Source organism: Arachis ipaensis, chromosome B7 (assembly GCF_059453495.1).
Source record: "Arachis ipaensis isolate K30076 ecotype BB chromosome B7, ASM5945349v1, whole genome shotgun sequence".
Classification (NCBI taxonomy): Eukaryota; Viridiplantae; Streptophyta; class Magnoliopsida; order Fabales; family Fabaceae; genus Arachis; species Arachis ipaensis.
Window position 1 is genome coordinate 130,853,442 of NC_142442.1, and position 68,530 is coordinate 130,921,971.

Genomic DNA, 68,530 nt, shown 5'->3' on the forward strand with positions numbered 1-68,530 from the left:
AACAGAATAATCAAAATAGCATGCTTTGCAAAGTGCTTAGGGAACAAAAAGAGCAAGGGCGTGACTTAAAGGAACTGAAGCGTCAGAAGTTATCTCTTGAAGGACCAAGCACCCCACAGACTAGAGGAACATCCACTTCCCACAATAAAGGTTGTTGAATTCTAATCTTAGCTTTAACTCTGTGATAGTTGTTATTATAGGAATTTACCTTAGAAGTTATATATAAGTAGTAGTAATTAGTATATCTATTTTGATTTTATTTTCAATTAAGTTATAATTTATTTTTCTCATCATCGTCAAACATGAATAAAATAGTAAATTTTTAGAATAAAGAGGCAATTTATATTTTTTGAGTTCTTAATAAGGAAAATTCTAATTAATTATATGTGGTGGCAATACTTTCTGTCTCCTAAATGAATGCTTGAACAGTGCATATTTTTTATCTTAAATTTTATGAATGTTAAAATTGTTGGCTTCTGAAAGAATGATGAACAAGAGAAATATTATTGCTGATATGAAAAATCATGAAATTGATTCTTGAAGCAAGAAAAAACAGTGAAAAATAAAATAAAATAAAAATTTCAAGGAATCATTGGATAAAGAAAAAGAAAAAGCCAATAACCCTTAAAACCAAAAGGCAAGGGTGAGAAGGATCCAAGGCTTTGAGCATCAGTGGATAGGAGGGCCTAAAGGAATAAAATCCTGGCCTAAGCGGCTAAACCAAGCTGTCCCTAACCATGTGCTTGTGGCTTGAAGGTGTCAAGTGAAAACTTGAGACTGAGCGGTTAAAGTCAAGGTCTAAAGCAAAAAAAGAGTGTGCTTAAGAACCCTGGACACCTATAATTGGGGACTTTAGCAAAGCTAAGTCACAATCTGAAAATGTTCACCCAGTTATGTGTCTGTGGCATTTATGTATCCGGTGGTAATACTGGAAAACAAAGTGCTTAGGGCAACGACCAAGACTCATGAAGTAGCTGTGTTCAAGAATCAACATACTAAACTAGGAGAATCAATAATACTATCTGAATTCTGATTTCCTATGGGTACCAATCATTCTAAAATTCAAAGGATAAAGCGAGATGCCAAAACTGTTTGGGAACAAAAAGCTACTAGTCCCGCTCATCTAATTAGAATCTGAGCTTCACTTAAAACTCTGAGATATTATTGCTTCTTGATTTCTTTTTATCCTATTTTATTTATCTAGTCACTTGAGGACAAGCAACAATTTAAGTTTGGTGTTGTGATGAGCGGATATTTTATACGCTTTTTGGGGGTAATTTCATGTAGATTTTAGTGTGTTTTAATTAGTTTTTAGTATATTTTTATTAGTTTTTAGGCAACATTCATATTTCTGGACTTTACTATGAGTTTGTGTGTTTTTCTGTGATTTCAGATATTTTCTGATTGAAATTGAGGGAGCTGAGCAAAAATTTGATTCAGGCTGAAAAAGGACTGTTGATGCTATTGGATTCTGACCTCCCTGCACTCCGAATGTATTTTCTGGAGCTACAGAAGTCCAATTGGTGCGCTTTTAATTGGGTTGGAAAGTAGACATCCAGGGCTTTCCAGCAATATATAATAGTCCATACTTTGCACGAAGCTAGACGACGTAAACTGGCGTTCAACGCCAGTTCCATGTTGCTGTCTGGCATTCAGCGCCAGAAACAGGTTACAAGTTGGAGTTCAACGCCAGAAACAGGTTACAACCTGGCGTTCAACTCCAGAAACAGCCCAGGCACGTGAGAAGCTTAAGTCTCAGCCCCAGCACACACCAAGTGGACCCCAGAAGTGGATTTTTGCACTATCCATCTTAGTTTACTCATTTTCTGTAAACCTAGGTTACTAGTTTAGTATTTAAACAACTTTTAGAGACTTATTTTGGACCTCATGACATTTTAGATATGAACTTTGTACTTTTTGACGGCATGAGTCTCTAAACTCCATTGTTGGGGGTGAGGAGCTCTGCTGTGTCTCGATGAATTAATGCAACTATTTCTGTTTTCTATTCAACACGCTTGTTTCTATCTAAGATGTTCATTCGCACTTCAATGTGATGGATGTGATGATCCGTGACACCCATCACTATTCTCAACCTATGAACGCGTGCCTGACAACCACCTCCGTTCTACCTTCGATTGAATGATTATCTCTTGGATTCCTTAATCAGAATCTTCGTGGTATAAGCTAGAATCCATTGGCGGCATTCTTGAGAACCCGGAAAGTCTAAACCTTGTCTGTGGTATTCCGAGTAGGATTCAAGAATTGAATGACCGTGACGAGCTTCAAACTCGTGAGTGCTGGGCGTAGTGACAGACGCAAAAGGATAGTAAATCCTATTCCAGTATAATCGAGAACCGACAGATGATTAGCCATGCGGTGACAGCGCACCTGGACCATTTTCACTGAGAGGACGGTTGGTAGCCATTGACAACGGTGATCCACCAACACACAGCTTGCCATGGGAGAAACCTTGCTTGCGTGAAGAAGAAGACAGGGAGAAAGCAGAGATTCAGAAGATAAAGCATCTCCAAAACTCCAACATGTTCTCCATTACTGCATAACAAGTATTTATTTCATGCTCTTTTATTCTTCGCAATTCAAATTGATAATTATAATTGATATCCTGACTAAGAGTTACAAGATAACCATAGATTGCTTCAAGCCAACAATCTCCGTGGGATTCGACCCTTACTCACGTAAGGTATTACTTGGACGACCCAGTGCACTTGCTGGTTAGTTGTGCAAATTTGTGAGAAATAGTAATATTGACATTGACATACACAATTTCGTGCACCAACCAGCATGAGGGACCTCTCAATTGTACAAATACAAGCAATACAAACAAGTAATACACAAGTAAGGCAATTAAGGCAAGTAGCATTTAGTCAAGTAACATATTCAATTAGGCAAACTAATACAATTAGGCAAATCCAAACAAATACAAATTATGTATGCCTGCCCTATGGCCATTAAGCTCATCTGTCGATTATATAGCCAATCTGACACACCCGATAGCTAATACGGATATCATCTCTCAACACAAAGGGAATCCTCAACCTTCAAGGAGGAAATCCTCAACCTCCCATTTAGAGAGAGACTATGATGTAATGATAGAGAATCCTCAACCTAACTCATTCATACCACATCCAGGAATCGAAGGGAATCATCAACCTTCTTCATTCAATTCCCTGATGTAGCAAAAGAGGAAATCCTCAACCTCGCTTTCCCACTGTAATGAAAGAGAGAATCCTCAACCTCATCTTGTCCACTACAGCAAGAGAGAGAATTCTCTATCTCAACTTGCCTATCAGTGGGCGGGATTCAACCACCATCCTTACCATTTCAATTCGAAACTCATTTTCAATTCAACACAAGCAAACATACCCGCAATCCAAATTAATTATTACAGAATTAAAACGAAGGGAATCTTCGACCTCCTATTCAACTCTCTAGTGCGACAAGTGAGGGAATCCTCGACCTCAAGCTCGTCTACCATAGCAAGAGAGGGAATCCTGGACTTCAACTTGTTTATCACAGCAAGTGAGAGAATCCTCAATTTCAACTTGCCTTTATATGAGCGGGATAACACCACCGTCCTCACAACACAAATCTTATTGTCTCTTTAATTATAATCACAACACGAGAGAAGAAATCCTCTACCTTAGCTCGCCTATTCATCCCGGGATATAGTGCCTATCACACTTCACCATCATTATCTTGTGCAAAAATTCACTCACTTATACAACATATAACTCGGAGGGAATCCTCAACCTCCCCAATCTGCCATTATTCACCAATTATCAATAACTTACACTCATCGCTCATTTCGCTCATTATCATCATCATTCTCATTATACTCAATCTTTATTCCTCATCACATTCATCCCCATCATGCATCATTTTACATCTTATTCATTTTCCTTAATTTCACTAACTTAACTCTTTAGATTTGGCCTCTAACTCTTCCATTCTTAATTACACCGGCTCTATACTCTTGTCGGGATTTATAAAGGTTTAAAAGGTTAAAAGAATAGTTAAAAAGCTTAAATAATACACTTTTGTAAAATCTAGAGGTTGTGCATACACATGCATAAACTCGCGTATGCAAGGCTGAAAATTTGGGTGTCGCGTACGCAAGCCTTGTTCGCGTACGCGAGTCTGCAATTTCGACACTTCTGCATACCCATGCCTCTTTCCGCGTATGCGAGATCACTGGATAGTGCTCAGTGTCTGCTCGTGTGGCACCTCTGTGTACGCGAGTGTTGCAGAATTGCAAAAAGCTGTTAAGTGTAAAAATCAATTTTAGAACCAATTTTCAAACCTTCATATCTTTTTGTACAATATTCACTTTTCAACTATTCTTGAACCGTTGGAAAGATCGATAAATGAACTTTTATAAAAATCTAATTTTGAAAGTTTTTCAACTTCGAGGACCGAGTTACGGCCCGCTAAAGTTGGTCAAAAATATGTTTTTACCAAAAATACATATTTACCAATTTTTCAAAGATTCACAAGTCTCAATCATTTTCAACCAAAAAAATGAAGCCAAACTAACTCAATCCACTTATTCACACTCAACCAAATCCAATCCTACTCCATCTATACATTCCAACTCAAATACATAATCCATTCAATATTTCAAAAATCTCATTTTTCACTATTCCATCAATCAATTAAATTCTCATACATTCCATACCAATTCTTCATTCAATCTCATACATTATTACACAATTCAATCATCACATACAGTCCTTGCCTTTTTCCGACTTCCGGTCCAAAATTCACGGCCTTGGGTCCAATATTCATTAACTCAACACATATATAACTCATAAATGCACAATTCATCATCCAATACCAATTACAATCAACACAACTATGCATCATCCAAATCATCAATTATCATAACATATCTTCTACACATACCAAATTCATCCAAATACACAATTCAAACCTAATCCTAGGGGGTATCTAACCTAGGAATTCTCATCACACCACACGATACTTAAATAAAATTTAAATCATACCTTTGATGACGGCGGTTCCCACCGAACACTTGAATTCTCCCCTCCAAGGCTCACCCAAAAGCTCCACAAGCTAATTCTAAGTTCTAAATGTGTACTCGAAAGTACCCAATACTCTAATATACACAATTTCATACATACATCAACCTAGGGTTTATAAAATCTCGTAAATCACAAGGATTTGAGGATCTCTTACCTTAACCCATGGAAATAGTTGATGAAACTCATCAATAGCTCATATTAAAGCACCCATAAACAACCAAAATCACAAGATTTCCTCAAAACCCAAACTAAAACTCGAAATTAGAGGAAAAACAAAAATGAATAGAGGACAATGAGATACTCACAATAATACCTAGATAGAATTGAAGAGGGTGAGGAGAGCAACGCGTACCCATAAACAACTCGTCAATCGGAGCACCGGAGCAAAAGTTATGAAGATTTGAAGTTTGATGGAGTTAGGGTTTTCTCTCTTCTTCCTCTCTTCTCCATTTCAGTGCCCCTCTCTCTTTTTCTAGGATTAATGAGCTGAAATTCTTATAACTAAGGTTTATATATGTCGGATCTTGGGTCCAACTTGGGCCTGGTTCATATATATAGCCCGTTTGGCCCAAGTTTGGGCCAAAACCTTTAAGATTACTGTTTTAATGTACGTTTTAAATATTTTTACATTCTCAATTCATAATTTCTATTTTGTTAACCTTTCTCACTCATTATTTATTTTCTCAACTGTAGTACCGAACAGATCTCGGTCGGTATTGCTAGTCAAATTTTCAGTGCGCATTTTTATGCAGAAAACTATGTTTCTCCAACTCAGAAAAATTCACTGAGTTCAAATATCATATTTAAATTGTCAAAGTTTGATTGCTAAATTTTCTAACCATTTTCGCCCATATTTATTTAAATACTTAATTAATTATGGTTTGACCGGGTTTTACATCCTACCCACCTTATTAAAAATTTTGCCCTAAAAAATTAGTTGCCTCAAATTCGTCCTTAAGCCACAATGCATCTTTGCTGTCCTTAGGATTAGTTAAGAATCCGCAACTGAGTCGATAGTCTCTCTCCTATATCATGCAATCAAACTAACTCCATTTTTGGCATCAAGTCTACTCAAGTTCACTCTTAGTTTTCTCTAGGTCTTTCTCAATAGCAATTCCAATATCAAGTTCACCTCTTCTAAACCTTCTGTAACTTTCAATTAAAATCTTAACTTAGAATTTCCAAAACTCTTAGAATCCTTAACAAATGTCGACAGAACGTCCTCTAAGCTGAAGTTCATCACCGTTCAAGGGTTTTCTTTATTCAACCTAAAAAAGATGTTAGAATTCTCCATTTAACGTTTTGCAATTTCATCTTTCAAAATCAGTCATTATCGATTCAATCTAATCTCACAGCCACCACGTAACACCCTAATTAGCCTAAGCTTTACCTCGCGTCGTAAAGCAAAGGTTAATAAGAGCTTACGACAGTTCTAAGCTCATATATATATATATATATATATATATATATATATATATATATATATATATATATATAATAGTATAATCTAGAAGCCCGATGAAGGACATAGCTCAAAAACAGGATTTTAAAAGCGCAAAACATACTAGCAAAGCTACTAAGTTAAAGCACAAGAAATAGGTATAAGATAATAAAGGATAAGTATATAATATCAGAAGAAACTAGCTTCGGCTCGCGGAGTTTGAGCCGACTAGTCATATACAGACTAACAGAAACCTAATAGTAAAAACAGCTTATACAATTTTTGTTCTCTCAAATACAAGCCTCTAGGCAAAACAAAATACAAAAGTGAGAGACATATACAAAATAAGCCAAAAAGACTCAAAAAGAAGTATTCGAATCCTCTGCTTTTGTCACCAACTAGACAACTCACCGAGGTGGGATGCGACCTGCATCTGAAAAACACAACAGAAATATGGTATGAGAACCGGAGGTTCTCAGTATGGTAACAGTGCCCAGTGATGTAGGATATAATACCTTGGGATGGCAAAGGCAATTTTAAGCTCCATATCCGTCACAAGAGTTCAAACTTAAAGCATTCTAAAACAAATAAGCATAACTATATAAATCTTAACCTAAATAAACCGGGTAATCTATCTTAGTGGATTTCTACTCTAACCAAACACCGCTGTCCGACAGGCTTCACAAACTTATCCTCCATGCGATCCCATCGCCCCCGCCTTCCGAACTTCTTCAATCCCAGTAGAAAACACAATTAATGGCAATGCAAGTAAAACACTAGTATAAGCATATAAGGCAAGTAGACCAAGTAAGCACATAGGCATGTTATTCAGTTAGGCATACAATTACAAGTCGGCAAAGCAAACAAACAAGTAAAAAATACACATGATGAATGCCTGCCCTATTGGCTGTGATATCACATTGTCGGTTCAACTGCCAACCCGACACATCTCCATGGAGATGTCGCCCTTCAGAATCATTATTGGGAACCCCCGAGATATAGTGCTCGGATCATTGTCCAGGGTTTTGTGCCTGCACACTCTGATGATCCGAAGGGATGCGAGCGGGATACTCTTGCCTCAGACCTCACATCTCAACGCAAGCGGGACGAACCACCGCCCTTACGCCGCCGCCGCCGCTACCTCGACAGGCGGGATCCAACCCCGTCCCTGCCAGGCGCATAGCATATCCATAAATCTCAGTATGAAACAATAATTCAGTGGTATTTCAGAAAACAGTTTCAATACATCAGTGATTCCTCATCACACATTCGAGTCCTCGACTCATCTCAACCACTGTCAAATCACATTTCCATTCCGAACTCAATCATTCCTTAATTCCTATCTCATATATCAACTATTCATCATATACCATCGAGCCATCCTCAGTACATCAGAAACCTAGGCCTCTATTTTTCTAAATTTTCCAAATGATATTATCTAAAGCCATTAAATTCTTTACCAATGTTCTAAATGTCCAAACTAGGCCCAAGAGTCCTAAAATGGTGTTAGAGAAGCTTACAACCTTGTTGGGAAGGTAGAATAGTTGAAGACAAAGGAAAATTTGAAAAACAGGACGTGTGCGTCTGCACAGGGGTGTGCGTGCGCACGCCCTGGAGAGTTTTAAAACGTGTGCGTACGCATAGGAGTGTGCGTACACACAGATGCCAAAATTTACAATGTCTGTTCACCCGCACCACATGTGCTAGCGCTCCCAACAGACTAGCTTTCCCAACGTGTGCGTGCACACAGATCTGTGCGTACGCACAGGTTGCATTTTCTCCTTGGTGTATGCGTGCACGAGCTGTGCTAGCGCCGCAAGCAGACTGCCTGCCTCTGCGTGTGCGTACGCACAGGTCTGTGTGTGTGCACAGATTGAAATTTTCACAGAGGTGTGTGTTCGCACACGGCTGTGCGTCCGCACATACCAGAAAACACAAAATTCTGCAGAATTTCAGATTTTTAACACCAACTTTGAATGATCATAACTTCCTTTACAAAATTTCAATTTTTGTAAACCTTATATCAATTTAAAGGGTTTTTAATGAACTTTACTTCTAAACAAATTTCAACTAATTTTGAAAACCGAGGCAAAAGTTATGACCAGACAAAGTTCACCAAAAATTAACTTTTACCCAAAATCACAATTTCCACAATTTCTTTGTAAACACAACCAATACCAAACCAAATCATTCCAAAACTCCATTTCTCATCAAAATCTGCCCTTAGTGTCATTCTATATCAAACTTACCACATTTTTCTTCATCTTTCATCATTCACAACCTCAACATGAATATATCACATTATAATCAATCCTCATTAATATTTTCCCATCTACACTACCAAATCATCTACATTAACATCACATACATCAACACAATTCGCTTCTCAACTTCACAGATCTTTCATACTTATCATATCATTATTAATCATCATAATCAAACTCAACAACCATCAATTCATAATCATTCAACATACAACAACATTCAACACTCATCAACCATTTTCAATCCAAACCTATCCTATGGGTCACTAGCCTAAGTGTCCATGAATATTATATACTACATAGAGAAAACCGAAACCATACCTTGGCCAATTCCCTATATGAACCAAAATTCCGATTTAGCACAATCAAGCTCCCAACCACAATCTAAGCTTTCAATTCCACTCTAATAAGCACCAATAAGTTCTAATAGCTCCCAAAGTCACAATAATCAAACTATATATGCATAAACCATCACAAATCAATCTAGGGTTCCATTTAAACATAAAAGCAAAAAGGGTTTTAATGTCTCTTTCCTTTTCCAATAGATTTGGATGTCAAGACTCAATGCTAAGCAAGGATTAGAGTGAACCTAAACATCCAAAATCACAAAAACCCATTTAACCCAAAACCCTAATAAAACCCGAAATTTTGGAGAGCATAACTGAGAAGATTTCGTGGTTACCTTACTAATTTCTTGGGTGGATTTTATAGAGCTCTTCACAAGAAACGCGTAGCCGCTGACGGCACGCAAATCGGAGCTCCGTAGCTCAAGATATTAGCTTGGAAAGATTGAAGTGAATAATGCCAAAGGGTTTCTCTTCTTCTCCTCCCAGCCGTGTGAGTGTGTTTATGTTAGTGTTATGGTTGGTTGGCTTCATTAAATGAACCTTATATATGTTGGGCTTAGGTCCAACTTGGGCCCGGTCCAACCCGTTAGCGTTTTTAGTCCGTTTGGCCTAACTTTGGGCCAAACCTTTAAAATTAATGCCCGGTTTTCGACTTCTAATATTTTTCTAAGGTTTTTTACTGTTTTATATTTTTCTCGCGCAGTACCGGGTATATTTGAACCGGTTCTACCGGTTCAACTGTCGGTTCATGGTTTTTCACGGTTTTTTGCAGAAAATATATTTTCTGACTCAGAAAAATCTAATGAGTCCAAAAATCATATTTAGATCCCCTAATTCTCACTCTAATTATTCGGAACCTAATTTGGGTAAATAAATTATCTAATTAGGCGGTTAATTAGTCGCGGTTCTTACACACCACCAAACTCAGTTATCTAGAAATCACTATCTGTATGAACCCGATGAACCTTTCAGGTATTCAAACTTAAGGTATTTTTAATCATTCCTTACTACTTCTTATTGCAACAATACTATGTTAACGCTCCCGCAAGCTTCCATTGCATCACTCTGATTTTCAGCCATCAAGCATCCAATTATCCATCCACGTCATGTTCTATTATCGGATAATAAAACCTAAGCTCACTTCTAAGTTTTCTTAGTCTAATCCCAAATAATGCTTAAGTTTATCCTAAGACTTCAATCGCAATTTAGGACCCTAGCGTATTTCTAGATTTAAATCACAAGCTCATTATAATCCTTAATCAAAATAATCATATCACCTAGGACCTCAACACAAATCATGGTACTTACTCAGGTTATCCATCCTTATCTACATTAGTTACAACCATGTCAAATCTTCATTCTTCAACAACCAATTTCACATATTTAACATCTCATAAAATATCCACTCTCAACATAACACCAACTTGCACCGACCTCTATCAACAAATAATTCACAATATATGCACATTATAATGCAATCCATCATCATCAAAATTAGAACTTGCTCATGTATCCCATAATCTCATAACCATTTAAACATAAACATACTCATCATATTTTATACACAGTCCCAATAACAACCAACTAATTATAGACATAAATAATTCCATTCATCATAACTAAAGTCGAATGCCAATGAATGTCAAATCCAATCAAATTCAAGTCTAAGTACTATAGGTTGAAAAGTTGGCGTATGCACATGCAAGTCAAAACTAACTCCACTACTACTCATCATCAACATACAAACATCATTCCCAAATCACATCCTAATTATCCAAAATCTATAACATCAATTTCCTAGCAATTAGTCGTCCTCCAATTCTTACACAATTGTTCAGTTTCACGAACTCTCATTCCAATTTAATTTCCAACTATACCAGTGCCATTTACAAGCCTCTTCTACTCTCAATAAGTCTAAGTCATCAATTGATAGTCTATTTGAAAATTATGTTTATCGCAATTCAGCCTTACGTTACAAACGAATACCATATGCCATTATTATGTCAAGCAGTTAAATGTTAATTATACTTATCAATTTTACAATTACCTCAATCTCATTGAGATCGGTCCTCTCCTTGATTTTTTCTGTATGGACAATCTCGGGAGATATGCCTTAGTTTTCCACAATGATAGCACAGTCCTAACTCGGTTCGGTGTGGCTGGTCCAGATGGTATCTCCTGCATCTTTGGCACTGCAAATTATCCGAAGTAGCCTTCGCTTGCTTTCCTTTACCATTACCCGTGCGGTTGTCATTTCTTCAGTAATTGTTCCAACCTTGGGAAGGCTGAGGTGGACAACTACTCCTTTTGAAGTCTAAGTTCCTCGATGCAAAACTCTTGTCTTAATCCCTTCCATGGGACTCCTGGTGATCACTCCTCACTATATCAGTTTTCCTGCAGTACTCTTCCACCACTCGACTCTTGTTAACTAACTTCGCAAAACTCTTAACCTCAAGAGGCGCCACAACTCGCATGATATCGTTCCTCAAACTATCTTGGTACTTCATACACTTTCACCCCTCATATCCTTCAGGAGCACCTTGACAAACGCTTGAGAAATGGCACAACTCTTAGAATTTGCTCGTATAAGTAGCAACTGACATTGATCCCTGCTTTAGTTGTAGTAGCTCCAATTTCTTAGCCTGTCTTGTAGAGTCCGAGAAGTATTTCTTGTAAAAATTTCCTCTAAACATCTCCCAGGTAATCGCCTCATCTCCATTCCCTTGCTGCAGCAGATGGTGAGCTCCTTGCCATCAATATTGCACTTCTACACTCAACTGATATGTAGCGAATTCTACCAACTGACTCTCAAGTACATGTTGTGCTTGCATTGCCCTTTCTATCGTCTAGAACCAATTGTAGGCTTCCGTCGGATTAGTTGAACCCTTGAACATTGAGGGATTGACCTTCAAAAAGGTTGTCAAAGTCATCGGACCTCCATCAGTTGCGTTTCCTCCAAGTCCGTTACCGTTTCCGTTCATCCTTTCCATAGATTGGTTTGTAGCCATAGTATTTGCGTGCATAGCCTTTACAAGAGTAGTCATAACAGCCAAGAGTACGGCTTGATTATCCCTCTGTGTGCCTTCCTCATTTTCTCTTCGTGTCCAGGTTCGACCGCATCCACGAGTCGTCATTCAGGTCCTGTTGACACCAAACAAACGATATTAAGGTGATCAGTCTCAATAATTCAAGTTAAGTGCTTCGAATCCTAAAAGTATACTCATGAACTTCATGCTAAACGTATCAGTTAGATATCTTAAATAATATAGGCATAGACTCAGAGTATGCATTGAAGCATAAGCAATCTATCCCTCAGGCTCATGAGGACGAACTACTCTGATACCATTATATAATACCTTAATATTCAAATATTTATGCTCGAGTCATAAGTCAATGATAGTAAGGTGATACGACTCTCAAGGTGGATTATAATACATATATATATATATATAAGTTGAAAGGAAATATTAAACGAGAAGTCTGAAAAGGAGTAAAATAAAATCGTGCATCAGAATGCTCACGTATCGATAAAACAGAAGATAAAGCGTGTCTTAAAACGAAGGTAGAGATTAGCAGTAATGAAGGATAAGATAAAGATAGGATATAAATATATAACATAAGTAAATAGCCACTAGTCGCGACTCACGAAGTTTAGGCCGACTAAGGTTAAAGGAGGAGTAAAAGCAGTTGACAATAGTATTTCCTATCTCTCCCAAGGATACATCATCGCCTCTGTAGGCAAGTTCCAAAATAAACATTTATATAAATCATTTTAAAAGTTTTTCAAAATAAAAAGTAGAGATTCTAAAAGTATAAAACAGAATCAAATAAACTTCGCCGTCGTCCAAAAGAATCCAACTCACTGCTGAGCACCAGAACCTGTATCTAAAAAATAGATAATATATATGGAATGAGAACCCCTGACCCATGGGTTTTCAGTATGGTAAAAGTGCCAAATAAATACAATGCACTATAATTAGAACTCACTAAGCATCATAATCCCCCTTTCATCAATTATTCACCCTAGGTTCTCACTAATCCTATGTCTTATTCAACCTCTCATCTTTTTCATCTTTCCAAACTTTTCAACTTCCAATTCATTGCAGAACCATGACCATAACCAGCACTAGCTAATTTGACTCAGTGATTATATATCAATACCTCACATCTTCACTTGGAGCAAGTGAAATTACTTCACTACATCTACTTAGGGAACTCAAATAATCTCATTCAGTATTTATCATTATTAATCAATCATCTCATCAGTTTATTTCAACAAGGACTGCCCTCAGAGTCAACCGACACCAGCATGAGGGACCTCTCAATTGTACAAGCACAAACAATACAAATAAGTAGTACACAAGTAAGGCAATTAAGATAAGTAACATTTAGTCATATAATATATTCAATTAGGCAAACTAATACAATTAGGCAAATCCAAACATATGCAAATGATGTATGCCTACTTTATGACCAATGAGCTCATCTGTCGGTTATACAGCCAATCCAACACACTCGATAGCTAATCCAGAAATCGTCTCTCAACACGAAGGGAATCCTCAACCTTCAAGGAGGGAATCCTCAACCTAACTTATTCACACCACAGCCAGGAATCGAATCGAAGGGAATCCTCAACCTTCTCTATTCAATTCTCTGATGTAGCAAGAGAGGAAATTCTTAACCTCATCTTGTGCATTACAGCAAGAGAGAGAATCCTCTATCTCAGCTTGTCTACCAGTGGGCGGGATCCAACCTCCATCCTCACCATTTCAATTCGAAAATCATTTTCAATTTAACACAAGCAAACATACCCGCTATCCGAATTAATCATTACAGAATTAAATCGAAGGGAATCCTCGACCTCAAGCTCATCTACCAAAATAAGAGAGGAAATCTTCGACCTCAACTTGTTTATCACAGCAAGTGAGAGAATTCTCAATATCAACTTGTGTAACACCCTACCACACAGAATCTTATGCTTAAGGCATAAGACAGAGGTGGTGAGGTATTACGACCTCTAAAAATACAAAATTATATATAATATAGTTCGAAAAAGATTTGTAACTAGGAGTATTTGAAGAAAAGTTAAAGCAAAAGCGGTAAAACGAAAAGCACAAATACTCACGAAGCGAGAACGTAAGCGAAACAAGATAGAGCGAGCTAACATGGATATAAACAAAAGAGAGTTCCAAGGTACAAATATCAAAGCTCAAGACTCGGCTCGCAAAGATAAACCGGCCAGAGCACATAAGTGTATATATATATATATAAGAGAACCCAAAAGAACCCAAAAGATAAAGTTTACAAAACATGTTTCTCCAAAATAACCTCTAAAAGAAAGCTAATACAGCATATACATAAGTAGTGGAGATAATAAGTATTTACATATATACATATAACCAAAATAAGTCCCAAAAGACATAGAGATCTTCGCTATCAGAAGCTTCCAGCATGGCTCAGCGAAGTGTCTCACGTCCTGCATCTGAAAACCACAAAATACGTATGGGGTGTGAACCAGAGGTTCTCAGCATGGTAACAATGCTCACATATCTAATATATAATGTTCTGGGAAAGCCAAAGGCAATCCTAGAACCTCCGACATATAATTAAATCTTATAAACATAACTAAACCATTAAAATAAGATAGACAACTAGCTAAGGGTCTTCCGTCTATCTAATACTCCCATTTCCAACTCCTCCAAACCTCCCAACTGCCACCGGAATAAAATATTACAAACACAATTATTGCATGCAAGGAAATAACAGGAAGCATATACAGCAGATAAACAGGTAGCAAATAGTTTATGCAAGCAGTTAGGTAATCCAAATAAGGCATATGGTGCACGAAATTGTGATCCCTGGGCGAAATTGTTACTCGAACAATCCCCGGCAACGGCGCCAACTTGGTGCACGTTATTAATTTTAAATTCTTTTGTCATTCACAACTTCGATACAACTAACCAGCAAGTGCACTGGGTCGTCCAAGTAATAAAACCTTACGTGAGTAAGGGTTGATCTCACGGAGATTGTTGGTATAAAGCAAGCTATGGTCATCTTGTAAATCTCAGTCAGGCGGATATCAAATGGTTATGGAGTTTTCGAATAATAATAATAAATAAACAGAAACTAAAGATAAAGATACTTATGTATATCATTGGTGAGAATTTCAGATAAGCGTATAGAGATGCTTTCGTTCCTCTGATCTCTGCTTTCCTGCTGTCTTCATCCAATCAGCCTTACTCCTTTCCATGGCAAGCTTTATGTAAGGGCATCACCGTTGTCAATGGCTACATCCCATCCTCTCTGTGAAAAAGGTCCAAATGCTCTGTCACGGCACGACTAATCATCTGGAGGTTCTCGATCATACTGGAATAGGATTCACCCTCCTTTTGCGTCTGTCACTACACCCAGCACTCGCGAGTTTGAAGTTCGTCACAGCCATCCCTTCCCAGATCCTACTTGGAATACCACAGACAAGGTTTAGACTTTCCGGATCTCAGGAATGGCCATCCATGGGTTCTAACTTATACCACGAAGATACTAATAACTCGGACTCGGTCCCCTGTATTAGATATCTAAGAGATATTCATTCAAACTTGTTTGCATGTAGAACAGAAGTGTTTGTCAGGCACGCGTTCATAAGTGAGAATGATGATGAGCGTCACATAATCATCACATTCATCATGTTCTTGGGTGCGAATGGATATCTTAGAAGCGAAATAAGTTGAATTGAATAGAAAAACAGTAGTACTTTGCATTAATCTTTGAGGAACAGCAGAGCTCCACACCTTAATCTATGGAGTGCAGAAACTCTACCGTTGAAAATACATAAGTGATGGTCCAGGCATGGCCGAATGGCCAACCCCCTATACGTGATCAATATGATCCAAAGATGAACTAAAAATCATAAGATGATCCGAAGATGTAAATACAATAGTAAAAAGTCCTATTTATACTAAACTAGTTACTAGGGTTTACAGAAGTAAGTAATTGATGCATAAATCCACTTCCGGGGCCCACTTGGTGTGTGCTTGGGCTGAACTTAAAGTTTACACGTGCAGAGGCTTCTTTTGGAGTTGAACGCCAAGTTGTAACGTGTTTTTGGCGTTCAACTCTGGTTCGTGACGTGTTTTTGGCGTTTAACTCCAAACTACAGCGTAGAACTGGAATTCAACGCCCTTTTGCGTCGTCTAAACTCAGGAAAAGTATGGATTATTATATATTAATGGAAAGCTCTGAATGTCTACTTTCCAACGCAATTGGAAGCGCGCCATTTGGAGTTCTGTAGCTCTAGAAAATCCACTTTGAGTGCAGGGAGGTCGGAATCCAACAGCATCAGCAGTCCTTCTTCAACCTCTGAATTTGATTTTTGCTCAAGTCTCTCAATTTCAGCCAAAAAATACCTGAAATCACAAAAAAATACACAAACTAATAGTAAAGTCCAGAAATGTGAATTTAACATAAAAACTAATAAAAACATCCCTAAAAGTAACTAGATCCTACTAAAAACATACTAAAAACAATGCCAAAAAGCGTATAAATTATCCGCTCATCACAACACCAAACTTAAATTGTTGCTTGTCCCCAAGCAACTGAAAATAAAATAGGATAAAAAGAAGAGAATATACTATAAATTTCAAACTATCAATGAAACATAGCTCCAATCAGATGAGCGGGACTTGTAGCTTTTTGTCTCTTGAATAGTTTTGGCATCTCACTTTATCCATTGAAGTTCAGAATGATTGGCATCTATAGGAACTCAGAGTTCAGATAGTGTTAGTGATTCTCCTAGTTCAGTATATTGATTCTTGAACACATCTACTTTATGAGTCTTGGCCGTGGCCCTAAGCACTTTATTTTCCAGTATTACCACCGGATACATAAATGCCACAGACACATAATTGGGTGATCCTTTTCAGATTGTGACTCAGCTTTGCTAAAGTCCCCAATTAGAGGTGTCCAAGGTTCTTAAGCACACTCTTCTTTTGCTTTGGACCTTGATTTTAACCGCTCAGTCTCAAGTTTTCATTTGACACCTTCACGCCACAAGCACATGGTTAGGGACAGCTTGGTTTGGCCGTTTAGGCCAGGATTTTATTCCTTTAGGCCCTCCTATCCACTGATGCTCAAAGCCTTGGGATCCTTTTTATTTACCCTTCCCTTTTGGTTTTAAGGGTTATTGGCTTTTTGCTCTTGCCTTTTGGTTTTAAGAGCTTTTGGCTTTTTCTGCTTGCTTTTTCTTTTTTTTTCTTTTTTTTTTCGCTAGTTTTTTTTTTTGCAAGTTTTTTTATTCACTGCTTTTTCTTGCTTCAAGAATCATTTTTATGATTTTTCAGATTATCAAATAACATGTCTCCTTGTCATCATTCTTTCAAGAGCCAACATATTTAACATTCATGAACAACAACTTCAAAAGACATATGCACTGTTCAAGCATTCATTCAGAAAACAAAAAGTATTATCACCACATCAAAATAATTAAACTAGTTCAAGGATAAATTCAAAACTCATGTACTTCTTGTTCTTTTGAATTTAAAATATTTTTCATTTAAGAGAGGTGATGGATTCATATTCACTACTTTAAGGCATAGACACTTAAATACTAATGATCATGTAATAAGACACAAACATAAATAAACATAAAGCTCAAAAATCGAAAAAAACAGTACATTTAAGAACAAGGAATGAGTCCACCTTAGTGATGGTGGCGTTTTCTTCTTGAGGAACCGATGATGTCCTTGAGCTCTTCTACGTCTCTTCCTTGTCTTTATTGCTCCTCCCTCATTGCTCTTTGATCTTCTCTAATTTCATGAAGGATGATGGAGTGTTCTTGATGTTCCATCCTTAATTGTCCCATGTTGGAACTTAATTCTCCTAGGGAGGTGTTGATTTGCTCCCAAAAATTCTGTGGAGGAAAGTGCATCCCTTGAGGTATCTCAGAGATTTCTTGATGGTGAGCTTCCTCATGCGTTTCTTGAGCTCCATGAGTGGGCTCTCTTGTTTGCTCCATCCTTTTCTTAGTGATGGGCTTCTCTTCCTCAATGGGAATGTCTCCTTTTATGGAAGCTCCAGCTGAGTAACATAGATGGCAAATAAGGTGAGAAAAAGCTAACCTTGCCATAGTGGAGGACTTGTCAGCTACCTTGTAGAGTTCTTGAGGTATAATCTCATGAATCTCCACTTCCTCCCCAATCATGATGCTATGGATCATGATAGCCCGGTCTATAGTAACTTCAGACCGGTTGCTAGTGGGGATGATTGAGCGTTGAATGAACTCCAACCATCCTCTAGCTACAGGCTTAAGGTCCAATCTTCTTAGTTGAACCGGTTTGCCTTTTGAGTCAATCTTCCATTGAGCTCCTTCCACACATATGTCCATGAGGACTTGGTCCAACCTTTGATCAAAGTTGACTCTTCTTGTGTAGGGGCGTGCGTTCTCCTCCATCATTGTCAAGTTGAACGCCAACCTCACATTTTCCGGACTGAAATCTAAGTAGTTCCCCCGAACCATGGTAAGATAATTCTTTGGGTTCAGGTTCTTACTTTGATCATGGTTCCTGGTGATCCATGCATTAGCATAGAACTCTTGAACCATTAGAATTCCGACTTGTTGGATGGGGTTTGTTAGAACTTCCCAACCTCTTCTTTGGATTTCTTGTCGGATTTCCGGATACTCATTTCTCTTGAGTTTGAAAGGGACCTCGGGGATCACCTTCTTCTTGGCCACAACATCATAGAAGTGGTCTTGATGGGCTTTGGAGATGAATCTTTCCATCTCCCATGACTCGGAGGTGGAAGCTTTTGTCTTACCTTTCCCTTTTCTAGAGGATTCTCCGGTCTTAGGTGCCATCAATGGTAATAGAAAAACAAAAAGCTTATGCTTTTACCACACCAAACTTAGAATATTGCTCGTCCTCGAGCAAGAGAAGAAAGAAGAGATGAAGAAGAAGAAGAAATGGAGAAGAGGGAAGAGTATGAGTAGAGGTAGGTGGGGATCCTGTGGGGTCCATAGATGCTGAGATGATCCTGTGGGGTCTACAGATCCTGAGGTGTCAAGGATTTACATCCCTGCACCAATTAGGCATGTAAAATACCTTTGCATGCAATTCTGGCATTTAAATGCTGAATTGATACTTGTTCTGGGCGTTCAGTGCCCAGATGCAGAATGTTTCTGGCGTTGAACGCCAGTTCTATGCTTGTTTCTGGCGTTCAGCGCCAGCTTTCCTCAGTGTGCATTCCTGGTGTCTGAACGCCAGGATGCTGCTTGTTTCTGGCGTTCAACGCCAGATGCTCCTTACTGGCGTTTAAACGCCAGTAAGCCCTTCCTCCAGGGTGTGATTTTTCTTCTGCTATTTTTGATTCTGTTTTTAATTTTTTGATTTATTTTGTGACTCCACATGATCATGAACCTAATAAAACATGAAAGAACAATAAGAATGAAAATAAAATTAGATAAATAAAAATTGGGTTGCCTCCCAACAAGCGCTTCTTTAATGTCAATAGCTTGACAGTGGGCTCTCATGGAGCCTCACAGATGTTCAGAGCATTGTTGAGACTCTCCAACACCAAACTTAGAGTTTGGATATGGGAGTTCAACACCAAACTTAGAGTTTGGTTGTGGCCTCCCAACACCAAACTTAGAGTTTGATTGTGGGGGCTTTGTATGACTCTGTTTTGAGAGAAGCTTACTGTGCCTCTTTTCTATGTTTACAGAAGGATGACCTTGAGTTTTAAACATAAGGGAGTCCTCATTCAATTGAAGGACTAGTTCACCTCTGTCAACATCAATCACAGCTCTTGCTGTGGCTAGGAAGGGTCTTCCAAGGATGATGGATTCATCCTCATCCTTCCCAGTATCTAGGATTATGAAATCAGCAGGGATGTAAAGGCCTTCAACCTTTACTAACATGTCCTCTACTTGTCCATAAGCCTATTTTCTGGAATTGTCTGCCATCTCTAATGAGATTTTAGCAGCTTGCACCTCAAAGATTCCAAGTTTCTCCATTACAGAGAGCGGCATGAGGTTTATCCCTGACCCAAGGTCACATAGAGACTTCTCAAAGGTCATGGTGCCTATGGTACAAGGTATTAGGAACTTTCCAGGATCCTGTTTCTTTTGAGGCAATCTCAGTTGATCCAATGCATTTAGTTCATTGGTGAACAGGGGAGGTTCATCTCCCCAAGTCTCATTACCAAATAAATTGGCATTCAGCTTCATGATTGCACTAAGGAACTTGGCAACTTGCTCTTCAGTAACATCCTCATTCTCTTCAGAAGAGGAATACTCATCAGAGCTCATGAAGGGTGTAAGGAGGTTTAATGGAATCTCTATGGTCTCTAGATGAGTCTCAGATTCCTTTGGTTCCTCAGAGAGAAACTCCTTATTGATCACTGGACGTCCCAGGAGGTCTTCCTCCTTGGGATTCACGTCCTCCCCTTCCTCCTTGAATTCGGCCATGATGGTTATATCAATGGCCTTGCACTCTCTCTTTGGATTCTCTTCTGTATTGCTTGGGAGAGTACTAGGAGGGGTTTCAGTGATCTTCTTACTCAGCTGGCCTACTTGTGCTTCCAAATTTCTAATGGATGACCTTGTTTCATTCATGAAACTCAGAGTGGTCTTAGATAGATCAGAGACTAAATTTGCTAAGCTAGATGGATTCTGCTCAGAATTCTCTGTCTGTTGCTGAGTGGATGATGGAAAAGATTTGCTATTGTTAAACCTGTTTTTTCCACCATTATTAAAGTCTTGTTGAGGCTTTTGTTGATCCTTCCATGAGAAATTTGGGTGATTTCTCCATGAGGGATTATAGGTGTTTCCATAAGGTTCACCCAGATAATTTACCTCTGCTATTGCAGGGTTCTCAGGGTCATAAGCTTCTTCTTCAGAAGATGCCTCTTGAGTACTGTTGGATGCAGCTTGCATTCCATTCAGACTCTGAAAAATCATATTGACCTGTTGAGTCAATATTTTATTCTGAGCCAATATGGCATTCAGATTTTTAAATTGAAAATTTGATTTGACTCATAAGAAATAACTAGATTTTAAAATTTTTTGAAAGAGTCAATCCAAATTTTTGAAATTTATGAGTGAAAAAGGGAAATAATTTTTTTTATTTTTAAATTTTTAATGAAGAAAGAGAAAAACATGAAAAAGACTCAATGTATGAAAAGTTTGGATCAAAACAATGAATGCATGCAAGAATGCTATGAATGTCAAGATGAACACCAAGAACACTTTGAAGATCATGATGAACATCAAGAATATATTTTTGAAAAATTTTTAATGCAAATAAACATGCAAGACACCAAACTTAAAAATTTTTCATGTATAGACACTATGAATGCAAGAATGCATATGAAAAACAAGAAAAGACACAAAACATGAAAATGTAAAGATCAAACAAGAAGATTTACCAAGAACAACTTGAAGATCATGAAGAACACTATGAATGCATGAATTTTTCGAAAATTTTATGCAAACTTTAAAACATGAAATTGACACCAAACTTAATATTGACTCAAGACTCAAACAAGAAACACAAAAATATTTTTGATTTTTATGATTTTCTAATTTTTTTGGAATTTTTGAAAATTATATGAAAAAGAAAAATAAGGATTCCAAAATTTTTAATATGAATTCCAGGAATCTTGCACTCTTAGTCTAAAGCTTCAGTCCAGGAATTAGACATGGCTCACTAGCCAGCCAAGCTTTCAGTGAAAGTTCCGGTCCAAAACACTAGACATGGCCAATGGCCAGCCAAGCTTCAGAATACAAATTAATCATACAACAGCAATTTTTATTGGCAACAACTAGCTTGCTCTTGTGATGATGGTTTGGAAGCCTCAGTCCAAATGAATTTAGACATGGCTTTACAGCCAGCTTACAGCCAGCCAGGCTTCAACATGCTTCATGAAACGCTAGAATTAATTCTTAAAAATTCTGAAGAACATAAAAAATAATAAATTTTTTTTCGAAATTAATAATAATAAAAACAAAAAGTTTAAAATTAAAGTAAAATTACCTAATCTGGGCAACAAGATGAACCGTCAGTTGTCCAAACTCAAACAATCCCCGGCAACGGCGCCAAAAACTTGGTGCACGAAATTGTGATCCCTGGGTGAAATTGTTACTCGAACAATCCCCGGTAATGGCACCAACTTGGTGCACGTTATTAATTTTAAATTCTTTTGTCATTCACAACTTCGATACAACTAACCAGCAAGTGCACTGGGTCGTCCAAGTAATAAAACCTTACGTGAGTAAGGGTCGATCCCACGGAGATTATTGGTATGAAGCAAGCTATGGTCATCTTGTAAATCTCAGTCAGGCGGATATCAAATGGTTATGGAGTTTTCGAATAATAATAATAAATAAACAGAAACTAAAGATAAAGATACTTATGTATATCATTGGTGAGAATTTCAGATAAGCGTATAGAGATACTTTCGTTCCTCTGATCTCTGCTTTCCTGCTGTCTTCATCCAATCAGTCTTACTCCTTTCCATGGCAAGCTTTATGTAAGGGCATCACCGTTGTCAATGGCTACATCCCATCCTCTCTGTGAAAAAGGTCCAAATGCTCTGTCACAGCACGGCTAATCATCTGGAGGTTCTCGATCATACTGGAATAGGATTCACCCTCCTTTTGCGTCTGTCACTACGCCCAGCACTCGCGAGTTTGAAGTTCGTCACAGCCATCCCTTCCCAGATCCTACTCGGAATACCACAGACAAGGTTTAGACTTTCCGGATCTCAGGAATGGCCATCCATGGGTTCTAACTTATACCACGAAGATACTAATAACTCGGACTCGGTCCCCTGTATTAGATATATAAGAGATATTCATTCTAGCTTGTTTGCATGTAGAACGTAAGTGTTTGTCAGGCACGCGTTCATAAGTGAGAATGATGATGAGCGTCACATAATCATCACATTCATCATGTTCTTGGGTGTGAATGGATATCTTAGAAGCGGAATAAGTTGAATTGAATAGAAAAACAGTAGTACTTTGCAATAATCTTTGAGGAACAGCAGAGCTCCACACCTTAATCTATGGAGTGTAGAAACTCTACCGTTGAAAATACATAAGTGATGGTCCAGGCATGGCCGAATGGCCAGCCCCCTATACGTGATCAATATGATCCAAAGATGAACTAAAAATCATAAGATGATCCGAAGATGTAAATACAATAGTAAAAAGTCCTATTTATACTAAACTAGTTACTAGGGTTTACAGAAGTAAGTAATTGATGCATAAATCCACTTTCGGGGCCCACTTGGTGTGTGCTTGGGCTGAGCTTGAAGTTTACACGTGCAGAGGCTTCTTTTGGAGTTTAACGCCAAGTTGTAACGTGTTTTTGGCGTTCAACTCTGGTTCGTGACGTGTTTCTGGCGTTTAACTCCAGACTGCAGCGTAGAACTGGCGTTCAACGCCCTTTTGCATCGTCTAAACTCGGGCAAAGTATGGACTATTATATATTGCTGGAAACCCTGGATGTCTACTTTCCAACGCAATTGGAAGCGCACCATTTGGAGTTCTGTAGCTCCAGAAAATCAACTTTGATTGCAGGGATGTCAGAATCCAACAACATCAGCAGTCCTTCTTCAACCTCTGAATCTGATTTTTGCTCAAGTCCCTCAATTTCAGCCAGAAAATACCTGAAATCACAGAAAAACACACAAACTCATAATAAAGTCCAGAAATGTGAATTTAACATAAAAACTAATAAAAACATCCCTAAAAGTAACTAGATCCTACTAAAAACATACTAAAAACAATGCCAAAAAGCGTATAAATTATCCGCTCATCAGCATACCAAACAAACACATAGATGCATCTGATGCATGCCTGTCCTATGGCTGATGAGTCTCATCTGTAAGTTATAAAGCTAACCCAACAAGTCTTGGTAGCTAACCATCGGACCATCCCTCTATCGTGCATCCCCAACTCAAGTAATTCTCAATCATAAACACATAACACACACTGGTGTTATTCCACGGGGGCAAGCTCATCCAGAACTTTCACAGTGTCTGGCCACACTTACGACGTAAGGTCAGCAGAGTATCAAGTCTTAACCTGGAGGACGTGGTGGCTAGCCACTATTTTCACCAAGAAAAACTCGTATCTCGGATATTTGGAAGTGTAACAATCACATTATCAAATCAATAATTATACATATTTATGTTCAACCATAATTCAATATTAATACAGCCATCCAGCTCATAACATAATCCATAACCAGCCATAATGCATTATCAAATACTGTCATCCAGCTCATAACATAAACATCACTTCCGCCATCATCATCAACAACTCATATAATCATCATTAGTCATGATTCATCACTAATTCACCCTTACTTCATCAATAATTTACCTTCCTCATAGCCCTTACTATACTTCATTACCCAAAATCTACCTACCAGGCTTTAAACAAGAGAAAATAAGGGTTTGAAAGCTAGAGGAATGCCTTAGAAATCAAAACTTGAAGTTTGGAAAAATAGGGGCTCGCGTATGCGATCCCTGCTCGCGTACGCAAGGAATGCAACCAGTAATGCATGCTCGCGTCGCATGTAACCTTTCGCATACATGACCTTTAAAATTTTGACTTCTCGCGTACACGAGCTCCTCAACCCGTAAATACTGCTCACGTCGCACGTTATGTGGTCGTGTATGCAACCAAGAAAACGAGATGTTCACGTACGCGATACACATCTCGCGCACGTGAGTTATTGAGGTAGCAACCATTGGTCGCGTCGATGCATGTATCACGCGTACGCGGGCTTAGCAGAAATTCAAAAAGCTGCTAAGTCCTGAAATCTCACTTTTGCACCCCAAACTTTGATTGCGTATAACTTTCGTTTTAAAATATTTTTCCTCCGTTCTTCAAATGGTGTAAACATCTCGGACCAAAGTTTCTTTCTAAACAAATTTGATAAAAATCGGAGGTCCGAAGATCAAGTTATGCTCTGCCAAAGTTGGGTCAAAATCATAATTTTCACAAAACTTAACAAACCTCCAATTTCAAAACATACAATTTCCAAACCCTTTAAAACCAACCCAAAACTTACCAATTCAGCATCAACCATATACCAACTTCTTCATACAATCCACAACCTACCAATTTTCTCCTTTTTTATCAATCTCAAATTCAATATTTCAAGTTCAACAACATACAAAACACATCATCAATTTCTTATGACAACTTCAATATCAACTTCACCATCAACATGGTACCAACAACAATTCAATCTCACTAACCATTATACATGTACCAAGTCACACATATCATACATACAAGCTTTCATCACAACCTCCAAAAATCACTAACCACATACATAATAATACAATCCATCTCAACTAATCAACAACATCAATAATTCAATTCCTATCCTAGGGTCACTAACCTAAGTTTTCACAATACATTATATTTTAGATACGAGAAACCGAAACTATACCTTGGCCGATTTTCATGTATAACCCAAAGACACCACCAAAAAGGCACAAACTCAGCCCCAAGGATTCAAAATCTCCAAAGCAATGACACCCAAAGCTCCTCCAAGTCTCCAATGTCCACAATCAAGCTCCAATTTACATATATATACTACCTAATCCACATTACCACATTCAAATATAATAACTTAATACCCAAACATAATAAATTAAGAATTTCACTAGGGTTGATAATTCTTACCGTATCCACAGACCAAAGAGGCAAGATTAAGTATTTTCCTCAAGCTAATTGGATCCTATAATATCAAAAGAACTCAAAATTTCAACACCTTTACTCAATAGAATTGAAAATCAAGGGCTGGGAAACTGGTGATAAAATCGTGACTTACCTCTTAAATAACCTTGTGGGTTTTGTAGATCTCGACGCTGCAGTCGCGTGGTCGCAAACGGTGCGGCGATCAGAGCTCCGGATCAAAAGTTACGTTGGATTAAAATTACACCAAGGGTTTGGTTCTTCTTCCTCCACCCCTCAATGTTTCCCAACGTGTTTAGCTTATGGGAAGGGGAAGAAGAGGTTGAGCTCTTTTGTTTAATGTAGCTTGGGCTGGGCCAAGGGCCCAATACAGGCCCGGTTCACCCAGTTCGGCCTGTTCGGCCTAATTTTGGGCCAAATTCTCAAAAATTAGTGTCCGTCACACTTATTTCAACACTTTCGCATATGCATGCCTCCTTCCGCGTACGCGAGATCACTGGACAGCGCCCAGTGTCCGCGTCGCGTGGTACCTCTGCATACACGAGTGTTACAGAATTGCAAAAAGCTATTAAGTGTAAAAATCAGTTTTTGAACCTAATTTTCAAACCTTCATATCTTTTTGTACAAAATTCATTTTTCAACCATTCTTGAACCATTAGAAATATTGATAAATGAATTTTCATTAAAATCCAATTTTGAAAGTTTTCCAACTCTGAGTACCGGATTACGGCCCGCTGAAGTTGACCAAAAATATATTTTTACCAAAAAACACGCATTTACCAATTTTCCAAAGATTCACAAGTCTCAATCATTTTCAACCAACTCAGTCAACATATTCACACTCAACAAAATTCAATCCTACTCCATCTACACATTCCAACTCAAATAAATCCATTCAACATTTCAAAAACCTCATTTTCCACTATTCTATCAATCAATTAAATTCTCATATATTCCACACTAATTTCTCATTCAATCTCATAGATTATTACACAATTCAATCATCATTTACCGCCATTACCTTTTTCCAGCCTCTGGCCTAAAATTCATAGCCTCCGGTCTAAATTCATTAACTCAACACATATATAACTCATAAATTCACAATTCATCATCCAAAACCAATTACAACCAACACAACAACTATGCATCATTTAAATAATCAACTATACACCGCAAATCCATCCAATACACAATTCAAACTTAATTCTAGGGGAATCTAACCTAGAAATTCTCATCACAGCACAGGTACTTAAATGAAACTTAAATCGTACCTTTGATGGCAGGGGTTCACACCGAACACTTGAATTCTCCGCTCCAAGGCTCACCCAAAAGTTCCACAAGCTAATTCCAAGTTCCAAATGTGTACTCAAAAGTACCCAATACTCTAATATACACAATTTCATACATCAACCTAGGATTTATAAAATCTCGTAAATCACAAGGATTTGAGAATCTGTTACCTTAACCCATGGAAATAGTTGATAAAACTCATCAATAGTTCATACTAGAGTACTCTTAAACAACCAAAATCATAAGATTTTCTCAAAACCCAAACCAAAACTCAAAATTAGAGGGAAAAATAAAACTGGATAGAGGACAATAAGATATTCACCACAAACCTGGATAGAATCAAAGAGGATGAAGAGAGCGGCGTGTGGCTGTAAACAACTTGTCAATCAGAGTACCGGAGCAAAAGTTATGAAAATTTGAAGTTTGATGGAGTTAGGGTTTTCTCTCTTCTTCCTCTCTTCTCCATTTCAGCACCCCTCTCTCTTTCTCTAGGGTTAATGAGCTGAAATGTTCATAACTAAGGTTTATATATGTTGGATCTTGGGTCCAACTTGTGCTTGGTTCACATATATGGCCCATTTGACCCAACTTTAGGCCAAAATCTTTAAGATTAGCGTTTTAATGTGTGTTTTAAAAATTTTTACATTCTCGATTCATAATTTCTATTTTGTTAACCTTTCTCACTCATAATTAATTTTCTCAGCTGTAGTGTCGGACAGATCTCGGTCGGTATTGCCAGTCAAATTTTTAGTGCGCGTTTTTACGCAGAAAATTATGTTTTTTCGACTCAGAAAAATTCACTGAGTCTAGATATCATATTTAAATTGTCAAAGTTCGATTGCTAAATTTTCTAACCATTTTTACCCATATTTATTTAATTACTTAATTAATTATGATTTGAACAGATTTTGCACAATTCACATTCAGAAATCAATAAATCACTAATCATAGCATAAAAGCAAGACCCAAAGAAGTGAAAAACCCTATAAACCTGTAAGCAGTGCCACTAACCTCCGATGGAGAGCAGCGCGATGAACAGACGACGTCGAAAGACGAGCGGGGAGACGATGGCGACGAACAGATGGCGAGCAGCTCCAACCCTCAACCAGACGACGTGCCGAGCTACAAGAGAGTGGCTGGGTTCGAGGCGTGGGGAAGGAAGAGGCCGCGGACGCGCCGACAACATCGGACGGCGGCGGCAGAACCCTAATTTTTGAACTATCAAGCTTTGCTTTTTAATTCTGAATGTCACCAAGGGGTGTTGCAGGAAAGGGGTGGGTGAAGGTAACGCGTTTACGCGTTGATTTTCTTTTTTTTTTTTAAAGCTCAAAATGACGGTGTTTATAAGAACCGGTCGATTTTTGGTTTGGTCCAACTGACCGGTTATTCGTTGGTTTAGTAGTTTTCGAATGATTTTTTATTGGACAGTTTTACACACTGGATTAGACTTTTTTTTACCGATTTTCGGTTGAACCGGTCCGATCGGCCGGGCCAGTATGGTTGGATTTTCAAAACATTAGGTGAAATTTAAATTTTTAACATTTATTTAAACAAATTAGTGAATTAACCACTAGAACAACCCAATTTAATTTATAGACTTCTGTATATGCAAAAAAAACTATGCAAAAAGAACAATATGATTATATGAGTACCTTAATTATAATATAACACACCACGGATTTTGTTTTAATAAGTTAATTATTTATTCATATATATTTTTTAAAAAAGTATTATATATTTTTTTTATTTATCTAGCTAAAACTGCTAATAATAGAGATATTTATACACATATTTTGTTGTCATTATCAATGATATACATATATAATGAGAGTATAACAAAGTGTATGTTGACGTAGGGGTGTGCATGGGTCGGGTGAAACTGGGTTTGATGTGACCTAGATTCGACCCGAAATATATACCGGTCCTATTTGTTAGACTCAAACCCGGCTCTAAACCTGATGAAACCTATACACTTTTGGGCCACGATTATACCGGGTGAAAACCGGGTCATTAACATTACATTACCTTGATATCTTCTTATAAGCTAGCACGTGAAAATATCCAAATTTCCAAGACTCCAACCATTATTTGACATGGTAAAATTCACTTAGAAAAATATAACAAGAACTAACTCTTCTCTAAAATTGAAGCATAACCATAATCAATACTAATATTGTCTAATAACACCAAATATTTAAATTAATACAAATAATACAATATTATGCATTAGTCTAAAATCTTATGTATTGTAAACATAAAACATTAACTTATAGTCTTATAATAACTAATAACACAAAATATTAAGGTTTACAATACTTAAATTCCACGTAAGAATAGCCATTATCCATCACTAATAACACAAAATATTAATTGTGTACAATGACCGGGTCACCAGGCCGACTTCGGGTGACTCGAGCCATGACCCGGACCCGACCCGAAATAGTGACCGGGTCTATCTTTAAGACCCTTACCCGACGCTAGACCCGGTAAAATCATACCAAATTAACCCCTAAAGTGTTCGAGACTAAGTTGGGTCTTTGGGCCGGACCGGACCATGCACACCCCTATGTTGACGTACACTTTTTCTTTAAATGTCATATATAATTTATAAATTTTTTTCAACTATAAAAGTTAGATGGACGACCTTTTAATTTTAGTATAACATTTATCATTTTGATTAGTCTAAATTTTATTATTCTTCTTCATATTTAGTTTATGCAAATATAGATTAATAAATACTTTAATGCTTGTTAATACACTTGTGTATATAGACGAGATATAAGAGAAATTTAGGGTACAAAAAATACCTTCCATTATATAAAACTTACAAAAATATATGTTCTCGAACCCAAAACTTCTTTGTAAGTATATTAGATATTTTGATTATTTTCTATCTTGGCTTATCTCTTATTTTGATAATTAATCTATTTTTTATACTTATTTTTTAAGAAAACCCATTTTTATTAGCATTTAATTCTTATATATTATTTGTCCATTAAAAATATTATATTTCAAACCTATCGTATCTTCATCATATGGATAATAAATATCGGTTATATAATTAAAACTTTTACAATATTTCTATTAATAATACAATAAAAAATTTTTACAATTAAAAATTAAATAAACTGATATTTGTATTCATAAAAAATTTGAATATTAAAACATTTATTCATAAAAAAATAAAACTAATTTTATATTTATATAAGATGATTGTGTGATAAAAGCATCTAGATGCTAATTTTATTTATGGATAAATTATTAAAATAATAGTTTATTCTTCTTTTGTAAATATAAAATTAATTTTGTTTATTTATAAATAAGTTTATGGTTTAATTATTTTGTTAATTTTTATAGTTTTATCAAAATTTTTAATTAGATTTTTATATTATTTTTAATTTTGTAAATAATTTTTTTGTATCAAAAATATTAAAATTAATAATATATTGCTCTAAAAAAATATTTGATCAAAGATATAATTACTTTTTTAATTGTAGATATTTTTAATTTATAAAAAAATATTTTATTAATTATGATACTTTTTATACGAATAAAAATTTGATTATAAAATTAAAAATAGTATAAAAATTTTATTAAAAATATAAAAATTTGATTATAAATTTAATAAAATTATAAGAATTAGCAAAATAATTAAATCTAAATTTATTAACATTAAGAATTCTTATAAATAAAAAATAATAAAAATGACAATTTCATTGTGCTTGAACATTAACCAATGGGAATATCTGGCCAACTGTGATGAGTGATGATTCCTGTACATCTTCCATTATATCTCTTCAGAGTCTCCACTGACATTTTGCTTTGGTGCAATTCATCTGCCTCTCTTTCTCTGCTATTTTACAACTTGCATTATTATTAGCATTTATACAAGAAAAGAATTATTAGCATTCATGAAAAACAAAAGCTCTTTCTTTTTTCTCTTTTTCTTTCTAAATTAAAGGACATGACAAGAGATATGGGACCATGCATGATGCATACAAAATATAATAGTGGTGGCCTTTCCCCACTTTGTCACTTTCTTGCATCATATCTCCAAACTCATTTAATAGTGCAGTCAAAGAATAATGTTTTATTAGTTACAAATACATCATTTGCCTCTCATCTGTCCTGTTAGGGTGCACATGGCCCGGCCAGTTCAAAGATTTGGCCCGCTGTGAATTTTTAGGTGTGAATTTTTAGGAATTAATTTGGTGTGATTTTATTAGATTTAAGATTGGATAAGAGTTTCAAAAAAAATTCGGTCATTATTTCAGACTAAATTTAAATCAAGCAAATTTGACTTCACTCAGTTTATATACACCTTAAAAAAACTAAAAAAGATTTATATATTTTAAATTAATTTTAATATTATATTATATTAATTATAAATTTATTGTTTTATTTTTAATCACACTTATTGAATTAGAAAATAGATCAAAAAAACATTAAATCAGAATTTATAGACAAATTCAAGTTCAAATATGGATATCAACTTTTCGATAATAAAATTTTTTTTATAAATAAGTGTATCATAAATAAGTTTCTTTATAAATAAATTTTTTTATAAATTATTGTTTAAAAATATTTGGTAACCAAAGAAAATCAGACAAAAACAACCATAACTTACCTTATTTAGCATTTATTAATTGTTGCAACAATTAATAAATGCTAAATAAGTTAAGTTCTGGCTTTTTTTTTTTTTGTCTCCCTATTATATCTAGAATCGGGTTAGGATCTAGAAAATAAATCCAGTGTATATTTAAGATCGAATCTGAGTAAGAACAAATTCGATTTTACCCGACTTATAAATACCCCTATGTCCTCTTGCCTCTTAATTAATTATAACAATATGATTTTTTTATTGTACAAAAAGAATTAAAAGAAAATTTTATTATGAGAGTAGTATTAGGAGTTATTTAAGTTACTTCTAAATCTAGGTAGATATTATCAATCAAAAGTTCATTGTTAAATAATAGAAGGAAAAGTATAGGGTACCAACATATTATCTACTAATTTCTGCCAACTCTTATTTATAATTGTGTTTCATGGAAGTGTGTTCGTGGATATGTCTAATAATTAATATATTTTAAATATATATATATATAAAGAGACACATCCAAAAAATATATCTATAAAGACACTTCTATTAAATACAGCTATAAAAAGACATTTTTATTAGATACATCCACGAACACACTTCCATGAAACACAAGAGTTGGCAGAAGTTGGCAGATATACTGTTAGTAACGTAGCGGAACCGATAATAGAATGATTAGGTCAAGTAATAAACAAAGGAAAAAATAATTTTGCGTGTAAATAACTTTATTTTATTGAAACAAAATAACATCTTTTATTAATCGAAAAATTTTAACCTTTCCTCTTATTAGGTCAGACTAATTTTTTAATATATTAATTCAACTTACAAGAAATAGAAAATTAATAACGATCAGACACTAACTCAATTCAAAAGAACTAAGAAAGTTGTTATGATAAAAGTTTTTAATAGGTTTAATTATTTTGGTAATTTTTATTATTTTATTAAATTTATAATTATATTTATATAAATTTTTTAATTAAATTTGTATATTATTTTTAATTTTATAATTAAATTATTTTTAATGTAAAAGATGTTAGAATTAATTAAATATTTTTTTATAAATTAAAGATATTTATAATTAAAAAATTAATTAAATATTTAACTGTATATATTTTAAAATAAATATTTAAATAATTTTAATATTTTTAAGATGAAAAATTTTTTATAAAATTAAAAGTAATGTAAAGACTTAATTAAACAAAAAATATAAAAATTTAATTAAAAAATTAATGAAATTATAAAGACTAATAGAATAATTAAACTTTTTAATATTTACAATATTTTCGAATTGATAAATATTGTGAATTTAAATAAAAAATTTAAATTTTGACATTTATTTAATCAAATAAGTGAGTTAACTATTCGATTAATTTAAGTTAGTTAACAATTTTCCATGTTTAGAAATTTATTTTATTGAACCAAAAATTTACCATCTTTTATCTATATAAAATTTCAAGTTATATTTCTTATCAAGTCAAATGAATCTTTTAACCAACGAGTAATAATTTAAATAGCATAATCTCCCCGTATTCATATAAGAGATCGCGAATTCGAGTCTACCTAGCTTAAAAAAAAAATTAATCATTTAACAACACTTGATTCAACCTGAAAAAAACCCCAAGAAACCGACAACAACCATAGCTTCCATTGAAATAAAAAGTTACCACATCCTGGCTCACCATTTTGTTTTTATAAATATAAATTTCTGTTTCTCCCTTCTCCTAAATCATTGAAGCTCCAACATATTTATTTATCTATTTACTTAAGAGTCACTCTTTCACACTCACATTCACTTAGAATTCAGCTACTCTGTTTCTTCTTTCTTCTTTCTTCTCTTCCTCTGCTTTAACCCTGTTTCTTCTTTCTTTCTCTGAATCCAAGAATGTATGCAGAAACCGGCCTTCTCTTCCCACACATGCAGAACTTCTCTAATCACGACCTTCATCAACTCGACGAGTACTGCAACACCTTCAAGTCTAATGCTTCATTGGTAAACCCTTACTCTGTTTCTCTCTGCATTTGCTTCATGTCTTTTTCCTTGTACTTAACAACTTTCCAAACTTTCTATTCGGTAATTATTTGATTTCTTATTTTTACAGTTAGAATTAGTACAAAGTTCACTTTTTTATGAGCTTCTGTCTCTAAATTTGCACTTAAATTTGTGGTTCTGTAATTTGTAGTTCCATTTCCATGCAAGTTAGAGAAGGAAAATTGAAGTAGTACATATGCTTTTCTCTCATAAGAGCTGGAATTGGATTCATGTGGTGGATCTTAAAAAGAAAAAAGGCATGAGAAAATTATTATGAAAAAGAGGGTTTAAATTGGGAAATGTTTCTCTTTTGTTTTAGTTCCGTGTTGTGTAATATTTCCTTCTTTAGTGTTTCTGGTGTGAACTGTGAAAGTGTGAAATCCAAGTTGGGTTTGTCTTTTTGTGTGCCGCACTGAGGGAGATTAAGGAGGAAAAAGCCTCATATTCCTCTTTTCTTTCTTCTTTCTTTAATGTATGATGCTTAACTTCATGCTATTGTCTCCCACTAATTATAGTTAACTTCCTTTTTTGCTCTTGTAAATACAAAGATCATGTGAGTAGGTTGTTTCAAATATGCTGCTTTTGGTCACTGATATTTTCAAACAAAGGCTTTTAAGAAAAGGGCTTTTGTTAATACCTTTTATTTCCCTGCTAATTCCACCTTATTAGTGAACCAGTCTCTTGTAATATGATTAAGGGATTCACAAAATTAGATTAAGTATTTCAAGCTGATCATAAGTGGTAGTTACCATAAATTTATTTCAACCGGGTTTCTTCGTGTACACGAAATTGTAATGTGTTGGTTATTCTTCAAAGTGAAAATTGTTATCTATATTCTGCAAATAAGCTGTAGTGGAGTTCATTTTAGATGAGAATAGATCCTCTTAATTGGAAAATTCACTTGATCATGTCTCGTTTGGATAAGGGTAAAAATTCACACTTGACATGATGAACGGATCTTAGCCTTTGAACTTAAAACAGACTTGCCTAAAAATACAGTATAGATTTAGATAAACTGATTCTACCTGGCCCTTGCTTTCTTTTTTGTGCACTGTGATTCTGTAAAGGTCAAGATGAATATATATACATGTTGCAGTTATGCTAGGCTTCTGCTTTTTTGTGTGCATATGATTTATGCTAAGGTTGAAACCCATGTCTTCCTCATCTTTACATCTTATATCATTTAACCTACAATATGATTTTTTTTATGATTTATTGTGAGAGGTATTAGTTTTTAGGGACTTGGCAATGTGAAATTGATTAACCGTGTATAAAAATTTATACTGATAGAATTAAAAATAAAATGAAATAAAGGCAAGATTCTAAATCTAAAAAATATAAAGCAAAATGAAATAAGTTGTCATTTTATAGTTATAAAAACAGATTTAACTAAATGAAAATAAACCAACATAACTCAAAGCATAGAATTTTTCATATTTCTTGGATAGTGCTTGAAGAAGCTAAGACCCTTGCTCAAGTCTCTTACCGGTGTATAGCTTTTTCTGTCAACTCGTTATCCTGATAGATTCTCTGTCTGTCTTTCTCTCTTTTTTGTTTTCCCCTTTCTGAAAAAGTTGAGGAAATTTCCCTATTTGTTCTAAAATGCCATCTATAAACCGTGTTATGGTAAAATGAAGATGACATGCAATTGGAATCTTTCGGCCATACTAACAAATTCATAATACGGACAGTTGCTTTAAGAACCACTTTAACTCAATGGAACTTCTTTAGAAAACTTTTGGCATCTTTGATCTAGGGGAACTTATCTTAAACATGCTGATTGAAATTGAACTAAGCTTGAACAAATCGATGTTGGCAGCATGCATTAAATGCTATAGTCCATTCCTTAAGGTTTTTCTGTTACAATTTCTTTACTGTAATATTAACACTTAACATTTTCCAAAACTTTTATCTGTTATCATAATTTTGTTTTCTGATGCTAAGTAATTATTCTAGTTCTGTCTGTTTTTGTGTTCTAAAGCTAACATTCTGACTAAGAATAATATAATTTCTATAAAACTTTTTGCATATTTTCTTACTTGTTTTGGTCACTTCCCTATTTTAATTGCAGAGTGATCCTGTTCAATCTTCTGTCATGTCGGAGTATGATTTGGCAGCAGAGGGTGATCTGTTCAAAGCCCCGGAACCTATTTTTGAAGAGTCATTCATGAACCTGGATCCTGTGACAGCAGCCATCTCAATGATATCTTGTGGGGAAGATGTCTCCTCACAGGGACTAAAATCTGCTGATATTGATGTTCTTCAAAAGGAACAGCTTCTGAGTGATGTGTTTTATGAGTGTGAAAAGGATCTCTTAGAAAAGGCAGCAATAGACTTGCCGTTCTCCGATATTCTGGAAATCAAAGTTCCTGTTCTTAACACAGAGGAGAACTCAATTGAAGAAAAGAAACAATTTCTAGACATGCCACCATTACCAAAGAGTGTCAGTTCAGGAAGTTTGAGCTCAATGGACTGGATGCATGGAGCTACAATGAAGCCTGCTTTCCTCGATGTCCCAGGAATAGATTTCGATGAAGTTTATGGCATGAGGAGATCATTTAGTGAGGGAGATATAAAGGTATGAACTAGTTGATCCATGCGACTTTTACTTCTCAAGGTGTGACTTATACATATATTGTATCATATGCTCTAGATAATCACAATGATGTTATATAGTATCAGTTGAAGCTATAATAATATCTTGGACAGGATATATATATATACACACTGCAACATTGTTAGAAACTTTATATTTTGATTAGAATTTGATTCATTTGTATTTCTACTTCTCTCCCTATGTTTGGAGGAACATATTAACATTTGCCTCAAATGTTCCAAAATCTGATGAAACCAGAAATTATAAGCCAAAAAACAATGAATTCCCCGTGGTTATCTGTGTGATTGATTCATTTCTTGGTTAAAAGTTTGGACTTCGGTTTAATGGCAATGCTGACATGACTAAATATTTGACAATTCACCTCCACCTGAAATCATTAGAAGGTTTTGATGTCTTCTTCAAACATGACTAAATAGTACACTTCTTCCCGGAAATTATGCTTCCTTGTATGGAATCACAAACAATCTATGCATTAAATTCTTCCGTAAAATATGTGATTGACAGTGGTTTTTATGACAGACTTTAGGTAATGGCAATCTGAACATAGTCCAGTCTCCCCACGAGAGGCGTATGCTTATCGGCAATAGCATCAAAGAGGAACGCCAAGAGAAGCTATCCAGATACAGGAATAAGAAGACAAAGAGGAATTTTGGAAGGAAAATCAAGGTACCTATAGCTTTAGGATTTAGCATCCTTGAAATCTTTATAAAATCTACATGAATGAAACACCTTGGAAATTTGGTTTGCATTAACCTTAAATGTTACATAGTGTATTTTATAAACCTTAATCAATACTTCTACTCCTTATATTTCTCATGTGTAATCTTTTGTTGCTGCTGTTGCATAATTACTGAAAAGGGGGTTCCTTAGTATTACTGATTTCGAATAGGGTCGGGTTCTACAGTTACAAATCTACCAATACCATGGATCATGGATGTCCTTTTCAATTATATTAGCAATTGCTTTTATAGTATAGGCATTTAATATGCAACTAATTTTCACTGAATTTGTTTAAAATCTATCTAAAGATTCAGACTCAACTCACGATGTTCTCTGGTTTCAGTATGCTTGCAGGAAGGCTCTTGCTGACAGCCAGCCTAGAATCCGTGGAAGATTTGCGAAAACCGAAGAATATGATACCAAGAGGCAATGATTTTCAACTGGTTCAGTAGGAAGAAAGTAGAGCCAAGCTAATGCATCTGATGAAGCTTATATGGAAGATCTAGGAGCAATATGTGCCTAGAAATTAAATATAAATGGTGGATTCTGTAAACTAGACACATATTGGCAATAAACAAAGAACTCAAGCTCTAGTGTAAAAGAAAAATGAAAGAAAGAAGAAAAAGTAATGTAGCTCCTTACTCCTTAGGATAGTTCATCTCTTATCTGCTGTAATAATGTTCTCTGTTGATGGAAATGGTCTTCTAAATATGTAAATAGGTTTGTCCAATAAAAGAAGGAAAAAGAAAAAATGGTGTACTATATGTAATGATGGAATGGCAATGTTTAGTTCTGTTAGTTACTTATTCTGGAAACTGAAATGAATGTTACTAATATCTCAGACTCTTTCATTTGTATTTTTTATGTTCTTGTTCAGCCAATTGTGCCATTCAAAAAGTTATCAAAATTGAGTCGGAAATCGAACCGATAAAACTATTGAATTATGATATTATTAATTGAACTGGTTGATTTTGTTATAAAATAACTAAATGAATAAATAAGGAAGAGGTAACAAATAAAGAAATATAAAGAGAGATATTAATAGTGTAGAAAGAAAGAAGAGAATGTTTATTGTTGCTGTGTATATTCCCTTTACCTCAGTATATGTATTTATAAGCACATAAAGTTTACGTTACAAACTTTTTCATTCTAAGAATTTATTTTTTTTAACATAGGAAAAACGTGCCACTCATAAATGGGCATTCATCATCCTTATCCATCCATATCACAACACTCCCTCTCGAATGACTATTTAGGGTTATTGCCTCGTTAAAACCTTACTAAAGAAAAACCCAGTGGGAAAAAACTTTAGTGAAGGAAAAAGAGTACAATATCCTTTGGTAATGGGACTGCCTCATTAAAAACCTTGTCAAGAAAAATCCAATGGGAAAAAACTTGACCAAGGAAAAAAGAGTACAGTCTCCCCCTCTTGTCGACATCATTTAATATCTCGAAATCGACGCATCCCAATCTGATGTACCAATTCTTCAAAGGAGGATTTTGGGAGTGACTTTGTAAAAAAATCTGTCAGATTGTCACTTGAGCGGATCTGTTGGATATCAATTGTCCATTGATTTTGAAGATCATGAGTGAAGAAGAATTTGGGAGAAATATGTTTTGTTCTATCACCTTTGATGTATCCGCCTCTAAGTTGAGCAATGCATGTTGTATTATCTTCAAACAAGACAGTTGAAGCTATCTTATGATCAATCAGCCCACATGATGACAGAATATATTGAATCAGACTCCTCAGCCAAAAATACTCACGACTAGCTTCATGAATCGCTAGTATTTCAACATGATTAGAGGAGGTTGCTGCTATCGTCTGTTTCGTGGACCTCCATGATATAGCTGTATCACCATATGTGAACAGGTATCCTGTTTGAGATCTCTCTTCATGTGGATCAGACAAGTAGCTAGCATCTGCATAGCCAACTAGTTGTGACTTGGATCCATAGGGATAAAACAATCCCATATCAACCGTTCCATGAAGATATCGAAAGATTTGTTTGATTCCACTCCAATGTCTTCTGGTTGGAGAGGAACTATATCTTGCTAGTAAATTCACAGCAAATGATATATCTGGTCGTGTATTATTAGCAAGATACATTAGTGTTGAGTTAATAAATTAACAAAATTAATTAGTGATGACAAACATTATTTTTGAGCAAAATAAATAATTAGTGTTGAGTGTTAATAATTATATGTTGCTAATTATTTATCAATTGTTGCAAGCCAAAATTCATTCAAGCATCCCAAATTGAAATAATAATAAAAATATGAGTTAATAGTTAAATTCGTCCTCGAAAGTGTCTTCGATCTCCATTTTCATCCCCGAAAGTCAAAATTAATCAAAAACGTCCTTGAAAGATACCCGTGTTGATCACGTTCATCCTTCCGTCTTCTCGGTTGATGAGATGGCAAACGGCCGCTTATGTGGCACGTTAACTGCCAAGCTGGCCAACGCTAAGCTTTGAGTGAAGTGAGCTCAGTATCCTGTGCCCTTTGATCGCAGCCATGGCTTCTCCTTCCACCTTCTTTCTCTTCCTTCTCTTCATCCTCCTCACTTTTCACGGTAACACACTAATAACATTCATCATCATCATCATCATCATCATCATCATCATCATCATCATCATCCTTCATTTCTCACCTTTTCTTTTCTTTCCTTTTGCATTTTCTTTTTCTTTTTTTCAGCTAACGCAGAAAGCATAATTCTCGAAGAGGGTTTCACGGTCACCACCGTCCTCGACGGCCACAAGATCAACGTCAACCCTCACTCCATCCTCCAGCGATCCGGTTCCTCCGATCTCATCCTCCTTGATTCTACAAACAGCGTTTTCTACACCCTTCAATTCCCCATTTCCAGTGGTAACCTTTTTTCCCCCTCTTTCTTTCCCCTTTTTTAGTTTTCGTTTTCTTTTTCTTGGGGTGTTCTAAAGTTTTGATCTTTACGGGCTTCTTTGCTGCTATTCTTCGTTTTTTTAAATAATAAATTGCAGATAGTATTGTGAGGAGGCTTTCAGGAGATGGATCTGCGGGGTATAAAGATGGGGATGTGATTTCAGCTGAGTTTAACAAACCCAGAAGCTTTGCTGTTGATCTTAAAGGAAATGTGTACGTTGCTGACAAGAACAACAAGGCCATTAGGAAAATCTCTAGCAATGGTTTGTTTGAAGAATGCTACTTCACATTTTGGATAGTTTGGTTACCTTATTGTTTGATGGATATCTTGATACTGAAGTTGATTGGATTCCAGCAATGAAAGGAGCAAGACTAAAAGACCTTCCCACATTTCTTAGGACTACTAATCCTTCTGATGTAATGTTCAATTACAACATAGTAAAAGTGAACACTGCTATGCATGCCAAAGGGATTATCCTTAACACCTTTGAAGACTTAGAATCAGAGGTTTTGGATGCCATCAGAGCCAAATACTCCAATGTCTACTCCATTGGTCCATTATCAATGCTATTCAAACAGCTCTCAAACTCAAATACTCAATTGGAGTTGATTGATCTGAATCTGTGGAAGGAAGACAACAAATGCTTGGAATGGTTGGATAAAAGAGACAGAGGTTCTGTTGTGTATGTGAACTTTGGTAGCTTAGTGATTATGATACCAAAGCAACTAAGTGAATTTGCTTGGGGTTTGGTTAATAGCAAGTACCATTTCTTGTAGGTCATAAGGCCTAATCTTGTGCATGATAACAATAATAATGGTGATGGGAAATTAAGTGATGAATATGTGAATGTGATTGAAAGATGTGAGAGGGGATTGGTATTGGGGTGGTGCCAACAAGAGAAAGTTCTGTGTCATGCATCAATTGGCGGATTTCTAACACATTGTGGGTGGAACTCAACATTGGAGAGCATATGTGAGGGAGTTCCAATGGCATGTTGGCCTTTCTTTGCAGAACAACAAACAAACAGCTTCTGTGCATGCAAGAAATGGGGGATTGGGATAGAGATTGAGTGTGATGTTAAGAGAGAGCAGGTTGAGGGGCTTGTGAGGGAACTCATGGAGGGGCAAAAAGGAAAAGAAATTAAGGTTTATAAACTCGAAGGACTAATTTGATGGCTTAAACGAAACTTATCTTGTCAGCAACAACATCCTACACCCTGGCGTTGGCCAGCTTGGCAGTTAACGTGCCACGTAAGCGGCCGTTTGCCATCTCATCAACCGAGAAGACGGAAGGACGAACGTGATCAACACGGGTATCTTTCGAGGACGTTTTTGATTAATTTTGACTTTCGGGGATGAAAATGGAGATCGAGGACACTTTCGGGGACGAAATTGACTATTAACTCATAAAAATATCAAGGCTAATGGGCTGGTTAATCAAATGGAGTCCAAAAGAAACAAAAGAAGAAACCAACGGGCCAAGCAAATCAAAACCAATTCAAGCCCGTGTCCATCAATCCAAGTTGATCACACCAAGCTTCTCATACAAGATTGAAGTCTTCACTCTCTCTCATTGCTTTCAAAGCAACGTTCCTCTCTTCTCTGTGTCAGTCAAATCACTAAACTCAGAAAAAGTAAGAAAGAGAGCTTAGTCCCTAAGCTAGTCATGAAAGAAGAAGGAAAGAGAAGGTTAAGCAAAGAGGGGTAAGGTCTAATTAACCATTTCAAACCATATCAAGAGAAGATCAGAAGGTTAAAGGTAATCCTTTTCCTCATACATGCAACACACTTTCTTCTCATCATCCTCAACTCTCTGCCACTCCGTTTTGAGCTATATAGAAAAGAGGATTTCTGTTTTTCTCTGCTGTAAATCCACGGTCTCAAACATGTCTTGGGAACCAAGTTGGTTTTCAAGGGCTCAGATCAAGTTGACCATTGGAAGACTCTTGTGGTTGCTGCTTTATGGCTTTCGGTCAACATTGGAAGGTCAGAAGCAAAGCTTCTATTTTGAAGATTACTGGGAAAAAGGTGATCGGCTGGGTTGGTGAAGCTCAAGGCTCAAGAAGTTGACCTAGGAAGGTGAACCCAGCAACATGCAAGGAGATAAAAGAGGCTTGCTACTCATTCAGGAGTCAAGGAGAGATAACCTAGTGTTGAGGTTTTGTTCTGTGAAGAAGTTCTCTGAAGAAGTTCCTCTACTTGGACAGTGCGTTCTTTCAAAGAAGCATTCCGCCAAAATGAAGAACTGAATCAGAGACATGCAAATCTGGTTTATCACATAGCAAAGAGGCTGTTGATGCAGTCAATCTCCTTCATGTTTGTTACAGATTGTATTTACTTTTCTATGTTTATCTTTCTGTAATTTCTTGAGAGAAAAGGCATTATGAGAAAGCTCAAGTAAAAGCCATAAGTGAAAAAAAGGCTGAGTGAAACACTTGAGAGAAAAGCCTAGAGTTATTTCAGATTTCTTTAGGTTGATTAAGTGTCTTGTATCTTGTACCTGTTAGGTATCCCTTTCTTAGTTGGGTTAGCGCTAAGAGTGAAGAGTTATGTATTAGCATAGCCAATGTCAAGTTAGGTTAGAACTTGAGTGTGAAATTGGTGTATGTAATACTTTTAACTATAGTGAAAATTCCTCCATTGTTGTGGAGGAGACTGGACGTAGGTTGCATAGCACAAGGCAACCGAACCAGGATATATGCTGGTGTTAGCTTTTCTCTTCTCTGTTGTGTTCTGTTTTCTGATATTCATGAGACAAAAATAAATTGTCTCATAAATTTCCGCTACTGAGTACAAACAGAATCAAAATTGAAAGATTGGTTTAAAAGATCATAACAGCAACCTAAAAGGAAGGCATAGATTCAACCCCCCTTCTCTAAACCTATCACAACCTTCAATTAGCGCTCCAATGGCACTAAGATATGGTACTTCAGGACCAAGGATATCTTCATTCTCTTCTTTAGGACGGAATTGATCATTCTCCACATCCAAAGATCTTACGATCATTGGGGTACTCAAGGGATGTGACTTATCCCTATAAAATCTTTTCAAAATCTTCTCTGTGTATATTGTTTGATGAATAAATATCCCATTTTTTTTATATGCTCGATCTGCAGGCCGAGACAAAATTTAATCCTTCCAAGATCTTTCATCTCAAACTCTTCTTTTAGAGTTTTTATAATTGTTGGAATCTCTTCAAGAGTCCCAATGATATTTAAATCATCAACGTACACAGCAATTATAATGAATCCATATGTAGATTTCTTTATGAAAACGCATGGACAGATATCATCATTCTTGAATCCATATTGTGAATATTCATTGGATGGTTTAGATATCTTTAGTCCTTCAAGGACTTTCATATAGATATCCCGATCTAATGAGCCGTATAAATAGGCTGTTACCACATCCATTAAGTGCATATGCAGTTTATGATATGCAGATAAACTGACCAAATAACGCAATGTTATCGCATCCACTACAGGGGAATACGTTTCTTCATAATCTATACCGGGCCTTTGTGAAAAACCTTGTGCCACAAGTCGGGCTTTATAGCTCACAACTTCATTTTTCTCATTTCGTTTTCTCACAAATATCCATCGGTATCCAACAGCTTTTACATCTTCAGGTGTATGGACTACAGGTCCAAAGACTTCACGTTTTGCAAGTGAGTCTAATTCAGTCTTCATGACTTCTTTCCATTTTGGCCAATCATTCCTTTGTCGATATTCTTCGACTGATCTTGGCTCAAGATCCTTACTTTCATGCATGATATTTAATGCCACATTATATACAAATATTTCATTAACAGTTGTCTTATTTCGGTCCCATTTCTCTCCTATAAAGACATAATTTATCGAGATCTCATCATTTCACAATTTTCAGGTACTTGAACGTCTTTTGGCGTTAAAATTATATCAAAATTTTGGACAACTGCAGGTGTCTTTACTGTGTCTTTTTCAACAGGAATAGTATTTACCTATTTTCTCTTTCGAGAATTTTTATCTTTGGAACCGACAGGCCTGCCACGCTTCTGGCGTGTATTTGCTTCAGTGGCTATTTGTCCTACTGAGACATCAATTCGAATTGGGACATTTTCCGCCCTGCCACGCTTCTGGCGTGAATTTGTTTTAGTGGCTACTTGTCCTACTGGGACATCAATTCGAATTGGGGCATTTTCCGCTGGTATATAAGATTTGGTTATCCTCTTTGTATCAGAAAATGCATTAGGCAATTCATTTGCTATTCTTTGCAAATGTATAATCTTTTGAACTTCTAGTTCACATTGCCCTGATCGAGGATCTAAATGCATCAACGATGATGCATTCCAATTAAGTTCCTTTTCAGGAAGCTTGTTCTCTCCCCCTAATGTTGGAAATTTTGATTCATCAAAATGACAATCCGCAAACCGGCCTTTAAATACATCTCCAGTTTGTATCTCAAGATACCTCACTATAGAGGGAGAATCATATCCAACATATATCCCCAATTTTCTTTGGGGTCCTATTTTGGTGTGATTAGGTGGTGCAATGGTAACATATATCGCACACCCAAATATTCTTAAATGGGAAACATTTTGGCTGCTGGCCAAAAGCTAATTGCATAGGAGAGAACTGATGGTAACTCATTGGCCTCAAACGAATAAGTGTTGAGGCATGTAAAATAGCATGCCCCCAAACCGAGGTTGGGAGATTTTTTCTCATAAGCAAGGGTCTAGCAATTAATTGGAGGCGTTTAATAAGTGATTCTGCTAACCCATTTTGTGTGTGAACATAAGCTACTGGATGTTCAACACTTATTCCATTAGCCATACAATAAGCATCAAAAGCTTGGAAAGTAAATTCACCAGCATTATCAAGACGAATTACTTTGATTGGATTTTCTGGAAATAGTGCTTTTAATCGAATAATTTGAGCCAGTAATCTCGCAAACGCCAAGTTGCGAGAAGACAATAAGCACACATGTGACCATCTCGAAGATGCGTCTATCAGGACCATAAAATATCTAAAAGATCCACATGGTGAATGAATAGGTCCACATATATCACCTTGAATCCTTTCTAGGAATTCATGGGACTCAAATCCAACATTTACTATTGATAGCCTTAAAATTAACTTTCCCTGAAAACATGCAGCACAACAAAATTTACTAGATTTAAGAATCTTCTGGTTCTTTAGCGAATGTCCATAGGAGTTTTCAATAATTCTCCGCATCATGGTTGTTCCCGGATGACCCAATCGGTCGTGCCAAGTTATGAATTTATTTGGGCTAGTAAACTTCTGGTTTACAGTGGCATGTGATTCAATTGCACTAATCTTGGTATAATATAACCCAGATGAAAGTGAGGGTAATTTTTCTAATATAACTTTCTTATTTGAATCATGAGTTTTGATACATAAATACTCATGATTTTTCTTATTCATTGTTTCAATATGATATCTATTTCGGCGAATATCTTTGAAACTCAACAAGTTCCTCAGAGACTTGGTAGATAATAGTGCATTATTTATTATAAATTTTGTTCCTCCAGAAAATAAAATTATAGCTCTTCCGGAGCCTTCTATCACATTACCTGAGCCAATAATAGTATTAACATATTCTTCTTTTGGCACAAAATTGGTAAAATATATATCACTTTTAAGAATAGTGTGCGAACTTGCACTATCCGTAAGGCAAATATCTTCAGAATATGTCCTTGCCATTTTTCTTCAAAGACAAATGATAATAATAATAAAATGAGTAGAAGTACATGCACAGTAAAATTATTCACATGAATACTTAACAAACATATACACATATCAAACTATTCCATCATTGATCAAATAGCCAATATTTCCTTCAGAATCCTTAAAGAAATTAGATACATCATAATGAGTGGTGAAATTTTCATTATTTGAAACAAAATTTGTTTCCTTTCCTTTGTCTTCCCTTTTCAATGATGCTTGATAAAGATCAACTAGGTGCCTTGGGGTACGACAGGTACGTGACCAATGGCCCTTTCCACCACAACGAAAATATGTATCCTCTGTTGATTTATTTTGACCATTGTTTCTTTCTTTATCCCACTTCTGGTGAGATCCTTTCTTGTGAACGTAATTTCTTTTCCTTCCATAAATTTTCTTGTTATCAAAATCTTGTCATTTACCTCTTCTGGGGTTATAAGTTGCCGCATTTGCTTCAGAAAATGGGGCGGCGCCAGCTGGGCGCGCTTTATGATTCCTTAGAAGTAATTCATTGTTGCGTTCAGCAACAAGAAGGCAAGAAATTAACTCAGAATACTTTTTAAATAATTTTTCTCGATACTACTGCTACATGAGCACATTCGAAACATGGAAGGTCGATAAAGTTTTCTCTAACATATCGGCCTTGAGGAAGTATCACCGTCTTTTGATAATTGTACTTTTCTTTAAGATCTTTCCATAGATCTGCAGGATCTTTTAATGTGAGATATTCATTTTTTAATCATACGTCAAGATAACGACGAAGAAAAATCATAACTTTGACTTTATCCTTCTGGAATGTATTATTTTCAGCCTTAACGGTATCTCCAAGATCTATTGAATCAAAATGGATTTTAGCATCTAATATCCATGATAAATAAATCCTCTCTTCAACATCATGGAATATACTTGGAAGTCAATAATCAAGCATATTGTATTATGCAACTCAATGAAGACAGTACATGTTTACAATGGAAGCCGCAAGCTTGGCTAGTTGAGTAACACAACCATAAAGAGAAAGGACACAAGACACTGGGAAGGTAATGGCCACAATATCTTTCTCAGAAAGATTCTATTTTTGCTTAAAATCTCACACATCAGCAATCAATAATGGTATTGCACATGGTAAGTCCGTCAATCGGATCATTGGATATTACAAAAATTAAAATCCAAATATGATATTAGGTTGTCAAAGTTCGGTGAGGGACTTTCCATTAATAAAAGTAATCACTTTTTCAACAGCCACGTCAAGTGCAGCAGTTACAGCAGACAAATTCTGTAGGAATTCTTCTGAAGTTGGTTTGTCACCATCAACAATATCAGTCACAGCTTTCACAAAAATTGCAGGAACTTTCAGAAGGTCAGCAACATAAGCAACAGCTGCTCCCTGGGAAAGATGTTGAAAAAGGGAATTAATCTTCGATGAGCGAAAGATAAAACATACTAACAATTACTAGTTAATGAGTTTTCTCTGATGGAACAAGGAATTATCTGGAAGATATGCATTCATGCCATCTCCCAATAGATGAACAAAAGAACAATTTTGCTAAGGTGATTACCTCCATATCTTTAACCGTGGCATCATTTGAAATGATTGATGATTCATCCTGTTGTGTCATGTCTAAAGAATCACCCGTGGACAGTTTGGCAACCTGAAACGTGCATGCCAATCATTGAGAGTTCAAGTTTTGCTGAAAATTTTCAAACAATTAAATATGCGGACATCAAAGACATGAGAATATCTTGTGTACAAATTAGCTATGACATCCAGTACCACACTTAATGAACACCATGATTGTGATCACGCTTATTTTCTATGATAAATATGTTTAATCACTTACAGACACAGAATTGTAAACCAAAATCGAACCACAATAAGGAACTAAAAAAAAAATTCAACCTCAATACACCAAAGGTAATACAAGAACAATATATTCCATTTTACTGACTAGATCTATTATCTGATTGGGGCAAACCATCTCATAATCTAATTGCCTCACCTCACAGGCTTTACACATCAAGGCAACAAAGTAAGTAATAGCAGCAAGAAGTAATGCATTGTTGGTCGGTAAAAAGTAACAGCTAGCGCACATGGTAGATTGAGAATTTTCTTAGTTCATAATGAAATGCGGCATACATAAATTGTCACAATAACAATTCTGAAACGAAGAGAATTTCCTAGTGGTTGTGTCAAACTCAGACAATATGAATTTGTATGTGGTCAGAGGCACAAACTTCGTGTACAGTGTACCACACACGCATTTAATCCAGTCCAGGTAATCTGTTGAAAAACTGGAACCTATTTTCATGACCACAAATGTGGATACTAACGGACCTTTTCAGTTCACAATTCAATTTGAACAAGACTAGATTCATTTTAGCAAACATAATGAAGAAAGGATATTTGAAGATGCAAGAGAAAAAAGTTTTCACATATTTGGTAACTTTGAATACATGAGTATAGCAGCTAGCGCACACCTGGAGGTTGAGTTCCTTTACAAGGTTCGGTGTCTCAAAGGCTTTACGCGAACCAACTCCATACAGATCGAAAACCTGTGGAAGACGAGAAATGGGTTATTTAAGCTTGTTAAATCAGGTATGTCACGCCTAATATCTTGTCATTTTTTCCCCCTCCAAGGTAAATAAATAGTATAACTAGAAGTTTAGGTGGATAGAGGAGATACATAGAAAAAAGTGGATAAAGTATTCAACACAGATAGAACACAATAACCAAAACTAGAGCAGCCCTCCACAAGATACATGCAATACAACAATAGGTTATTCTATAATCAGAGTCTCAAATAGGAAATTTATATAGTCAATCACATTTCAAATAGATAAGGGAGCAAAAGACAAATCAAGCAAGAGCTACAAGATATAACATAATACTTACAGGTATGGGTATTCTTCTGTCATGGAAAGCACAATCTGATATAATGAAAATATCACCAACACTAGCTCCTTTGGCCTGAAAACAACTAGGATGAAACGATTTCAAAAAATATATTATGCATATACAAATGATTATATATCTTCATTAGAATACGAAAATGTTTTCAGCTACATGCTTCATCATCTTATAATTGTTGGTCTTGTTTGTTACATTGTATAAGGCATTATGTTTTCATATCTTAAAAAAAAGTTATTCAATTATCAGATAAAGAAGGAAAACTACTGCATCAGGCCTACCATCAATTATCAGATAAAACAATATAAAAATTACTCTGAAGTAAAAAACCAAAAAACAAGCAACCATAAGGGTGATGCAAGTAAAAAGGAGAATGACAGTGCCTACCTTGAAAGCACCAGCAGTGCCTGCATTTATGATCAAATCTGGCTTTAGTGCTTGAATAGCAGCATATGTTACCAGAGCAGAGGAAATTGTGCCTACACTGTCAACCCCTAAAAGAAATGAACATAACTCATGAATAAAAAATTCGCAATCAAACTTGCCACAATCTTCGGTTCCTTTCAAATGGCTAGGATAGAAATGGATCCAAGGTAGAGTGTTGAAGGTGTGGAGCGGGTTAGCACTTAGCATAGAATTAACTTTTGACAGGTTACCACACATATTACACATATGACATATCTTCCGCAGAGCAGAGAATCATAACCTAATTAAGATTGGGTATTACATTACAATTAGGCCTTAGTGTTGAGAAGAATGCTAAAATGGGGTGCATACCTAAAGTAGGATCTTTCCCAGGCCAAAACAAGCTTATGTCAAGGTCTTTGTATGAGCCATGATAACGCACCCAAGGCACCCCTTGTGGAAACCCGCACGGAGGGTGAGGATCCTCGGTGAGCTGGAACCTATTGACGAGAGGAAGCGCCTCGGACTGCATAGCTGATGATATTCAAAAGCAACATCGTTAACAACAACAAATAAAGAGACGAAGATGGGGAGGAGCAAGGTCACAAGAAGCTACCAATGATTATCACGATCTTCGAAATGGCTCTCTCCTGGCTCTGAGCTTGGCCAGATTGGTCACCGCCAATATCCATCTCTCTCATATTCTTACTTCTATTTTGCCACAACTAAAAAGCTGGCCTATATATTAGCAGAGTGGGATTGAGGTGAGCCTAGCAAACGAAAATTCCGAGAATATGAAAAAGTCTCATGCTTTTCTTTTCTCTTTGCACTCCACAGTCCGTATTCTCTAACAAAACTCTGTTTAAATCTGCAGAATTGAGTGGTGAAACAATGGAGCAAGCACCATATGAGACGGAGGTTTTGAGAAGAGAAAAGAAAGATAGTTGAGGGATAAAAAATCTCAGTACTTTTGTTATTACAATCATCTATATATATATATATATATATGAGAGTCTTATACACCTTAATCCTAATAAACATACTCTAATAATCTATATACACTAGAGTACTTGAGGAATACCTAAAGAATACCTAACTAATAAGGTAAAATACATACCAAATTTACATAATTACATATTATAAGTTTATAACTCTTAAAATACTATTTAATATATAACCTTAATTACATTATCTCCCATTCTAGGTCAATTTAAAACTAAAAATACTTTTATTTTGTTTTTTAACCCTTATTAAGATAAGAATTAATACGACGAAGTAATAAAATAATTTTGTAATGAACAAATACGTTTTAATCCATTTATCATACTTATCGGTAAATTAGTTCAAAACTTAAAATTATCTGTGAAAACTCGATACTTTTTTGTTTGATTTATAATTAGAAAAGAAAAAAATGAGATGCTTGTTGTAGAATACAAGAATACAATAGTATAATACGGAATTTGTATTTTTCAACTAATTTAACAAAAAAAGAGGGAAAGAGTTTATCTAAGGTTGCAAGAACCGAACCGGTCATTGAACCAATCAAGTGACCTGTTCAATGGTTTAATAATCTAACCGGAGTCGAACTGTAGTTGAACCGATTTAACTAAATATACAATAAAATTATTAAAAATTTAATACGTAATTTCAAATATTCAAATTTAATATTTTCTACACTAATAAAGTTTAAAAATTTACCATTTCACATACTAATTTGTTCATATTTTATCGTTAAGAATTTATAATAAAAAAATAATTAACTTCTAAACTCTAATAAAGCTCAATTACTTGACAATCAAGATAAACACTCCAAGAGAAGAATTCTTGTGATATAAGAAACAAAAAAATGAATTCAAAGACTTAAAATTGAGAACATACTTATTGAGAATCAATACTCTGATCATATTATTTTGAACTAAAAGCTGAATCACACCTCCAAATACAAGGTCTGCGCTATATATATATGAAAGCTATTGACATGAAACAGAATAACTAACTAATCAAGATTCTACCTGCTCTTCTTTCACTCTTTCTTAAACCAAATCTTGTTCTATTACATTTGTATTCTCAATACTAATCAAGTACTCAACAAACTCAGAATCTAAAAGCTTCTCAGCATCCAAAGCCAGAGATTTCAAAAATAGAAAATTAAACAAAAAATACAAACTAAATTCAGAATCACATCAGCAACAATCCCAACTTAAAACACAAAATTATTTCAGAAAATCAGTCACTCAGAATAAGAATCATCAACTCAGAATTTTAACAAATTAAGCAAAAATGAACAAAAACAGAAAAATCAGCAACTCAATCAGATTTCAGCAACTCAAATCAGAATCAGTAAAATAACAAAATAAGAAAACGTAAATTGAAGTAGCTTTACTTACGGTGGCGAGGGAGGAAGAAAAGTGACGGCCAGGGAGGAAGGAAAGTGAGCTCGGACAGACAGGGGATCGAAGACAGAGGCTTGACACGCGCGCGAGAGAGAGAGAGAGAGGGGGGGCTCGACGACGATGAGGACAGGGCGGCGACGCCAATAGCAGCTCCGAGCAGACCTAGCGACGCGAGGAGAAGAGGATCGGCGATAGCGAGGCTGGAAGCTGGCTGAGGAGCAGAGTTCGTCGGCGACGGCGGCGCTGGCTGCTGCTGCTGCTGTTGGCTGGGAGAGAGAAAGGCTGCTAGGGTTCCGTGGAGTTGATAGAGAGAGAGGGGCTGGGGGTTCCGTGGTTCTAGTGTGGAGAGAGAGAGAGAGAGAGAGAGAGAAAGAAAAGGGGGAGGGTTTATATGTTTTTTTATTTTTTTTCAGAACTGGTTTATAGTGTGGTGTACCGGCGTTTGTTGACTCCAAGTCTCCAACTCCATATTATTCTACTTTGACATGTCCAACTCCAACCTGATATTTAATTGGTATAAGATTCTATTGGGACATTAAATCCTTCAATAACAAAATATATTTTTTTAATTTTTTAATAATTATCAAATAATTTTTATTTAATTTTAATTATAATTTATTTTTTTATATATTATTTAATCTTAAAATTTATTTTTTATTTTATAATTATTTTATTATTTATCATTTATATTTATTAACAATTAAAAACAACAGCGAAATAGATCTTTCATTAATCATGACTTCCATAAATATTTTGGTAATGTGAATCGACGAATTTTTTTTCTTTTGATTAAAAAACCCTTAATGATATTTGTCCCATTCGAGATGAACTAGCTGATCTATGGGCGGTCTGAGCTTTAACGACGCGGAATGTTGTTGTACAACTGCTCCCAAGTTGAGTTATAGGTCGGCCAAGCTTCGAGCACCACGGGTGGAACACCTGCAAAAAAATCTCCGACGCTCAAGTCAGGAAATGATTCAATAATAACTATAAAATAGAAGGAGTTCACTCTTTAGTCTGTTTGTTCTCTTTCTTGTTGGATCTGCCTTTTTGGTATTGTTTGTCTTGTTTAAATAAAAGGAGAGGATGTTGTGCCGAGCTCCTGTTATCTCGGCCTCTTTCATTATTTTAGCTATGTTGTTTTCGGAGTATTTTCTCAGTGGTAAAGTGATTTGTTACCTGACTTATAGCTCATGTGGTTGACTATATTTTCCTTCTAAGAACTCTGAAATTGAGGACAATAGGAGTGAACAATAAAAATTGAAAAAAGAGGTGAGTGACTTAAAAACGCAAAATGGTCCGCTGGAGGCGCGAATAGGGGAATTGGAGACTGGGGTATATGAGTCATTTACACAAGGATTTGAACGATTCGTGACACAAGTCAGGGCTTTATTTCCTGATGTTGATGTAGAGAGTTTGGATGCGACCAAGATTGTTATTAATGGGAAGTTGGTTAATGACGAAATGTTGGATGAAAAGAAAGTAGAAGACTCCAGCATTGGAGAAAAAGATGATTGAATTGTAATGGTTTAATATTTCGAATATTTGAAGTATTCACTTTTTGTTCCGATTTGACATTATTAGTTTGTGTATTTTGACGACTGTGTTACCGAGTATGAAGCTCGGTTTAATTTGACTGATTGCGTAGATTTGTAGTTTTGGACTATAAAAGTAGGGTCGCACTAGTGTACAAATATTATTTTGTATAGATATACAGATGCCCAATTTTATTAGTTCAGGACTTGACACGTGTTGCTCCCATGATGCACGATGCAGCTTGCTGTGAGGAAGTTGAGGACGCTAATGGGATGGGCGACTTATCCCTTTATAGGGTGAGATCGAATGGGGTTTTGAATATCCCGCATTCTGTTGGTTGGAGGCTCACAACGTGGGCCATGTTGGGGTGCCCTAAAAAAAATGCACGAAAGCTAGCACTTGGGTCTTCACTTGACTAGTCTGATAACATTGAAGGAAACCCTAGGTCCTGGCTGGACCACCGGCGTCACGGGCCTTGCAGGTGCCGCTGGGGTTGCACACGGGATCCATCTAGTGCGGTGGTAGTCTGACGTGGTGAAGCTGCTGGCCGACTGCCTCGATCCTCCATTTGTCGTGGCTGGGTTGGAGTGGGGGTGCCTTTCTTCCTCATCCTGGTAAGCACCGATCTGCCCAGCCCCTCTTGTCATTGATGTCCCATATGTGTCCTTTAATGATAGGTTCACGCTGTTGCATTAATTCCAAAAGAAATATAGTTCGTTCTCTCCTTCATAACATGTATAGGGTTATGTAGTACTTGATTTGTTTGTTGTTCTTTGTTCTGGCATGGTATACGTGTTGGAGAATAGTGGATATAAGAGCAGGTAAGGGGAGTAATGCTTTGATGTTACTGTAATTAAAATTGGAATGCGATTGTGAGAGTTAATTTTTTTTTTTTAGCAAAATACTATGATCCAGCAGGTAAACAAATGAAGGAATAAGTAGTGTAATTAGGACATGAACAACTAAGACACGGCTGAATTAAATTAAGCCGGTTAAGCAAGAGACCTGATGGTGGAATTTTTCTTCATGTTAAGTTTATGTCCGTAATTTGTTTTCCGTATTGAATGAATGCATCGATGAGTTTATCCGTAGTTAGAGGTATATTTAATTACAATGGTTTTGTGTTTATCTCTTTGAAATAATCGTTGCTCACATGTATGTCAAAATAGTTTGAATGCAGTGGTTATATGCCTTATTTGTGGACTAGAATGTTCCCTCATTTTGTGATATTTGCTGTAGGTTATTTGAGTGTATAGCTGACCCGATCAAAGGTTGCAATCCCTTGTTTGTATGTAAACAGGACAGAATAGTTGCACGACATTGTCCAATGGATTTCAGCCGTATGGTGAACAGCGAGGGTGAAGACTCGGACGGGGGTAGTTTGGATGATTGGTGCAGCCAATATCGTAGGAGTGACGACGAATACAATGATGAGGACGGTTGTGAGACCGGAGTGGTTCGGAAGCAGGGGACGAAGGTTCAGGGGATGATGTCAACGGTAGGGCGTCTGGTGGTGCAGATGATATGGCACGCGGCTGCCCAAGCCAGCCAGTCGTGGCGGATGAATTCTTGGGTAGAAAATTTGCAATGGAAGAGGCTGCTTACAATGCCTGTAGTTTGCCAGTTTGAGGGGTTTCAGAGTTCGGAAGGGAGATGTAGCTCGTGTTGATGGGGTTTTGGTCAGGAGAGACTTTTTCTGCCATTAACAAGGCACGAGACATCCCAAGCACTATGACCGTCCTGAGCAAGTTAGGGAGGAGAAGCTTGAGAGCTGAACGGATTGTAAGGCAAAGTTAAAGATTTACTATGATATGCAACGCAGCGTGTGGAAGGTAAGGACCATCATGGACGATCACAACCATGAGCTAGCCTCAGTGAGGTTTACACATCTCCTTCCTAGTCACCGAAAGATGAGTGACAGCGACAAGGCACAGGTGGATAGTTTCAAGCAGTTTGGGATTGCAACTTTGAAAATAATGGCTTACATGGCTGGCCAATCTGGGAGGTATGGGATGCTGCGTTTTACGAAGCGGGATTTGTATAATTATGTGCATGGGCAAAGGGTTGCACAAATATGTGATGGTGATGTAGGGGTGCACATGGGCCGGGTGAAGCCGGGTTTGATGTGACCCAGACCCGACCCGAAATATACACCGGGTCTATTTATTAGACCCGAACCCGGCCCTAGACCCGATGAAACCAATACACTTTCGGGCCACAATTATATCGGGTGAAAACCGGGTGAAAACCGGGCCGTTAACATTACATTACATTGATACCTTCTTGTAAGCTAGCATGTAAAAATATCCAAAGTTCCAAGACTCCAACCATTATTTAACTTGATAAAATTCACTTAGAAAAATATAACAAGAACCAACCCTTCTTCAAAATTAAAGCATAACCACAATCAATACTAAAGTATAACCACAATCAATACTAATATTGTCTAATAATACCAAATATTTAAATACATACAAATAACACAATATTATGCATTCTAAACATAAAACATTAACTTATAGTCTTATAATAACTAATAACACAAAATATTAAGATTTACAATACTTAAATTCCACATAAGAATAGTCATGATCCATCACTAATAACACAAAATATTAATTGTGTATGATGACCGAGCCACCGGGCCGACTTCGGGTGACCCGAGCTATGGCCCGGACCCGACCCGAAATAATGACCGGGTCTATTTTTGAGACCCTTACCCGGCCCTAAACCCGATGAAATCACACCAAATTAGCCCCAAAAGTGTTCGGGACCGGGCCGGGCCTTCGGGCCGGGCCGGGTCTGTGCACCCCTATGGTGATGCAGCAGCAACCATCAGTTACTTGGAGGGCAAGGTTAATGCCGACATGAGGACAGTGGCACGCTACACAAGGACCCCGGATAATCGGTTGGGTAGCTTATTTTGGGCAGATGGTGAGATAATGTCAAACTACCAGGTGTTTGGTGATGTCTTGACATTCGATTCCACGTACCGGAGCAACAAGTACAAGAAGCCGCTCGTGGTTTTTTTGGGTCAAATCACCACAAGCAGACATCGATCTTTGGCTTCGCGCTGTTGGAGGATGAAGAGGTTCGAACATACCGGTGGGTTATGTTGAACTTGTTGGATGTTATGGGACAAAAGAAGCCGTGTGTAGTTGTGACGGATGGGGACAAGGCGATGCGCGCCGCAATTGCGGAGGTTATGCCGACCGCGAGACATAGACTGTGCGGTTGGCACTTGGAGAAGAATTGCATCCAAAGGGTTAAGAATACTGAATTTTGCAAGGTTTTTAAGAAAGCTCTGTATGCCAATTTTGAAATCAACGACTTCGAGGAGTTTTGGAAGTTGTCGGTAGAGTCGCTTGGGCTACGAGATAACAACTGGGTTTAGAGCACATATGAAAGCAGAGAAAGTTGGGCAATGGCCTACCTGAGGGGCACATTCTGTGCGGGATACAGGACAACTTCAAGGTGTGAAGGGATCAATGCTTTTATTAAGGGTTTTCTTAAATCAACGGATAGCGTCCTGGAACTCGTACACAGTTTAGACCAGGTTGTTAAAGACTATAGGAACAACGAAGTAACAGCCCAATTCTATTCCGCATATTATACTCCGGTTCTAACGACTAGCCTTGATTTGATTGAGCTTTTCGCAACAAAGGTGAATACTCGAGCGGTTTTTAGAGAAGTGAAAAAACAAATTAAGGGTGTGGCAACGTTACTAATTCGGGGCAAGGAGAGCATTAGCATGACCAGTGTTTACCAGTTTTCGAAAATGGGAAAACCCAACAAAACACATAGGGTCTTGTATGATCCGAATGAGGAGAAGATTGAATGTGAGTGTTCAATGTGGAATAGCGAGGGTATTCCTTGCAGTCATATCTTCTGTGTGATGAAGTTCGAGGGACTGGAAGAAATACCGGCTAGGCTTATTCTAAGTAGATGGTACAAGGATGCAAAGGATCGCAGGTCGAAGCCCCCGCAGGTTACAGATGGCCATCGAGGACGCTTACTTTGATATGGTGCCCTTTGTTGGGTGATGAGTATAGTTGCCAAACTTGGCTCCAAAGACGCTGCAGATTTTGTTGTGGCTAGGGATGGCATTGCAAACCTGGTTGAGGCGCTTCAACGAAGAGCGTATGACAGGGGAGGATGCCAAGTTGGTTTGTCGTTGCATTCTGGGTTGAAGGACCCAGCGGTTTCAAGACAAAGGGGGCGCCGAGAAAGGGCAAGGAACCTTTAACGGGCAGCCAATGCGAGGTTCCAACGGAGCGGCGATGGTGTGCAGGCTGTGGGGTTCCTGGTCATACGAAGAGTACATGCACGTGGCAACGAGACCATGGTGGTCCTGGCACCGAAGGCGGAACGGTCCCGTGCTTTGTGGATAGCTCGTCAGGCCTCAGGAGTGGACCGTCCACAACGCCGAAGACTAAACCTGCTGCAAAAGGCGAGGTTAGTGTCAAAAGTTGATCCATGTCTTAAACAAGTGTGGTGAGAGTATCTTGATATTGACAACCTACGAATGAGTACAACAAAAGTGGTTAGTCTGCATGTTAAATGTAGCTGTTAATTTGGTTGAACATTATGGCAGGTTTATGCATTTAGGAAATACTGCTGGTATTACAAGGAAAGACTGGATACTTGGTAGATAGCTTCAACAATTTTGTTCAAATTCGTTTAGGGTCTACTGTTTACATGTTGTTGTCTTCTACCCCATGTGTCGTTCGCGGTGAAACATGTCCATTAGTCATGCATTTTTTCAATGTCTTAGGTTTTCAATGTAAGTTCTATCGAATTGCATTTCATACCCAACATAGGGCTGAAGGAGACGTGACCATATGTGAAAAATGCAGTGCATGAATAAGAAATGAGGGTGGGTCGAAATCTGATTATTTGTGTTATAATTATATGCAACCGTCGGTGGGCATCAAGTCAGATAACGACGACAATGAGCAGACCATTTCACCTCATGTTGAGGTGTCAAGTCCTGCGTCCTTTCTAGGAACAAGCCATGCAATTTGCACCCTCCGAATGGTTGCCGGCGGCTGCGGGGCCAACTTCTTTCACGGAGGGCAACACATAGGATAGTTTTTTGCATCACAAGGTTGCTCGGGGCACATAAGGGAGTCTCAAGGAGGGGCTGCCAACCTACCAATTTGTAATCCGACAAGGCGCACAAATAAAGAACTATTTGAGAAGTGGCTTACGCAGGTTCAGTTTCTATGGTCTGCATGCTCTTCATAATGGTTTTCCTAAGTTTTTCTTGTGTCGCTTTGCAATATTTTTTGATGTACCGTGTCGTTCATGTCGCCGTATACAGAATGTCGTTGGAAGGCTATCGTCCACTGGCCGAAACGGAGGCACCTTGAGGCGGTGAGGAAAGTGTTGTCACGGTTCCGGCATTCCCATTTGTTCTGAGATGTATAGATGCCGTCATATTATGGTGGGTAATTTTATAGGGTTGGGTTTTCTTATTAGATTCAGTGGTAGTTGAGGGGTTTAGTTCTTCATGACATGGGATTGTAATGTTTGGGTTCATGTAGTTGCACATGTACAGAGGTTAGTCCTAAGATCGTTAGCATCGGGCTGTGAACCGCTAATGGCAGCCGCAACTATAAAACTTATCGGTCTAGTATGGTTGTACTTGAAGTTGTTGTGATTAATAAGTTGTGACCTATGCATGCGTGATTTCCCATTATGGCATGAACCCGTTTGATGTGAGGAGTGATGTGATTAACCGGTTTTATTGTTTATTCTTCGGCATGTCATCTGATGCATATGTTCAGTTTAGATTGCCAGTTAAAATTGAGGTATATCTAAACTCAGAATTGAGATATTTGATGACTGTTGCTGGCCTTTTTCTTTTTAAATGTTAATGGGAATCTCTTTTTCTTCATGTCTTCCCCTCTTTTTTTCCTTTGTTGGTGTTTTACTTCAGTTGTACATAGCATATAGAATAATATGGTTCAAGACTGCTGGCATCAAATAAGTTTGTATCTAAACTGATGCCAAGGAAGTTAGGAGGATCTCACATGAAAGTTGAAGTAAAACTAATAAATTGACAACTTGTAGGAAAATTCAGAGCAGAATTGGTTTTTTATGTTAATGTATTGTTGAGCCATATGTCAGCACTTTTTAAGGTCTGTGATTCGATAAATCGTTTTCAAAAAGTGGATGTGAGGGTGGGGACTTGAAGTAGATTATGTTAAGTTTCATAGACGGCCTTAAAGGATTATGCATTGAAAAATAGAGCTGTGTCTCAACGTATTTTAAGCTAATGCCATGGAAAATTAGTTTTTGTAAGTCTATAATTGATGAGAAAGCCTAATACACAACCATCATATGATACTATGATCTCATTTTTCAAACGCTTCCAGTCATAATTTGGTATGTGGTTTCTGACATAGTATTGTGGTTGACATGCACTGCTCCAACTTCATGACGCTGAAAACGGGTGGTGAGTAAACATGCCAAACAATTTGTAAGTCTAAATTGTATATAGAAAGGGTCAAGCTACGGATTCATGTAAATTTTTAATTGCAAACAATAAATCACCTTAAAGTTTGATGAAACCTGTTTATGTGCATTGTGAAGAGTGGTTGTGTACTGTGTGGAACACTATATACATGATAATCTGGACCATATAAATGTTTTTACTAAGGTGATATCCTGGAGCCTCCAGGTTTGACAAAATTATGCATGATTTAATCGAAAACACTCACACCAGACTAAGTTCATCATTTAAGAGCCTTCCAAGAGTAGAATTACATAATTTATATCCTCATACATGAGCAGGATTGGAGACTTTCACATTTAGTAACTCCTGTGATTTCCTTGTACATTCAAAATGGTACAAGACCCAACAGTGAGGGACATTAAACTTTACAAAAATTACATTATCAAAATAGGCAGGAAGCTAAATTTCACACTTGTTGGATTCTGCAGCCCTGGCGTGGTGTGCATGACGTGCATGTTCCGAGTCAGTCCCTCGGCGCACCAAAAAAGTAACATGCTGGAGGGAACCTACACAAAATATTTACTAGTCCAAATACCCTGCCCATTAACACCCAAAATCTAAGCAAGTTTCCTTTCCCAGTGCCCGATCGCTTTGGATATAACAGCCTGCGCTAGATCGTTGTGAGACTTCATAACCAAATCCACTGCTAAGCGCATCCGAGTAGCGGCATTGACATGCTGAAACAAAATCCAAGTTAAAAATCACGGTTAACAACGTCCCGGTTCCTAATTACTAGAATGTCATTCGTATAGTACACCGGTGGAATAGAGTCATATGACGGACTATACCTGAACCCCGTAATGTCGCCACAGGTGATCTCGAATCATCCACTGGGTGACCCAAATGCCACAATCCATGCTGTTTAGGCAAACATAAGTCAGCTGCTTAGGATTTGGTGGACATATACAAGTTCAGAAGAGTTCACAAGTGAAGTTATACAACTAAGGAATGTATGCAAGATAATGGAAACTAGGATATTACGAGTCGCCTTGTTGTTGCGGCAGTTCTGGCTCCTCAAGCTCGAACGTTGAGAACCTTGGGTGCAGCGCCCCCTGCCCCAATAGCCATGACTTCCTGAGCGTGAGACCCTCCAGGTAAAGTGCTTACAAAACTAAAGCATGTTTCACAGTTCACAGGTACTAAGTCTTTCCCGTATTAGTAACGGTATGGAGTAGTGGATAGCAAGTGATGGCGTACCACCCGCAACATCGCCGTTTTCCTTGCATCCGCCTCACGTGGATCTCAAAGTGAGTCTAGGTAGATCAACTTCTTCCGCGGAACGTCGATTATTATCAGGTATCAGTGTTGGTCACACCACATGGGCTGATAAACCTGCTAACACAACGAACCCAACATAAGTATAGAGACCAGTAACATAGGTATATAGTATATAAGTTAAAAAAGAAAAAGCAGGTTGGGGAGAATATACCCGGGTGGCCAGGTCCACCTTGCTACGCATGTAGGTGTTGCGTATCGATGTCATATTTGCCAAGGTAAGGTACCGACCACCGAATGCGGCTTGTTGCAAGTTGGAAACAAGAATCCGGTGAAAGTATTTTCAAAGTGGGATAACAGAATTATCTTTGAATAAATTCCGGGCTCCGACAGACAGATAGACAGCAAACTAAAGGAAAGTAAAGCCTACATTCGGTTTATGTTAAGATATGGAGGTTCATTCGCCTATTCAACCTGATTTGACGAATTAATCTAAAATTGCCCACAAAATTGGGATTTACAGTGTAACTGAATGTGTTTCGTTGTTGTTATAATTACCATGACAATTGTCGGCAGGAACCAACAGTTGCGGTCTGAGGTAGCTGTCAGCATGCGCACCACAGCATTCAGCATCTGCAGGCAATTAGGGACATAGAAACCATGTTAAAAACACATTGCATATGGGTTGAATTACGAAAGAAGTTAGATGAGTTAAAATGGCAGAATTTTGCGCGGACTCACGTCATCCACAACCTCACATTTTGGGGCAAGCGTCAAGAGGGCTCATCTGCTTGCCAAACAATCCCCTACGTCGATTAAGATCTCACTGCATGTACCATAGTCAGTAATAATGACCACCAAGTAGTGTTGCGATTAGGGATGGACCCAGGTGCATGCGACGAGGGCTTCTTGCCCCCGCTAAAATTAAGTAAATAATAATATGTCTATATAAATATATATACTTTCTCCATGTAGGTGTTCGCTTTGCCTCCCAAAACATTTACAGAATTTTGATCCGGGATTTATGTTTAAAAAAATTTGTTCCTGAATATAAATTGCGACTATATTTATTCAATCAAGGCTCACTTAATGTAAAACTTAAAAACGAGTAAATAAATTAACTCAAAACAAAATTTATGATTAGTGATAACATAAGTATTTAAGTGAAGTTATTTAGGTTCCAATTTTAAGCATGTCAAAAATTTTAGAAATGCTAATGTTCGCTAAATCTTTATTATCTTAATATCCGCATGATATTTTTAGCATAATTAACACCACGTAAGACCATTTATTTTAGCACAGATATTTTTTCAGCAGCTCCTATTATTTTTTGGGCCCATCATCAGCTGCGTCGCGTTAAGCTCAGCGTCGGCATGTTAGAGGTAAATCATAGGGGATGGAAAGAAAATCCATAGTTTCAGCGGAATGGTTACCTCTCTGGAAGATCCTGGTTGAAAATGTAAGCTGCGACCGTTGACTCCACTACAGACAAGTTCATCTTGTCGGTCAGACGGAAGACCAGGTTCATGGACTACGAGGGACAAAATGTATTATATAGTGAAACGTGGGACAAAAAAATATATTCGACAAACCATATCACAAATCTGATTCAACCATATGTATTTAGTCACCTTGGGAACCCCGTCGACTTTCCTAGTAGGTAGTCTGCCTAACTGGACGACTCCACCACACTCAGACTGGAGCACGTCAAACATTTGCCTGGCTGAGCGGCCCTTTGCCTCCATCCCGGCGTTGACGATTTCTGGCATTCGTGTTTTGGCCGTGCCGTTGTTCGAGCTAAAATCGACCTGCAACATGTATCCAGTTAAACGAACATATTGGAGGAAGATGATAAAAACCTGGGTGAATATATACCACTTCTGGGATATACTTTGCCGAGGGCACCTTCCCGCTTGTGAAAGTTTTTCTCATAAATTTTTTTTCCGTCAATTGGTGCTAAAGGGGATGTGGTCAACTGTGAAGGCAGTGTCGACCGCGGGAACTGTTGCTGGCTCGGGTGCCATCACAGGTTTCCCATGCCGGCCCGTGTGGATGGTCTTCTTGGCTTGGCTACTACCTCTCGGTCGCTTGATCAATGTGTTAGTTCGGTAGCATTTGCATGTCCCACATCGCCTGGAGGAAGGCGAAGCAAAGGAAAGATGCGTCGTATACCCAGTGAGCAGGTTAATTGCGTCCCTGATCTCCGTAACAACCGCTTCGTGTCGCACAATTACATCGGACAACCTCTTATGTCGTATTTAATGCCCGAGACACTGCTAACCACGCTCATAGCTATGGGTGTGCATTCCTGCGACATGTGCAAACATCATGTAATGTCAGACCTAAACGAAAACAACGAATGAGAAGAACTTATGAGTTAGGGTGCTTACATGAGTTGGTGCTCGACAGGAAGAGCCACAGCTTGCAGCCGACATGAGAGGGTCATCATAGCCCTGCAGGGGAACCCTGCGGGAACATTTTCGCAACAGACATATTTATCAGGCCGATGTCGTACCAGGTCGTGCACCACTGCTGTATCAACGCCTATAGAAATGACAAATGAAACGGGCGCAGACTTACCTGTTGGGGCTCGCTCGAAACTTTTTCCTAGCACACGACACAGAGCATTTCGAACTGGACTGTGGTGGGTGAGGCAAGGATATATTATGCCCGTCGCTGTTCTGTCACATGCCCTATCATCAAACGAAAGCTGACGGGAACACCTGCATGGGCTGCATCGAAACCCAACTCACATATCAGCATGCATTATAACCACCATCAATCAGGATACTACACGATAAAAGTAAAAACGGGTTCTTCAACGGAAATTATTGCTAGTAAACATATGATGACTCAGTGAAGTATTCAGCACACCGTTGACTTTGTCATATATTTAGTCAACCATTAGGAAAGACCAACCGGAACGAGGAACATTATAATGGAAAACGGGGTTTATCGGCTTCATGCCAAATAGAGGCAACAAGGAAACAAGAAAATTAACAACTGCTTTAAACTGAAGTACCGAAAATGGCAATCTGTTAATAACCCATGCAACTATTTACCTAAAGATGATGTGCCTGCGCAGACCGAAAACTACACACACTTTTGCCATCTCCCTGTTAGTAACCCTAACCGCGGTTGAACGCCGGCAAGGCCGGACCCGACGACTAGGTCAGATAACGCCATCAGACCGCGTCGTCTTGGATCCTGGGGGTCCCCGGATCGGGTGAAAAGGGACATCATTGAATCAGTGACGTCTGCGAAGTCACCAGGAGGTGATGTGTGCCTACGTCCTCGGGTGGCTCTACGGTGGAGTAGGAATAGAGCTACCATTCGACCCATGTGCTTATCGATAAATGGCGGGTTCCAACCATGCATTGTCGGCTGGGGTTGGGGGAAGAAGAGGCGTTAATGGTGCTGTGTAAAACCTAAAGATGCCACCGAACCATAAACAAAGAAAACGCAACCCGAACAATGAGAACAGGGTCAGCAACGTTTGGTTCCCTAATGGGCTAGGCACGTGCAGAAGATCCCAAGGACCACTGGGGGCCTTTTTAGTCCACCCATTAAGGTTGCAAAGATCGGGCTTTTTTTTCCTAACAGGAGAACCCTTTTTCTTCGCCCCCTACCGAAAGGCCGTAGACCCTTCACAATTAAACCCCCCAAATAACGTTGGGCCTAGTATGGACTATTTTCGGGGACTCCTGGGAACCCAAAATGCCTTATCAAAATCGTTAACCCTTGTAAATGAAGCGAGGAAAAAAAACTGTCACCCATTTTCTTTATTCCCTAGGTTGGGCCTAAGGTCAACTGGGCTCAGCCGTATTCCACACCACCTAAAACCCTGAGAGTACACGGGTACATTATAAAAAAAATAGATCACCTAAGTAACTGGGAAAAAACATACCAGTTTTCAATCCTGGACATCCATGAAAGGTTTCATGCCCCTGTTACTCGAGCTTTGGCCTACCGTAATCAACTGGATACGGTGGCCTTAATCAACAAAGTAATCCCCACATAGTTGGTTCAATTTTTTTGCTACAACATTTTCAAACCAGTTACCGCTTCTAATCGAAACCAATTAAACAAGATTGATTACCACCCACAAGGATAACTCCCCTCCCCCCACATCAATTAATTCCCTCTCTCTCCCCGAGGTGCCAGTGAAGTAGTTGGCATTGAAAAATAGGCACTAGCCCAGGAAAATAAATTGGGCATAACTTTCAAATGAAATGACACGATCAACAAACAGTTGAAATAAATCATGGCTCATAAAAAAAAGCAATGTAACTCTTACACCCAATGTGAATAGGCAGTTACTCACATGGGAATAAAGGAAAAGTGACTAGTGTGGGAAGAGTTGCTGCGCCAGTAGGGTGAACGTGTTGCGCCTCAGTCATTCGTCACGGGGGCGAGACTCCCCTCACCTGGCACATATTGTCTCATTGCTGCAGAGGATTCCCGCATGCGAATAAACAGTTGCACTCAGCAAGAACTGCACATGAAGTATCTGGATTCCTTCACATGACTGCCTATTACCAAGTGGAGTAGAGTGCAAGAAGAAGTGAGGCTTTCTTGTAACAGCTCGCACGCCTGGCCATGTTTGTTGAAGACAAGTAGTGAACTTTGACCGAATTACCCCAAATGTTGGCATCACATGGCAACCCTAGCAACTATGTGTAACCTCTTTCATGCAACCACGGCCGTACCAATAACTCGATGGTCAGTTTGGTCTTTTTACCGCAAGGCGTTTCTCGAGAAATGTCTCAGACTGACGCTAGTATTGTCACTCCAAATGTCTCATCCTAGTCGGTGGAATGGGTAGAGATAATGGATTTTGCGCCAGGGGTGCCTTTAGTGAAACGACGTTGCAGCCTACAGACACGGAAGTGTCCAACAACGTTCCTGTACCGAGAACATGGTTGTCTAAACCCAAGCCGTTAACAAACCAGACCATATACGCCGGGTCGGTCATGAAGCCGGTTAACCAAACCCACAACTAGGGATGGATCAACAAATCTTAATTATTAATTGAAATTAATTTTTTCAAATATGTTAAAAAAGCTGAAAATAAATTATACATTATGAATTATTTAAAAGACACAATATCCATATAGAATACAAGATATAAGCTATCCTCACACTTTTTTTATCAACCTTAATTTAGGAGAAAAATAAAAATATTTTACAAGAAAAGAATATCTAAAGTACATCATGTGATTACCAAAATATAAATACCTAACTCATTGTTAACATAATAATATAAATTTTCAATATGTTAAGAATCTAGTGAGAGTTCCAAAAAAGAGTACTAACCTATGTTATCTTACGTCGCATTCTTTATGTATGAAATATACATGTATTGTCTTATGAAGTGAATTTTTAACCAAAGTCTCAGAGTTTTATATGTTACTTACAATTTAATCACCAAAAAAATCTTTTCTCGAAATTCTGTCAACCGATTTAGCCTGGTCTAATATACGTGGATAGTATTTTCACTGGTACTCTATTTTCATCTGTTGTTGTCCTTAACAGGTTTAATACAATTTAATGCATACGTATTTATTCACTTTACAAGGACAACTAATTTTATAAGAGATTTTAGTAGTATTATTTTTAATAATGAATATTAATATTCATATACCTCACTTTCACTCACAGGTTATATTAGACCGGTTTTTTCTTAACACGGTTAGCTGAGGTAATCGAACCAGTTCCGGTTCAACTTCTTTCTTCCTTGGGCCGTCCAACTCGGCTTTGCACTGCAATGGTCAACATTGACCAATCCACAACCATGGGAACCTCTCATCATTGCCTATAAATACTCCCATCCTAACACCAACTTCCTTGCAAACACAAACAGCGTGACAACCCTCTACATCACATTACCGATACCTACCACCATAATGCCAAGCCCACATATGAAACCCGGGATGGCAAGAACCAAACCCCCCTCGCGTTGCAGAAGCTATTTTCCCCTCCTCTATCTTCATAACCGAGTCCACTTATGGGATTGGGTGAAATTGGTAAAAAATATAACAACCTACTAAGACTATGTCCACGTGGATGTTCGAAACTGCCCAACGCCGCAGTAAATTTCACATTTAGGAAGGTCGTGGTGCCTTGCAAGATTGCCGCTCTACCAATGTATCTAGCGTCAGTCCATGCAAGGCAAGGGAACTGTTTTTTCTCATTTATGGTCGACAATAGCTGCTGTCTTAAGAATTTTGTACCGCTTTCATTTTATTTCTAACATGAGTTTCACAACGTGTAATTCTATCCATGTCTTTTAACGTTGACTATTATCACTTACATGCATGCTTTTAAGTCTTATTCCCCGTCTAATATTACTCACTAACCTGTAAAACCTTCTATCACTTACTTATGCATGATTGTATTTTCTCCCATTGTCATACATTCAACCTCTCGACCCAGCTAGTGTCACCACGTATCTGCGATTCACGTCACGAAATAATCAACCTGATTGACGGGAAAACCTTAATGGCATCACATTTATTTTCCCTCGGCAACCCTTACAACTAAAATATCATGAAGACTGCTACCAATTTTTTTCGCCACATCTACTTGTTAGTAAATTGCCGTAATAAACCTTAGTTCGGCATACACAAAGAAGATCACCATAACTATCTTTCTGTTGCATGTGTGTATCACTTTCCGAAGTATAGTTGGCCATGCACGAAAATTCGAAGCAAAATTCTAGCCGTTGCAGCAGTCACCTACCCTTCTTTCGGTCCACCCTTGTATATAACTTCCCTAACTATGAACAACATTTTCAGTGTTAGAAACCGATTCATGATGCTTGCGTAAAAGATGCCACACCTGCGAAAAAACCAGAGGAGTCTCCAACAATTTTTTCCATGTTGGCTAAATTTTTTGTTCACAACGGACATGACATATATGACGCTACACAATTGCGGCGTATGTATCTTCTCGGACACAAAAATACATTACGTAAAGTCTGGAACCCAACTACAGGGGTTGATACGTGGGACGATACCGTTCCATGCATGCTGCTGGTAATAAAGGGTTACTTTCCCATGAAATAATAATTAAAGTAACCAAATAATATATTTTTGGTGTTATTTCTAGAAATTATTTAAAATTATTAATTAAAATTAAAAAACTAACAAAGGTAACTATAAAAAATTCAATCCTGTCTGAATAATCCTAAAAATAATTATAACGAATTATTTTTTGGGCATAAACATATTAACGAATTAATAATTATAAATGTTATTCAAAATACCCGTTCGTATCATTGTTAAAATAACCATGACGAATAATTTTGATAAAAATCCTCACATGAAGTTTTTAAGAGCCAGACAATTATTTTTGGATCAGACTTAATTTTAAAATCATGTCCTAGTATTTTACTTATGGGTTAAAGTCATATCGTCCTTAGTCACGAAAACTAATGCCATCAGAAAACTCCCCTTATATACAGGTACGGATCCAAAAATTTTTAATATTGACGGGGTGAATTTTAAATTTTTTTTCATTCCACAAAACTAATTCGTATAAAGTTATTAGAGTTAGCTTTTCCAAAAATTTATCTATATATATAATTATAAGTTTTTTCCCATTATTTTATTATTAATATGATATATAGTTACATAAAAAGAATTATAACAATATGAATAAGACGTTAGGAAAGTATAAAATACCAATAATTTATAGCGTATTTAATTACAAATTATCACACATTTTATTAATTAAATTTAATTCTTTCAAAATTTTCAATATATTTGAAAATAAATTATAAGTTATTAATGATTTGAAAGACACAGTACCCTTATAAAATACAAGATATAAGATATTTTTATAAAATTTTT

At 37.1% G+C, this 68,530-nt stretch overlaps 5 protein-coding genes and 1 pseudogene across 6 annotated transcripts; 5 read left to right on the forward strand and 1 right to left on the reverse strand.

Moving 5' to 3' along the window:
- Window positions 1-33,297: 33,297 nt before the first annotated feature.
- LOC107605909 (uncharacterized) lies at window positions 33,298-37,874 on the forward strand. 2 transcript variants are annotated; one of them, XM_016307856.3, is made up of 4 exons: window positions 33,298-33,700; window positions 35,811-36,317; window positions 36,876-37,022; window positions 37,420-37,874. In XM_016307856.3, the coding sequence occupies exons 1-4, from the start codon at window positions 33,593-33,595 to the stop codon at window positions 37,507-37,509; spliced, it is 852 nt and encodes a 283-aa protein (XP_016163342.1). In that variant the 5' UTR covers window positions 33,298-33,592; the 3' UTR covers window positions 37,510-37,874. The 2 variants fall into 2 exon arrangements, with proteins under 2 accessions (XP_016163342.1, XP_016163343.1); XM_016307857.3 differs by lacking the exon at window positions 33,298-33,700 and adding an exon at window positions 35,421-35,590.
- A 1,690-nt stretch (window positions 37,875-39,564) lies between these two features.
- On the forward strand, window positions 39,565-40,341 carry LOC107605911 (uncharacterized). Its single transcript, XM_016307860.3, has 3 exons — window positions 39,565-39,651; window positions 39,774-39,947; window positions 40,079-40,341. Exons 1-3 carry the CDS (start codon window positions 39,594-39,596, stop codon window positions 40,339-40,341), a joined length of 495 nt encoding a protein of 164 aa, XP_016163346.1. The 5' UTR covers window positions 39,565-39,593.
- A 59-nt stretch (window positions 40,342-40,400) lies between these two features.
- LOC148554139 (7-deoxyloganetin glucosyltransferase pseudogene) lies at window positions 40,401-41,153 on the forward strand (annotated as a pseudogene).
- Window positions 41,154-46,609: 5,456 nt separating this feature from the next.
- LOC107605910 (5'-methylthioadenosine nucleosidase) lies at window positions 46,610-51,888 on the reverse strand. The gene is made up of 8 exons (XM_016307858.3): window positions 51,401-51,888; window positions 49,630-49,881; window positions 49,386-49,547; window positions 48,996-49,102; window positions 48,594-48,668; window positions 48,179-48,253; window positions 47,260-47,352; window positions 46,610-47,087 (listed from the first exon to the last, which is right to left on the reverse strand). Exons 2-8 carry the CDS (start codon window positions 49,712-49,714, stop codon window positions 46,890-46,892), a joined length of 795 nt encoding a protein of 264 aa, XP_016163344.1. The 5' UTR covers window positions 49,715-49,881; window positions 51,401-51,888; the 3' UTR covers window positions 46,610-46,889.
- A 2,964-nt stretch (window positions 51,889-54,852) lies between these two features.
- On the forward strand, window positions 54,853-56,336 carry LOC107607693 (protein FAR1-RELATED SEQUENCE 5-like). The gene is made up of 2 exons (XM_016309615.1): window positions 54,853-55,050; window positions 55,941-56,336. The coding sequence occupies exons 1-2, from the start codon at window positions 54,853-54,855 to the stop codon at window positions 56,334-56,336; spliced, it is 594 nt and encodes a 197-aa protein (XP_016165101.1).
- Window positions 56,337-56,366: 30 nt separating this feature from the next.
- LOC107607694 (protein FAR1-RELATED SEQUENCE 9-like) lies at window positions 56,367-56,963 on the forward strand. Its single transcript, XM_016309616.1, has one exon. The coding sequence runs from the start codon at window positions 56,367-56,369 to the stop codon at window positions 56,961-56,963; it is 597 nt and encodes a 198-aa protein (XP_016165102.1).
- The last annotated feature ends 11,567 nt before the right edge of the window (window positions 56,964-68,530 follow it).

Excerpts from the sequence above, each read along its gene's own strand:
- LOC107605909 (XM_016307856.3), top strand. The coding sequence starts at position 33,593 with ATGTATGCAGAAACCGGCCTTCTCTTCCCACACATGCAGAACTTCTCT. Across the intron at positions 36,318-36,875 it reads TTAGTGAGGGAGATATAAAG|ACTTTAGGTAATGGCAATCT; the intron begins GTATGAACTAGT and ends TTTTTATGACAG. Across the intron at positions 37,023-37,419 it reads ATTTTGGAAGGAAAATCAAG|TATGCTTGCAGGAAGGCTCT; the intron begins GTACCTATAGCT and ends CTCTGGTTTCAG.
- LOC107605911 (XM_016307860.3), top strand. The coding sequence starts at position 39,594 with ATGGCTTCTCCTTCCACCTTCTTTCTCTTCCTTCTCTTCATCCTCCTC. Across the intron at positions 39,652-39,773 it reads CATCCTCCTCACTTTTCACG|CTAACGCAGAAAGCATAATT; the intron begins GTAACACACTAA and ends TCTTTTTTTCAG. Across the intron at positions 39,948-40,078 it reads TCAATTCCCCATTTCCAGTG|ATAGTATTGTGAGGAGGCTT; the intron begins GTAACCTTTTTT and ends AATAAATTGCAG.
- LOC107605910 (XM_016307858.3), bottom strand. The coding sequence starts at position 49,714 with ATGAGAGAGATGGATATTGGCGGTGACCAATCTGGCCAAGCTCAGAGC. Across the intron at positions 49,548-49,629 it reads GAAGATCGTGATAATCATTG|CTATGCAGTCCGAGGCGCTT; the intron begins GTAGCTTCTTGT and ends GAATATCATCAG. Across the intron at positions 47,353-48,178 it reads TAAAGGAACTCAACCTCCAG|GTTGCCAAACTGTCCACGGG; the intron begins GTGTGCGCTAGC and ends TGCACGTTTCAG.
- LOC107607693 (XM_016309615.1), top strand. The coding sequence starts at position 54,853 with ATGAGTGACAGCGACAAGGCACAGGTGGATAGTTTCAAGCAGTTTGGG. Across the intron at positions 55,051-55,940 it reads TAGGGGTGCACATGGGCCGG|CAACAAGTACAAGAAGCCGC; the intron begins GTGAAGCCGGGT and ends CACGTACCGGAG.
- LOC107607694 (XM_016309616.1), top strand. The coding sequence starts at position 56,367 with ATGGCCTACCTGAGGGGCACATTCTGTGCGGGATACAGGACAACTTCA.